At 46.4% G+C, this 72089-nt stretch overlaps 1 protein-coding gene and 1 pseudogene across 1 annotated transcript in view; both read left to right on the top strand.

Moving 5' to 3' along the window:
• Nucleotides 1-15629: 15629 nt before the first annotated feature.
• On the top strand, nt 15630-39998 carry LOC139264080 (sorting nexin-18-like; annotated as a pseudogene).
• Nucleotides 39999-65300: 25302 nt separating this feature from the next.
• dtnbp1a (dystrobrevin binding protein 1a) overlaps nt 65301-72089 on the top strand; it is a 378832-nt gene continuing 372043 nt past the window's right edge. Inside the window, exons 1-2 of the mRNA XM_070880679.1 lie at nt 65301-65475; nt 66798-66848. Coding sequence (XP_070736780.1) covers nt 65420-65475; nt 66798-66848 — 107 coding nt within the window. The 5' untranslated portion in view covers nt 65301-65419. The remainder of the gene's footprint in view (nt 65476-66797; nt 66849-72089) is intronic.

Below are 72089 nucleotides of genomic sequence, written 5' to 3'. Positions count from 1 at the left end.
TGTGCTGCAGGCCTCCAACTGGTCCCCCACGTCTGCCCTCATTGGTGACTGTGCTGCCACTCATAAGCATAAATGGGAGAAGGGCTGCCATGAGGGCGAGGTGGGGGATTGATGCATGGAGCCTGCAACTAGCACATTTTTGGATGGAAAAGCACAGTAGGCGCTGGCGCATTCAACGGCGGCCTCACTTACCAATGCTGCCCACATCGGCAGTACCGCTGCCCACGGGGCACATGTTATCTGTAAACATAAATGGGAGAAGGGCTGCCGTGAGGGGGAGGTGGATGATGAAGGATGAAGGCATGGAGGATGCAACTAGAAGACTTCCATGAAGAAAAGGAACAGCAGACGCTGGCGCATTCAAGGAGACAGCGTATTAAAGGAGGGCCTTCACTTACCCACATTGGCGTCAGCACTACCCTTGGCCACAGGGAACGGAGCATGGCCACCGACCAGCCTGAGCCCTCTCCTCTGGAGGTGTGAGGACCTGCATTTCTGCATCGCCGCCACCCGTCATCCTTTGCTCGGCTCTATTGTGAGCCAGTTTTGCTTGCAAAAGAAAGCATGCTTGGTGAGTACCAACGTTAGCGTCCTCGTCCAGGCCAACATCCCCAGCATTGAAGCACTGACCACATTTGATCAACTATTCTAGGCAGGCCACATAGTTCACATGCCAGACACGAAACTCCCAAAGCAAGCGCTCTACTCAGAACTTGTCCTCGGCAAACGAGCCAAAGATGGGCAGCGGAAACGTTACAAGGACACTCTCAAAGCCTCCCTGATAAAGTGCAACATCCCCACTGACATCTGGGAGTCCCTGGCCAAAGACCGCCCTAAGAGGAGGAAGTGCATCCGGGAGGGCACTGAGCTTCTCGACTCTCGTCACCGAGAGCATGCAGTAATCAAGCACAGGCAGTGGAAAGAGCATGCGGCAAACCAGTGCCACCCACCCTTTCTCTCAATGACTATCTGTCCCATCTGTGACAGAGACTGTGGTTCTCATATTGATCTGTACAGCCACCTAAGAACTCAAATTAAGAGTGGAAGCAAGTCTTCCTCGATTCCAAGGGAGTGCCTATGATGATGATGATGATGATGGCACATCAGAAATGAGTGCACAAGTGTTTGTCCGTGACATGCAGCTGAAAGTGTGAGATGAAAGGTGTTGTATATGCAGACTATGGATGTACTCTCTGTGTAGTCACTGCGTGGTTGCATAAGATGGACTATCAATATTGTTTACCTGATGTACTATCAATAAGGTCTACACTGTGTATATACATGCTAGCACCACTAGAGGGTGCAACTGGTGGAGACCGGGGGTTTCCTGCCCTGGTGGCAGGGCCCAGTATAAAAGGCTGCACATCATGCTTGTACCTCACTCTGGAGTTTGGAATAAAGAACCAAGATCACTACAGTTTGAGTACAATACATTGCCTCATGGAGTCATCCATAAGTACATCACAGACATAACCACTAGCGACGAGAATACGGACTTTCACACGATTATGGCTACCTTTGGCACACTAAAAGACTTCGCAGAGAGTGATGATTGGGATGCCTTCAAGGAAAGGCTCGAGCTATATTTCGTGGCAAACGACCTGGCAGGGGAGACGGACGCATCGGCAGAGAAGTGCAAGGCTATACCGCTGACCAGTTGGTGGCCCGAGGTCTACCGCCTCGTCAGGGACTTGCTGGCACCCATGCACGGCAAGGATAAGACATACGATGAACTGACTGAACTAATTTGCGACCAACTAAAACCAAAAGAGAGCATACTCACGGCCAGGCACAGATTCTACACTCACCGCAGACCTGAGGGCCAGGAGATTGCAAAATATGCTGCCGACCTCAGGAGACTTGCGGCACCGTGTGATTTTGGCACGCACCTCAACGAAGCATTGCGAGACATCTTCGTTATAGGAATTGGCCACGAGGGCCTCCTTCACAAGCTATTATCTGCCGACACCACAGTCAACCTGCAGAAGGCCATCAGCATCAGTCAGGCGTTCATGACCTCGACCTGCAGCACCAAGCAAATTATTCATCCTATAGATTCAAATCCAGCAAATGCTGTACACAGAATGGTGCCTTTCACAGGCAAGACTGTAGAACGTGGCTCTGCCCAGGGCAGAGAGCACAAACCTCAGGGTTCCAGAACTCAGAGTCCGCCGAGGGGTGCTAATCGAGTAACACCATGCTGGTGTTGCGGAGGAAACCATAGGGCTCACCAGTGTCACTTTGCTGAGTACACATGTAAAGCCTGTAACACGAAGGGCCATCTCCAGCATATGTGTAAAAGAAATACGACTCACTGTCTAGCAGAGGAGTCGGGAGATGATTTTGAATCCAGCGGGGAATATGATGATTTGGCCAGAGAGGCAGCTCAGCCTCAAGAAGAATTGTATGGAGTGTATACCTGCACCACCGATTGTCCTCCAGTGAAGATGGAAGTCGAGATAAACGGCATTCCAGTCTTCATGGAAGTGGACACGGGAGCGAGCCAGTCAGTGATGAGCCAGGATGCTTTTGAGAGGCTATGGAACGACAAACAATCCGAGCTGTTTCCTGTCCAAGAAAAGTTACGCACCTAGGCCAAGGAGCTGATCCCAGTCCTTGATAGTGCGGATGTAAGTGTAATCCATAATGGCATGGTGCACAAGTTACCCCTGTGGATTGTTGCAGGTGATGGTCCAAAGCTACTCGGAAGAAGGTGGATGGGGAAGATCCAGTGGAAATGGGAAGACCTCTTCACTCCAGCAATCGATGTCCCCCATGCTCAGAAGCAGATAAAACCTCACCTTCGCTTGGGCCAGGCACCAGAGAACAGACCAGCGCAGCACCTGAGGCACAGACCGTCCATCATGACTGCGTGGCAATGATCCAACTGAAACGAGCTGAAAGTACCTTCCCGGCTCCAGTAGCAGAACTCCTGGGGAGGAAGATCGAATTCACAGGCACTCTTCCAGCTTTTGTGACAGAATCGCGGGAGAGAAGGATCAAGGCAGTCGACCTCGAGGACAGAGGCAAGATGGCATCCCTGCTGCAGCGAGGTGCAGCTTGGCTGAAAAAAAAGATGGCCACGGCAATATCACGAGGTGCAACACTGAGGGACCAACACGTGGTGTCTAAGAAAGGATTTGACTGGGGTAAAGCCAGCAGGGTTCCATTAAAGGAGACCTGCAACCAACTGAACTTAAAGAGACATTGTATGCCCCCAATGTAACGAACTGATTAAGATTGTGAACCAAATGTTGTTGCGAATTGTCGGTACTATTCCTAATGTAAAGAACAAAATGTTGTTGCGAGATGTCGGGAATAGAGTGTCCCCAAAAGTAGCAAGCGAGCAACCTCAGGAGGGTGACGGCACTGATCCTGATACCCTGCCCCAGGTCTATCCCACGCTGCAGGCACCCAATGGCACTATTCGCCATGGACCCGGAAACGAAAACGGTGCCAATACGCACATTCGGCCGCCGTTGCCCACCACCTGGGTGGAGACGGCGCAGTCCCCAGACCCAGTCACTACCTCGGCCATGTCCGGGAGCGAAAGGTCAGAACCAACGAGTTCCCCAAACGGGACCTGGAACAGCCAGGTTCCCAACACCGTTAGAGAACAAGCAGAAGATTCTGCAGCCCTCAAAGGAGGACAGGGAGCCCACACACATCTATGGCTCTGCCCACCACTAGGCAATGGCAAAGGCCCTGAGTCCTGGCTAGGTGAGTGAACCATGTCCTGACCATGACTGAACCATGAATGCAAACTACCCAATCTTGGTGCACGACTGTAAAACGTAACAAATGTAAGTCACTGAACCAAGGTGCCACGATACAAACTGTAAAAAAAAATGTTTCTTCCTTTCTTTGTACTTGCACTATGTCTGATCCTGTACATTAATGTAACGGGCCAGCTGCATGATCTCGCTGTGGGGGGGCGGGGGGAGGGGACAGGTGGGTTAAATGGATGTATGTAGCCATGGACACACACGTGGATCACACCCAGAACCCACTGGAACTTCCACTGCATTATCGAACCATCCAATCTGGTAACCACCACCCAACGTTGTGGCAAAAGGACTTTGGGGTTAACAGGGAGAGAGCCAAGCCAAAGCACAGCCAAGGTGCAAGGGCTATTGGCAGTTAAGTCTGGGGAGAGCTAAGCCAGAGCACATAGTGCAAAGGTAATTGGCACAAAGGACTTGGGGGAGAGTGATGTTGTATATGCAGGCTATGGATGTACTCTCTGTGTAGTCACTGTGTGGTTGCATAAGATGGAGACTTGTTTACCTGATGTACTATCAATAAGGTCTACACTGTGTATATACATGCTGGCACCACTAGAGGGTGCAACTGGTGGAGACCGGGGGTTTCCTGCCCTGGTGGCAGAGCCCAGTATAAAAGGTTGCACACCGTGCTTGTGCCTCACTCTGGACTTTGGAATAAAAGACCAAGGTCACTACAGTTTGAGTACAATACATTGCCTCATGGAGTCATTCATAAGTACATCACTGACATAACAAAAGGGAGACTCCATTGCAAGAACACACACATATCTGTATAGAGGCGTTAACAATGAAATGCTGCTTGAATGACTAAACAGTGAATATGGGAAATAAGAGCATGTTGAAGGAGAGGCTTACAGATGGAAGGTCAGTAGTTGGTGGAAGAGGTACTCGCTTTCATAAGCCAGATGATGTTGTGGAATCTTTTCCTGCATTGCAATGGAATCTTCTGATATATGGAGCTGCCTGACACCTCTTGTGCTATCTCCCTCCATGCATTTTTGAGCATCTGCCTAGTTGCTCTCCCCACGTCTGGAAAAAGCAGTCTTCTTCTGTCCCCTACAACTTGCATCGGGTGTCCAGTTCCAAATCAGTCAATCGGTTTGCCCTCCTCCCTGCTCTCACACCAGCCATCCTTGAACACAACTCCTTCCCCCCTCAGGGCCTAGCTGCAAACCCTGGCCTTTAAGAAGGCCAGGGAGCAGCTGGCTTGTTACAACACTTACCTGCATGCTGAAATTCCCCGTGGGAATTCTGCTTCACATTGCTGGAAACTGCACGTTGGAATGGCTCCGTAGCACTGGAACCCATTTTTTTACTTTTTCTGCTGAATATCGATTGATCCACCGCCAAAAATCAATATTTGGCGGGATTGGCCCCAAAAAGTCAGGAGGTGCGCCAGCTTTCGAGTGTTGTTAAATTTCGGCCCCTGTATATTTGTTTCTTTACATACTCGCCATTGCTTGTCTACTGTCAAACCTTTTAATGTAGTTTCCCAATCTACCTTAGCCAACTCGATCCTTTGTTTAGATTTAAGTCTCTAGTTTCAGACATAACTGAATCACTTTCAAACGCAATATAAAATTCTATCATATTATGGTTACAATTCCCTAAAGGCCCCTTTGTTACAAGGTTATTAATTAACCCTTTCTCATTGCACAATACTAGGTCTAAAATAGCATGTTCGCTAGTTGGTTCCTCAACATACTGATCTAGAAAACTATCTTGTATACATTCCAAGAACTCGTCCTCCACACTATTACTGCAAATTTGGTTTGCCCAGTCAATATGTAGATTAAAGTTCCCCATGATTAGTGTATTATTCTTGTTGCATGCGCCTATAATTTCCTGATTTATACTCTGCCCTACATTACAACTACAATTTGGGGACCTATAAATAACTCACATGAATGTTTTCTACCCCTTGCTGTTTCTTAGCTCCACCCTTTATTATCGGGGCTACCCCTCCTCCTTTTCCATTTGCCTATCTCTTCTAAAAGTTAAGTATCCTGGAATATTTAGTTCCCAACCTTGGTCACTTTGCAACCATAATGGCTATTAGATCAAATCTATTAATTTCTGTCTGCGCTAATTCATCTATTTTATTCCGAATGCTTTGCGCATTCAGATATAGTGCCTTTAGCTTCAACTTTTTTTGTTTTTCCCTTATGTCAACTTAATCACTGATGCCTTGTTATCTTTTTTTATTCTCTTTGTCCCTTCCTGACCCATTCTGCTTATTTTTACCCAAACCTCTGCTCTGCTCTAGAGTCTTGACATTTCCCTTGCTGCTTTTAAGTTTACTATATTTATTATGGGCATATAAATAGTAAAATTGTAGTTATAGGCATATAAATCGGAAAAGGGGAGGGATTAGGGACCAATCCCTAATATGTAAAGAGAAAAAGGTTAGTAAAGACAAACGCAGGTCCCCTGCAGTCAGAATCAGGGGAAGTCATAACGGGGAACAAAGAAATGGCAGACCAATTGTACAAGTACTTTGGTTCGGTATTCACTAAGGAGGACACAAACAACCTTCTGGATATAAAAGGGGTCAAAGGGTCTAGTAAGGAGGAGGAACTGAGGGAAATCCTTATTAGTCGGGAAATTGTGTTCGGGAAATTGATGGGATTGAAGGCCGATAAATCCCCAGGGCCTGATGGACTGCATCCCAGAGTACTTAAGGAGGTGGCCTTGGAAATAGCGGATGCATTGACAGTCATTTTCCAACATTCCATACACTCTGGATCAGTTCCTATCAAGTGGAGGGTAGCCAATGTAACCCCACTTTTTAAAAAAGGAGGGAGAGAGAAAACAGGGAATTATAGATCGGTCAGCCTGACCTCAGTAGTGGGTAAAATGATGGAATCAATTATTAAGGATGTCATAGCAGCGCATTTGGAAAGAGGTGGCATGATAGGTCCAAGTCAGCATGGATTTGTGAAAGGGAAATCATGCTTGACAAATCTTCTGCAATTTTTTGAGGATGTTTCCAGTAGAGTGGACAAGGGAGAACCAGTTGATGTGGTATATTTGGACTTTCAGAAGGCTTTCGACAAGGTCCCACACAAGAGATTAATGTGCAAAGTTAAAGCACATGGGATTGGGGGTAGTGTGCTGACATGGATTGAGAACTGGTTGTCAGACAGGAAGCAAAGAGTAGGAGTAAATGGGTACTTTTCAGAATGGCAGGCAGTGACTAGTGGGGTACCGCAAGGTTCTGTGCTGGGGCCCTAGCTGTTTACACTGTACATTAATGATTTAGACGAGGGGATTAAATCTCCAAATTTGCAGATGACACTAAGTTGGGTGGCAGTGTGAGCTGAGAGGAGGATGCTATGAGGCTGCAGAGTAACTTGGATAGGTTAGGTGAGTGGGCAAATACATGGCAGATGAAGTATAATGTGGATAAATGTGAGGTTATCCACTTTGGTGGTAAAAACAGAGAGACAGACTATTATTTGAATGGTGACAGATTAGGAAAAGGGGAGGTGCAACGAGACCTGGGTGTCATGGTACATCAGTCATTGAAGGTTGGCATGCAGGTACAGCAGGCGGTTAAGAAAGCAAATGGCATGTTGGCCTTCATAGCGAGGGGATTTGAATACAGGGGCAGGGAGGTGTTACTACAGTTGTACAGGGCCTTGGTGAGGCCACACCTCTGGAGTATTGTGTACAGTTTTGGTCTCCTAACTTGAGGAAGGACATTCTTGCTATTGAGGGAGTGCAGCGAAGGTTCACCAGACTGATTCCCGGGATGGCGGGACTGACCTATCAAGAAAGATTGGATCAACTGGGCTTGTATTCACTGTAGTTCAGAAGAATGAGAGGGGACCTCATAGAAACGTTTAAAATTCTGACGGGTTTAGACAAGTTAGATGCAGGAAGAATGTTCCCAATGTTGGGGAAGTCCAGAACTAGGGGTCACAGTCTAAGGATGAGGGGTAAGCCATTTAGGACCGAGATGAGGAGAAACTTCTTCACCCAGAGAGTGGTGAACCTGTGGAATTCTCTACCACAGAAAGTTGTTGAGGCCAATTCACTAAATATATTCAAAAAGGAGTTAGATGAAGTCCTTACTACTAGGGGGATCAAGGGGTATGGCGAGAAAGCAGGAAGGGGGTACTGAAGTTGCATGTTCAGCCATGAACTCATTGAATGGCGGTGCAGGCTAGAAGGGCCGAATGGCCTACTCCTGCACCTATTTTCTATGTTTCTATGTTTCTATGTTAAAAGGAGACCTATGCATGGAGGCAGAGGGTATGGCTATGGTACTAAATGAGTACTTTTCATCTGTCTTCACCAAGGAAGAAAATGCTGCCATAGACATAGAGGTAGTGGAGACACTTGATCAATAAAGAAGAGGTATTAGAAATGCTGACTGTACTTAAAGTTGATAATCACCAGGAGCGAATGGGTTGCATCGTCAGATGCTGAGGGCAGAAATTGCAGAGGTACTGGCCATAATATTCCAATCCTCCATCGATACGGAGGTGGTGCCAGAGGACTGGAGAATTGCAAATGTTACATCATTGTTCAAAAAATGGTTTAAAGATAAACCTAGCACAGTAATCAGGGACAAAATTAAGAGTCACTTGGATTGGTGTGGATTAATTAAGGAAAGCCAGCACTGGGACTTTTGAAAGGCAAATTGTGTTTAACTAACTTGATCGAGTTTTTTGATGAGGTAACAGAGAGGGTTGATGAGGGTAGTGCAGTTGACGTAGTGTACATGGACTTCCAAAAGGCGTTCAATAAAGTTCCACATAATAGTTTTGCCAACAATTTTGAAACCATGGAATAAAAGGGACAGTGTCAACATGGACACAAAATTAATGACAGGAAGCAAAGAGTATGGTTTTTCAGACTGGAAGTAGGTATATAGTGGTGTTCCCTCGACGTCCGTTCTAGGACTACTATTTTTCTTGATATATATTAATGACTTGGACGTTGTTGTACAGGGCACAATGTCAAAATTTGCAGCTTACACAAAACTTGGAAGTATAGTGAACAGTGAGGAGGAGAGTGATAGACTTCAGGAAGACATAGACAGGCTGGTGAAATGGGCAGACAGGTGGCAGATGAAATTTAATGCAAAAAGTGTGAAGTGATAAATTTTGGTAGACAGAATGAGGAGAGGACATATAAACGAAATGGTACAATCCTAAAGGGGGTGCACAAACAGAGAGGCCTGGAGTTATGTGTGCACAAATCAGTGGCAGGGCACGTTGAGAAAGCAGTTAAAAAGGTTGATGGGATCCTGGGCTTCATAAATGGAAGTATAGGGCCCGAATTTGATGAAGGCCTCCGCCCGCTCAAGTGCCGCCCAAAGGACCGCCGATGGCCGCTGAGGTACCTGACGGCACTTTGAGCGAGGTTTTCATTGGAGAGGTTCCTCGAAGTTTGGCGGGTAGCAAATGAGCAACTTACTCCGCCAATCTGGGCGGCAGCTGGTGCGAGCTCTCATTCTCAGTGGCAAAGGCGCTTGCTGCCCAAGTGCCGCCGCGGGTAGAGTTAGGCCCACAGAGGATCGAAGTGCTGAAAAGCAAAAGCATAAAAAAAAAAATATGAAAACCTTCAGAGGACCCATCCAGGTAAGTATCTGTAAAGAAAAAAATTACAAAAAGAGTACTAACCTTTTTCTCCCCATCTTCCTACCTACCGTCGGGGACAGACCAGCCTCCAGCCAGCAGTCCACCCTCATTCTGCCGCTGATTACTGCCAACTCCCACCCGCATCAATATCGTAGCTCAGCGGGCGGGAGGTCAGTTGCGCGACTGACGGGCGCTTCCTGGTGGTTCTCCCTCCCACCCGCTCCAGCCCACTCCAGGCCAGTCAAAAGTGGCACTGGGCGGTTCGACGAGAGGAATGTCGGCAGCAGTGGGCGATTAGTTCTTCAATTTCGGGCCCATAGAGTACAAATGTGTGGAAATTTTGATGAACCTGTGTAAAACACTACTTTGGCCCCAAGTGGAGCATGTGTCCAATTCTGGGCACCACACTTTAAGAAGGATGTGAAGGCCTCAGAGAAGGAGTAGAAAGACTGACGAGAATAAGGGACTTCAGTTACGTTGATAGACTGGAGAAGCTAGGTTGCTCTCCTTGCAGCCGAGAAGATTGAGAGGAGATCTGATAGAGATGTTCAAAATCATGAGGGTTCGAGACAGAGTAGATAGAGAGAAACTGTTCCCATTGGCAGAAGGGTTGAAAACCAGAGGACACAGGTGATTGACAAAAGAACCATTAAGCGATGTAAGAAAAAACTTTTAAACGCAGCAATGCTTGGGATCTGGAATGCACTGCCTGAAAGGGTAGTGGAGGCAAATTCAATCTTACCTTTCAAAAAGAAGTTGGCTAAGTATCCGAAAGAAAAACATTTGCAGGGCTACGGGGAAAGGGCAGGTGAGTGGGACTAGCTGATAGTCAGCAAGGGCTCAATGGGCCTTCTTCCATGCTGTAACCATTCTATGATTCTATGATTCTAATCTTTCCCGAATCCTCCCCTCACACCCTTCATTAGTTTAAAGCCTTGTCTACTGTCCTAGTTATTCAGTTAGCCAGGACATTGGTTCCCGCATGGTTTAAGTGGAGCCCATCCCAATGGAACAGTTCCCTCTTTCCCCAGTACTGGTACCAGTGGCCCATGAAGCAAAAGATGCTAGCTTTTTATTCCAGAATTATTTAATTAACTGAATTTAAATACTTGCTCATAGTGAGAATCTGAGCCAAGCCCCACAAATCAATCCTTTGGCCCCAAGTTTCCACATGATTTGCTCCTGATTTTTAGGAGCAACTGGTGGAGAACGGAGTATCTTAGAAATCGGAATTCTCCACATTTAAGTTTTCTGCAGTTCTAGTCAGGTAGAACAGTTTCACATTTGAACAGAATTTTTTTTTCAAAAGGGGGCGTGTCCGGCCACTGATGCCTGATTTGAAAGTTTCCACAGTGAAAACGTACTCCAAACTAACTTAGAATGGAGCAAGTGAAGATTTTTGTACACTTGAAAAAACCTTGTCTACACATTAAAAAATCAGGCGCAGGCTACAAATTAGGCGTCCAGAACGAGGTGGGGGGGAGGAGGGGGGGAAGGGAAGTCATTAAATTCTACAATAAATCCTTAGTTATACTTATACAAATATTATACAAATAAATCCAACCTGAATAAAAATTTATAAGCAAAGAAAAGATTAAATAAACCATGTTCCTACCTGTGTGAAAGTGCTTCAGGCAGGCCTTTCAGGCAGCAGTTTGCTGTCGGGACCGACCGACGGCAGGGGGAGAAAGCTGCAAGAAGCCTCAGTGCTGATCATGGAAGGGCAATGTGGTTTTATTAAAAAATGTTAAAAATTGAACAGCTACAAAGAATTTGAATAGTCTCAAACAAGTGCATGTGTCCCGTTTATCACAGTCTATCTTTAATTACAGAATGAGTGGTGGAGATTGAAACAGTAACGAGTTGTAAAGGCTGAATTAAAATGCACAGTTGCTGCAGTAACACTGGTTAAAGAGCCAACATTAATTCAGCAGGTGATTTACTCAGCAGTGCTGCTAAAAGCACTCCCTCACACACAGAAATATCAAGAAAATTAAAATGCAAGCCTTTGCAAGGGTTCAATAAACAAATTTTCACTTTTTCTGCAGCACTTTTTAAAATGGCCGAGTGTCAATGTTTACTTCAGACTGCGCATGCGCGAACGCTCCAACGCGTATGCGCAGGGTTGCCGGCACCAAAAAAACTCATTTAAATTGTATCCGCCCCCTCCTACTTACAAAATCGGCGCGAGTGGTAGGCTCCGCCCCCTGTGCGCCGCGCCAAGCAGACATCGAGCTTCAAGGAGCTCAAGAATACCGCGTTTTTTTTCAGGCGCTGTTTACGGTGCGAAAAACAGACGCCCAGCTCTGAGGGGCGCCTTTTTCGCCGCGTGTGTAAACTTGGGGCCTATAAGTTCAATGCACTTTTTGCAATTTAAGAACTAAATGGTTTGCAAGTAGTTCTGAGGCAGCAGAATAAAAAGCTCATCAGATAAAAGAAAAATGAAAGATGAGATTCTATAGCTCCATTACATAGTTTACGGATACTGTGTGTATGTGTGTGCAAAGCAGCCATATGATTATGTTCATACAGTAATATGGTCTCTGAATCTGGGACACGAATTCGTTGCATTGTGCTGCAGTTGAAACATTATGATAATCTGCATTAGTCCTGTAGGAGTATAGGAATACACTGATTGATATTATTAGTTACTTTAAGGATTATAGTCATGGTATCATAAGCAAGACCATTCAGTCATCCTGCTTTCTTTGGCTTGCAACACTTTCACTATCAGTGCTCTGCATTTCATTGGCATTATAATAAATACTTATTCCAATCTCCAGATATTAACATTGAACATACTACAAAGCTTCCTTTGTTAAATTGAAATAGACTATGGGGGAGAAATTCGTTCGCACCTCTGTTGCGGCATTGATCCAGGCGGAGCGGTACTTTTAGCTCCTTGAAAAGTTTTACGGCTCCCGCCCAGAAATTCAGCAGAATTGGACTAAGAGCTAACAAGGGCGATAAATTGGCCATTGCGCACCAGAGCTGGAGGAGGGGGCACGGTGGGTTGGGGTGATAACGAAAGTTTGGTCGATACATTTTGCGCGGCCCATTGTGCATGCGCAGAACTCCGAATCAGATCCCGGGAAAAGCCGAGTCTTAAAGACACGGCATAATAATGCTCCCATTAAAGTTTTCAAAATCACTTGTTTTCAAGCTGTACAATTATGTCTGTCTGCCTCGGAGGCTCACGCACTGTGCTTTGTGTAAACGTTGCACTGACTGTGAACTCCAAGGGAAGCTCCCTTTAAGTAGCCACCAGTTAACAACTTTGCCTGTACCGCCTGTTTTTCCAGACGTTATAGGCGGGCGCTCCGTGAGGCGCACGGTCTGAATTTAGCGACCAGGGCACAAGCATGCGCTTTGCACCAGGAATATGTCATGATTGGAGTGATCATCAGCAGCCAGGCGCTAGTGGTTTGCGCCGTCGATGAGCCTCGAATGAATTTTCCGTCGGGCGCTAAAAGCTGCGCACCCAGTCGCTAAGCTTTAATGCTTGCATTAATACCCGCTCTGGCCACTAAATAAGGCTATAGAGAACCAAAAATCCAGCCCATTGACTTCTACAATAAGGATGAGATATTTGAATAATAAATGAAGATGCCCAACTTAGCGAATGTAAATTGGAGGAGCAAATCTATATTTTGGTCATCTGGGGCTTCTATATATTTTTTAATATATTATAGGTCTTCCTTGTCCCACAGAATAAAATCAAGAAAATACAGGCAGTAATCATGCAAAAATGAATGATTTAATCAATCTGTCTTTTGCTTAAGCGGCTTTCTGTCATCAATGTACCTGTGTCTGACCAGACCTGAAGCGTGTTAAAGTACTGTATAAATGTACAATTAGGTAGTTAATGTACGCTCTTTAAATGCCATGTTGAGCATATATACAACCACTACACTAAGTTTTAGATTTTTAAAATATTTATACCTGGCTAATCTGGCAATGTAATGCGTTTGTAATGTTTGGCTTCTTGGGAAAAAAAGAAAAAACAGCTTTGCAAGATGATGTTCAGTATGTCTGTGGTGAGGACAATAGCTTGTGATGAAAGGTGGCAACAATTATGCCATTTACTCAAAATGAAAAGAAAGCTCGCAGTGAGAGTGAAAATACTGGACATTTCAATTAGTTATAGTGGTCTATTTTTGTTTTGTTTTCCAGTTTTGGGGATCTTTATGTGGCTTACAACAGCAGTGTCCAAGCTGCATAGGTCCATAACCATGGAGCTTTGAGGCCGTGTAAAATGTTTAAATCAATATTCTGAAAATTTTCATATATCTCAAGATACTGATACTAACAGATATTGTTTTTCTGATTTAGGATTTAAACATTACTAAAAACAGTCCTTTCCAAACATGCAGGCTACAAAATTCAAACAGGACAAAGACAGTAACAAGTATAAATGGAAATAAGAATGAGCTGCTGGTGCTTTGAGAAAGGTCGGGAACTGCAGGTTGGTCGCTCATGGCTTAGATATTTGTTCCTTTTTCTTTACTGCATAACCCATTGTGTCCTGTTATTAGAACAATCAAACACATGCTACGACCCACTTTTCAAAATGACTTAAGCAAAGCTACAGAATGTTTTCTTGTAACTTATTAAAGGAAACATTTTTGCAATTCCTTTGTGTGGTGTGGTTTCCTACGGCAACTATATAATGGACGTAGCTTATTTTCAAGCCTCTGCTAATGTCATTCTATAATCTAGGAGGTGTGCAAGAGTAGCCTGGGGAGTCATGCCTTCCAACTTCTCTTGTGAGTGCATGCCTGGCCTCCAAACAACTCTGAAGCTTAAATCAGGATTTCATCACTTAAAAAATGCTATACAAAAATGTGTGTCCTTGCAGTCCAAGACAGAACATGATGTGTGCAGAATTGTACATCTTTGCTTCAAGTCCGCATTTCTCCACCCCAAGATTTCCAGATCTTTACGACGATATCTGGGGGAGATACCAAGCCGAGAAAAATTATTTCCTCAGAAAGCAGAGATGTGAGTTCAAGTTCCACCACGACAGCTGGGAATTTAAATTCAGTCAATTAAATAAATCTGGAATTAAAAAACTGGTATCAGTAAAGGTGACAATTAAACTATCGGATTGTTGTTAAAACCTATCTGATTCACTAATGTCTTTTAGGGATGAAAATCTATCATCCTTACCTGGTCTGGCCTTTTTGTGACTCTGGACCCACAGCAATGTGTTTGACTCTTAACTGTTCTCTGAAATGGCCGAGCAAGTCACTCAGTTGTAAAAAACTACTACGAGAAGCAATAATAAAACTGGACAGACCACCTGGCATCGAACTCAGCACCGGCTATGGACATGACGAAGGCACACCCAGCCCAGTCGACTCTGCAAAGTCCTCCTCACCAACATCTGGGAACTTGTGCCAAATTAGGAGAGCTGTCCCACAGACTAGTCAAGCAAAAGTCTGACATTGTCATACTCACAGAATCATATCTTTCAGTCAGTGTCCCAAACTCCACCATCACCATCCCTGTTAGTCCTGTTCCACCAGCGGGACAGACCCACCAGGATTGGTGGCACAGTGGTATACAGTCGAGAGGGAGTGACACTGGGTGACCTCAACATTGACTCTGGACCCCATGAAGTCTCATGGTTTCAGGTCAAGCATGGGCAAGGAAATCGCCTGCTGATTACCATCTACCACCCTCCCTCAGCTGATGAATCAGTACTCCTCCACATTGAACACCACTTGGAAGAAGCACTGAGCGTAGCAAGGGCACAGAATGTACTCCGGGTGGGGGACTTCAATGTCCATCACCAAGAGGGCTCGGTAGGACCACTACTGACTGAGCTGGCCAAGTCCTGAAGGACATAACTTGCAGCAGGTGGTGAGAGAACTAATCTACCTGTCGCAGATGCATCTGTCCATGACAGCATTTGGTAGCAGTGACCACCACACAGTCATTGTGGAGATGAAGTCCTGTCTTCACACTGAGGACATCCTCCGTCCAGTGGCGTAACTAGAGGATGTGAGCCCCAATGCAAACATTGATTTAAAAGAATCACAGAACGACAGGGAAAAAGTGTAGCTGGCCAGGGAAGACCTTGCACAGCCGGCCCTTGAGTGAGGGCGTCCAGGGGGCCGAAGAGGGAGTTCGGGGTCTGGGGGAGCCGGTGTGAGGGGGGAGCCGGGACCAGTGTGAGGGAGGGTTTATGGGGTGGAGGGTTACCGCGGGGCCCGGGAGTGGAGCTGAGCCGGGTGCGGACGGCGGGACGATGGCACGCCAGGCTCAGGCTCTGTACGATTTCCAGAGCGAGAATGCGGGCGAGATCTCAGTGCGGGAGGACGAGGTGCTGGCTGGAGGGGGCCAACAGCCATGGTCAGAGGAGCCTCTTCCCAGCCTTGCATGTGCAGATCCTGCGGGCCGGGAGCTGCACCCGCTGTTGGTGCCAGTGCCACTGAGCCCCCCACCTCCCGCTATGCCAACGTGCCGACTGGCGGCTACTGCCGTCCCCCACCTCTCACCCAAACGGGCGACGGCAGCAACCTCGGGGGGCTGGTCCTGGTGGGGCTGCAGCACCAGGCGTCGGGCAGCGGCAATGAAGACAACTGGGACGACGACTAGGACGATAACTCGACGGTGGCGGACGAGCCGTTGTCCGGGGGCGGCGGGAGCGGGGGAGGCGGCAGCGGCGGCAGGTTCTTGGATTTCAACAGGGTGGGTCATTATCGAGTGAGCACAGGGGCCGATGGCCAGAATGTCGGGGGATCGGTGTCCTCCTCCTCCTCGGCCGTCGCCTCCTCCTCCAAGAGCACGGCCACAGTCAGCAGGAACCTCAACCGCTTCTCCACCTTCGTCAAGTCGGGTGGCGAGACGTTCATCCTGGGTGAGGCGGCCAGCTTCGTCAAGGACAGCGACAAGATCTCCGTGGCGGCCGGCCCACATGGCCCCGAGTGGCAGGAGAACCCTTACCCGTTCGCTTGCTCCATCGACGAGCCCACCAAGCAGACCAAGTTCAAGGGAATCGAGAGCTACATCTCATACTGCCTGGTGCCCAGCCACACCTAGTGCCTGGTCTACCAGCGCTACTTCGACTGGCTGTACGGCTGGCCGGTGGAGAAGTTCCCTGTCATCTCAGTGCCCCTCATTTCCGAGAAGCAAGCCACCAGCCGCTTCGAGGAGGACTTCATCTCCAAGCAGAAGAAAGTGCTGACCCTGTGGATGAACCACATGTCGAGCCATCCGGTGTTGGCCCGCTGCGACGCCTTCCAGCACTTCCTCACCTGCAACGACGAGAAGGCTTGGAAGCAGGGCAAAAGGAAAGCCAAGAAGGACGACATGGTGGGGGGCAACTTCTTCCTGACGCTCAGCACCCCGCAGAGCTCCCTCGACCTGCAGGAGGTGGAGAGCAGGGTCGACGCGTTCAAAACTTTCACCAAAGAGGATGGACGAAAGCGTTTTCCAGCTGAGCCACACCGCCAATGAGTTCGTGAGGAAGCAGGTGAGAGCCCTGCCTCCATTGAGTTGTGTGGCACTACCACCGTGCTAAATGGAATAGATTCAGAACAGATGTAACAGCTCAAAAATGGACATCCATGAGACGCTGTGGGCTATCAGCAGCAACAGAATTTTATTCCACAACAATCTGTAACCTCATGGTCCAGCATATCCCTCACTTACCATTACTATCAAGTCAGGGGACCAACCCTGGTTCAATGAGGAGTTTAGAAGAGCATGCCCGGAACATCATCAGGCATACCTAAAAATGAGGTACCAATCTGGGTAAGCTGCAACATAGGACTACATGCATGCTAAAAAGCTGAAGCAGCATGCTATAGACAGGGCTAAATGATCTCATAATCAACGGATCAGATCAAAGCTCTGCAGTCCTGCCACATCCAGTCGTGAATGGTGGTGGGCCATTAAACAACTAACAGGAGAAGGATACTCCATGAATATCCCCATCCTCAATGATGGCAGAGTCAAGCACGTGACTGCAAAAGACAAGGCCGAAGCATTTGCAACCATCTTCAGCCAGAAGTGCTGAGTGGACAATACATATCGGCCTCCTCCTGAGGTCTCCACCATCACAGAAACCAGTCTTCAGCCAATTCGATTCACTGCACGTGATATCAAGACACGGCTGAGCGCACTGGACTCAGCAAAGGCTATGGGCCCCGACAACATCTCGGCTGTCATGCTGAAGACTTGTGTTTAAGAACTAGCTGCACCTCTAGCCAAGCTGTTCCAGTACAGCTACAACACTGGCATCTATTAGACAATGTGAAAAACTGCCCAGATATGTCCTGTCCACAAAAACAGGACAAATCCAATCCAGCCAATTATCGCCCCATCAATCATCAGCAAAGTGCTCAGTTTGGGTTTCGCCAGGATTACTCGGCTCCAGACCTCATTACAGCCTTGGTCCAAACATGGACAAAAGAGTTGAATTCCAGAGGTGAGGTGAGAGTGACAGCCCTGGACATCAAGGCAGTATTTGACAAGTGGGGCATCAAGGAGCCCCAGTAAAACTGAAGTCAATGGGAATCAGGGGGAAAACTCTCCACTGGAGTCATACCTGGCATAAAGGAAGATGGTTGTGGTTGTTGGAGGCCAATCATCTCAGCTGCAGGATATCGCTACAGGAGTTCCTCAGGGCAGTGTCCTAGGTACAAGCATCTTCAGCTGCTTCATCAATGACCTTCCCTCTATCATAAGGTCAGAAGTGGGGATGTTAGCTGACGATTGCATAGTGTTCAGTGTCATTCGTTACTTCTCAGATAATGAAGTAATCCATGTCCGCATACAGCAAGACCTGCCGACATTCAAGCTTGGGCTCATAAGTGGCAGGCAACATTTGCGCCACATAAGTGCCAGACAATGACTATCTCCAACAAGCGAGAGTCTAACCATGAGCCCTTGACATTCAAGAACATAACATCATAAGAAATGGGGCAGGAGTAGGCCATTTGGCCATTCAAGCCTGCTCCGCTATTCAATAAGATCATGGCTGATTTGATCTTGGCCTCAACCCCACTTTCCTGCCCGCTCCTCAAAACCCTTCACTCCTTTATCATTCAAAAATCTGTCTATCTCCACCTTAAATATATTCAATGGCCCAGCCTCCACAGCTCTATGGGATAGAGAATTCCAAAGATTCCAAAGATTCACAACCCTCTGGGAGAAGAAGCTTCTCCTCATCTCCGTTTTAAAAGGGTGACCACTTATTCTGAAACTATGGCCCCTAGTTCTAGATTCCCCCACGAGTGGAAATATCCTCTTTGCATCTACCCTGTCAAGCCCCCTCAGAATATCATTCTTCTAAACTCCAATGAGTATAGGCCGCAACCCCTTCATCTCAGGAATCAACCTAGTGAACCTTCTCTGAACTGGTTCCAATGCAAGTAAATCCCTCTTTAAATAAGACCAAAACTGTATGGAGTACTCCAGGTGTGGTCTCACCAACGCCCTGTTCTGCTGTCGTAAGATTTCCCTATTTTAATACTCCATTCCCCTTGCAATAAAGGCCAACGTTCCAGTTGCCTTCCTAATTACATGCTTTACCTGAATACTAACTTTTTGTACAAGGACCCCCAGATTCTTCTGTGCCGCAGCATTCTGTAGTCTCTCTCTATTTAAATAATAATTTGCTTTTTTATTCTTCCTACCAAAGTGGATAACCTCATATTTTCCCACATTATATTCCATCTGCCAAATTTCTGCTCATTCACTTAACCTATCTATAATCCCTTTGCAGATTCTTTGTAGCCCCTTCACAACTTGCTTTCCCACCTATCTTTGTATCATCAGCAAATTTGGCGACATTACACTTGGTCCCTTCATCCAAGTCATTATATAGATTATAAATAGTTGGGTTTTGGCGTGCCTGGCCGTTGGAGATGGGGAGATGTGGACCTCCCAGCTATCTGGTGACAGAATTAAATATTACACAGCTATATAGCATACAACACTCACTCATAAAAAAAAAAGCAAAATACTACGGATGCTGAAAATCTGAAATAAAAACGGAAAATGCTGGAAATAATCAGCAGTTCAGGCAGCATCTGTGGCGAGAGAAACAGAGTTACCGTTTCATGTCGATGACCCTTCGTCAGAACTGGAAAAAGTTAGAGAAATAACAACTCTAGAGTAATGAAGGTCACCCCTCCAGCACAAGTACATAAGAACATAAGAAATAGGAGCAGGAGTAGGCCATACGGTCCCTCGAGCCTGCTCCGCCATTTAATATGATCATGGACTCAGGTCCACTTCCCTGCCTGCTCTCCATAACCCTTATTCCCTTATCATTTAAGAAACTGTCTATTTCTGTCTTAAATTTATTCAATGTCCCAGCTTCCACAGCTCTCTGAGGCAGCGAATTCCACAGATCCACAACCCTCTGAAAGAAGAAATTTCTCCTCATCTCTGTTTTAAATGGGCGGCCCCTTATTCTAAGATTATGCCCTCTAGTTCTAGACTCCCCTATCAGCGGAAACATCCGTCTTGTCAAGCCCCCTCATAATCTTATATGTTTCGATAAGATCACCTCTCATTCTTCTGAATTCCAATGAGTAGAGGCCCAACCTACTCAACCTTTCCTCATAAGTCAACCCCCTCATCTCTGGAATCAGCCTTGTGAACCTTCTCTGAACTGTCTCCAAAGCAAGTATATCCTTTCGTAAATATGGAAACCAAAACTGCACGCAGTATTCCAGGTGTGGACTCACCAATACCCTGAATAACTGTAGCAACACTTCCCCGCTTTTATACTCCATCCTCTTTGCAATAAAGGCCAATATTCCATTGGCCTTCCTGATCACTTGCTGTACCTGCATACTATCCTTTTGTGTTTCATGCGCAAGTACCCCCAGGTCCCGCTGTACTGCAGCACTTTGCAATCTTTCTCTATTTAAATAATAACTTGCTCTTTGATTTTTTTTTCTGCCAAAGTTCATGACCTCACAACATTATACTCCATCTGCCAAATTTTTGCCCACTCACTTAGCCTGTCGATGTCCTTTTGCAGATTTTGTGTGTCCTCCTCACACATATCTTTTGCTCTCATCTTTGTATCGTCGACAAACTTGGCTACGTTACACTCAGTCCCTTCCTCCAAGTCGTTAATATAGATTGTAACTAGTTGGGGTCCCAGCACTGATCTCTGCGGCACCCCATTGGTTACTGATTGCCAACCCGAGAATGAACCATTTATCCCGACTCTGTTTTCTGTTCGTTAGCCAATCCTCTATCCATGCTAATATATTACCCCCAACCCCATGATCTTTTATCTTGTGCAGTAACCTTTTATGTGGCACCTTGTCAAATGCCTTCTGGAAGTCCAAATACATTACATCCACTGGTTCCCCTTTATCCACCCTGCTCGTTACATCCTCAAAAAATTAAAGCAAATTTGTGAAACATGACTTCCCCTTCATAAGGCCATGCTGACTCTGCCTGACCGAATTTTGCTTTTCCAAATGTCCTGCTATTGCTCCTTTAATAATGGACTCCAACATCTTCCCAACCACAGATATTAGGCTAACTGGTCTATAGTTTCCTGCTTTTTATCTGCCTCCTTTTTTAAATAGGGGCGTTACATTTGCAGTTTTCCAATCAGCTGGGACCTCCCCAGAATCCAGGGAATTTTGGTAAATTACAACCAATGCATCCACTATCCCTGCCGCTACTTCTCTTAAGACCCTAGGATGCAAGTCATCAGGTCCAGGGGATTTATCCGCCTTTAGTCCCATTATCTTACTGAGTACCACCTCCTTAGTGATTGTGATTGTGTTAAGTTCCTCCGCCCCTGTTGAATTTATTATTAGTGTCCTCTACCGTAAAGACTGATATAAAATATTTGTTTAGAGTTTCTGCCATCTCCATGTTCCCCATTACTAATTCCCCGGTCTCGACCTCCAAGGGACCAACGTTTACTCTAGCCACTTTTTATATACCTATAGAAACTCTTGCTATCTGTTTTTATATTTCGTGCTAGTTTACTTTCATAGTCTATCTTCCCTTTCTTAATCATTTTTTTAGTCATTCTTTGTTGGCTTTTAAACGCTTCCCAATCTTCTGTCCTCCCACTACATTGTATGCCCTTGTTTTTAATTGGATACCGTCCTTTATTTCTTTAGTTAGCCTATGTCGCGCACAAACTGGTTACCAGCTCCTGTCGCAGTAAGAGACACCACACTGCAAATTTACAGGGACCGCACACGTTGGTGAGAGCAAAGTAGTGTGAGCAAACGCCTTTCTTACAAGCAGGTAAGAAAGCAGCCGTAAGAATTCAGTACTTATTGGAATATTTCTTCAGCCCTATCAACTGTTCTCACCTTGCTTCCACTGGCGAGTTCGAGGAAGCACAGGAAACCCATGCATCAACAGTTAAATCCCAAAACCCATGTTAATATCATTCTTAATGAGCTACTAACATATTAAAATTGATAACCCGCTCTGCCAAACAGCCACGTAGACCGTCAGTACAACATATCATCGATCGATCGACCAATCATTTCATTCATTTAGTAATGGAATACTTTACTAAAATACATTACATTTTGTGTAATTAATATAGTATCGGACTACTATCTGAATTTAGGTTTATAAATTATTGGGAGGATAGAAGCGGGAGTGATGATCAACACTATCAGTTGGCCTGTTTCAAATTTACCAATTTTACACTTTGCTCTCACCAACGTGCGCGGTCCCTTTAAATTTGCAGCGTGGTGTCTCTTACTGCGACAGGAGCTGGTGAGCGGTTTGTGCGCAATGTAGGGGAAATATTGATGTGTAGCCCTCAACAGCGCACCAAAACTTGTTAAGTGACCCTCCAGCCCAAATAATTGCTCATCCCTGTAATAAAAGGTTCAAAGATTGAACCTAGTCAGAATTAAGGAACAGAAAAGGAGATGTTACATTGCTGGGTGCTTACTATAGATCCCCAAATGGAGAGTGTTGTGTATCTGTAAAGCATGCACTCCCATATTCCACCACCAGGGAGCGCATCCCCTGAAGTCCCAAAGGATCCCAGCATCCCTTGGGAGCACTGTATATACGCCGGCCCCTAAGGACTGTTAATCACTCTAGAGTGTCTTAATAAAGACTGAGGTCACTGTTACTTTATCCTCCCTGTGTGCAGTCTCATTTGTGTTAGGAACACAACAACTGGCGACGAGTACACAAATCCAACGCAAAGATGCAGCAAACTGTGGGCATCCGGGAGAAGTTCTCGGAGGGTGAGGACTGGGAAGCCAATGTCGAACGGATAGACCAGTACTTTGTAGCCAATGAGCTGAACAGAGAAGGAAGCGCTGCAAAAAGGAGAGTGATCCTCCTCATGGTCTGCGGGGCACCGACCTACAGCCTCATGAAGAACTTTCTGGCTCCAGTGAAACCCAGAGATAAGTCGTATGAGGAGCTGTGTACACTGGTTCAGGAGCAGCTTAATCCGAGGGAGAGCGTGCTGATGGCGAGGTATCGGTTCTATACGTACCAGCGATCTAAAGGTCAGGAAGTGGCGAGCTACATCGCCGAGCTAAGGCGACTTGCAGGACAATGTGAGTTTGATGGCTACCTGGAGCAAATGCTCAGAGACTTTTTTGTACTGGGCATTGGCCATGAGACCATTCAACAAAAACTTTTGACTGTAGAGACACCGACCCTCAGTAAGGCCATTGTGATAGCACAGGCGTTTATGTCCACCAGTGATAACACCAAACAAATCTCTCAGCATACAAGTGCTAGCAATGTTCATAAAATAACTGGAACTGTGTTTGCGAGCAGAAATGTACAGGGCAGAACCCACGAGTCTGCAACTGCCAGCAGGCCTCAGGTGACCCAGATGACTCAGAGTCCGCAACAAAGACAATTCACACCTTGTTGGCGTTGTGGAGGCTTCCATTCAGCCTAATCATGCCACTTCAAAGGATATGTTTGCAAGAGCTGAGGAACAATGGGGCAACTCCAACGAGCTTGCAGACGAGCTGCAAGCTCTGCAAAACCTGCTAACCACCAAGTGGCAGAGGAAGATCGGTCCATGGTGGACCAAAGCAATTACGAGCCCCAGAGAGAGGAGCAGATGCTGAAGTACACGGGGTGCACACATTTTCGATGAAATGTCCACCTATGATGCGAAATGTAAAATTGAATGGCTTACCCGTAGCCATGGAACTGGACACTGGCGCTAGCCAATCCATCATGAGTAAAAAGATGTTTGAGAGACTGTGGTGCAACAAGGCACTCAGGCCAGCCCTGAGCCCCATCCACACGAAACTGAGAACGTACACCAAAGAGCTTATCACTGTCCTGGGCAGCATCATGGTCAAGGTCACCTACGAGGGCACAATGCATGAACTGCCACTCTGGATTGTCCCAAGCGATGGCCCCATATGGCTTGGAAGGAGCTGGCTGGGCAAAATCCGAGCACTATCACATGTCGATGAGGCCTCATGTATCCAGGTTCTTAACAAATTTCCTGCCCTTTTTGAGCCACGCATTGGAAACTTTTCTGGGGTGAAGCTGCAGATCCACTTGGTCCCAGAGGCACGACCCATTCACCACAAGGCGCGAGCGGTACCTCACATGATGAGGGAGAGAGTGGAAATCGAGCTGGACAGGCTGCAACGTGAGGGCATCATCTCCCCCGTGGAATTCAGCGAGTGGGCCAGCCCAATTATTCCAGTACTCAAAAGTGATGGCACGGTCAGGATTTGCGGCGATTATAAAGTAACTATTAATCGTTTCTCGCTACAGGACCAATACCCACTACCTAAGGCAGACGACCTATTTGCGACGCTGGCAGGAGGCAAGACATTCACCAAGCTCGACCTGACTTCGGCCTACATGACGCAGGAGCTGGAGGAGTCTTCGATGGACCTCACCTGCATCAACACGCACAAGGGACTGTTCATCTACAACAGATGCCCGTTTGGAATTCGGTCGGCTGCAGCGACCTTCCAGAGAAACATGGAGAGCCTACTCAAGTCGGTACCACGCACGGTGGTTTTTCAGGACGAGATTTTGGTCACGGGTCGGGACACCATTGAGCACCTACAAAGCCTGGAGGAGGTCCTCCAGCGACTGGATCGCAGAGGGGTTCGGCTGAAGAGGTCGAAATGCGTCTTCATGGCAACAGAAGTTGAGTTTTTGGGGAGAAAGATCGCGGCAGACTGCATTCGGCCCACAGACGCCAAGGCAGAGGCTATCAGGAACGCGCCCAAGCCACAGAACGTCACGGAACTGCGGTCGTTCCTGGGACTCCTCAACTATTTTGGTAACTTCCTACCGGGTTAAGAACCCTCTTAGAACCCCTACATGTGCTATTGCATAAAGGTGAGAACTGGGCATGGGGAAAAAAACAAGTAATTGCTTTTGAGAAAGCCAGAAACATTTTATGCTCCAACAAGCTGCTTGTATTGTATAACCCGTGTAAAAGACTCGTGCTGCGGGGAAGTTGCAACCTGTCGCCTATGCTTCCAGGAACTTGTCTAAGGCCAAGAGGGCCTACAGCATGATTGAGAAAGAATCATTGGCGTGTATGTTCGGGGTAAAGAAAATGCATCAGTATCTGTTTGGCCTCAAATTTGAGCTGGAAACCGATCACAAGCCCCTCATATCCCTGTTCGCTGAAAACAAGGGGATAAATACTAATGCCTCAGCCCGCATACAAAGGTGGGCACTCACGCTATCAGCGTATAACTATACCATCCACCACAGGTCAGGCACAGGGAACTGTGCGGATGCTCTCAGTCGGCTACAATTGCCCACCACGGGGGTGGAAATGGCGCATCCTGCAAACTTGTTGATGGTGGCGCAGCCCACGGACTTGTTGATGGTCATGGAAGTGTTTGAAAATAATAAATCACCTGTCACGTCCCGCCAGATTAGGACTTGGACCACCCTAGTAAAAAAAACTGTGTACTGCATGGGAGCTGGGCCAGCATTCCCGTTGAAATGCAAGAGCTAATCAAGCCGTTCCAGCGGCGAAAGGATGAGCTGTCCATTCAGGCAGACTGCCTGTTGTGGAGTAACCGCGTAGTGCTACCCAAAAAGGGCAGGGAGACATTCATCTCAGATCTCCACAGCACACAGCAGGGTATAGTAATGATGAAAGCGATATCAAGATCCCACAAGTGGTCGCCCGGTATCGAATCTGACTTAGAGTCCTGTGTACGGCAGTGCAGCATGTGTGTTCAATTGAGCAACGTGCCCAGAGAGGCACAACTAAGTTTGTGGTCCTGGCCCTCCAGACCATGGTCGAGGATCCATGTCGACGATGTGGGCCCGTTTCTTGGTAAAATGTTCCTGGTGATGGTGGATGCTTTTTCAAAATGGATTGAATGTGAAATAATGTCGGGAAGCACCACCACCGCCACCATTGAAAGCCTGAGGGCCATGTTTGCCACCCATGGCCTGCCTGACATACTGGTCAGCGACTACGGGCCATGTTTCACCAGTGCCGAATTTAAAGAATTCATGACCCGCAATGGAATCAAACATGTCACCTCGGCCCCGTTTAAACCAGCCTCCAATGGGCAGGCAGAGCGGGCAGTACAAACAATCAAACAGAGCCTTAAACGAGTCACAGAAGGCTCACTCCAAACCCACCTGTCCCGAGTACTTCTCAGCTACCACACGAGACCCCACTCGTTCACAGGGGTGCCCCCGGCTGAGCTACTCATGAAAAGGACACTTAAAACCAGACTCTCGCTGGTTCACCCCAACCTGAATGATCAGGTAGAGAGCAGGCGACAGCAACAAAATGTAAACAATGGTCGCGCCACTGTGTCACGGGAAATTGATCTGAATGACCCTGTGTGTGTGCTAAACTATGGACATGGTCCCAAGTGGATCGCGGGCACGGTGATAGCTAAAGAAGGGAGTAGGGTGTTTGTAGTCAAACTAGACACTGGACAAATTTGTAGAAAGCACCTGGACCAAACAAGGCTGCGGTTCACAGACTGCCCTGAACAACCCACAGCAGACAGCACCTTTTTCGAGCCCACAACACACACTCAAAGGATCAATGACACCACGCCAGACCAGGAAATTGAACCCATCACGCCCAACAGCCCAGCAAGGCCAGGCTCACCCAGCAGCCCTGCAGGGCTAACAGCACACCAGCCCAACGAGGGCACAGCCAACACACCAGAACAGACATTTGTACTGAGGCGGTCCACCAGGGAAAGAAAGGCTCCCAACTGCCCCACCTTGTAAATAGTTTTCACTTTGACTTTGCGGGGGAGTGATGTTGTGTATCTGTAAAGCATGCACTCCAATGTTCCGCCATCAGGGAGTGCATCCCCTGAAGTTCCAAGGGATCCCAGCATCCCTTGGGAGTACTGTATATAAGCCAGCTCCTAAGGCCGTGTTACTCACTCTGGAGTGTCTTAATAAAGACTGAGGTCACTGTTACTTTAACCTCCCTGCGTGCAGTCTCATCTGTGTTAGGAACACAACAGAGAGCAGTAATAGTAGAGAACTTCAATTATCCTAATATATACTTTCCTAAAACGTGAACAGGAGAATGTCTTTAATCAGTGTCCAACGAGGGAGACAGCAGTGCTGGATCTGGTTTTGGGGAATGAAATAGGGCAAGTGGAGTGTGTTGCTGTAGGAAAACATCTGAGTAATAGTGATCATAATATAAGTAGGTTTAAAGTAGTCATAGCAAGGGACAAAGAAAAAATCAAAGGTGATAATACCTGACTGGAAGAGAGCCAATTTCAGTGATTTGAGAAGGGATCCAACACAGGTGGACTGGAGACAAAGATTGTCCAGGAAAACAGAAATTTAGATATGGCAGGTCTTCAAGACGGAGATACTTCATGTACAAAGGAGGCCATAGACAGACTGGTGAAATGGACAGACACATGGCAGACGCAATTTAATGTGGATAAGTGTGAAATGATGCACTTTGGGCGAAACAACATGGAGAGGCAGTATAATTTAAATGGTAATATTTTGAGGGGGTGCAAGAGCAAAGGGACCTGGGGGGTGTATATCATAAATCCTTGAAGGTGGCAAGGCAAGTTGATTAGGCAGTTAAGAAAGCATATGGACTAATTGACTTTGTAAATAGGGGCATTGAATACAAAAATAAGCAAGTCACACTAAACCTTTACAAATCTCTGGTTAGGCCCCAGCTGCAGTATTGCGTACAACTCTGGGCACCACATTTTAGGAAGGATGCCAAGGGCTTGGAGAGGGTACAGAGGAGATTTATCAGGGTGATACGAGGAATGAGGTACTTCAGTTATGTGGAGAGACTGGAGAAGCTAGGATTGTTCTCCTTAGTGCAGAGAAAGTTAAGTGAGGGTCTAATAAAGGTATTCAAAAATTAAAGTAAAGTTTTATTAAAGTTAAGTACATTGTAAATTTTTGAATAAAATATATTTTACATTAAAACTGAATCATGTTCCTTTAACACAGCACTACAGAACAGCTCCAAACAGTAAACATGGTCCATGTGGAATAGTTATCGCTGAGCCCTCAGGCATCAGTAAAGCTTTCATGGATGAGCTGCTGGCGCAAGGCTCCAGCAATCGTTAAAGGGGCACGATGGCCTGCCTTCCTCCGCCGTCGTGCTCCGGCCTCAGGCACTTACATGGCTTCCTCATCTTTGTCGACCTCCTCCTCCTGCTCCTCATCTGCATCTTCCACATCATTATCATCAGCCACTGTCACCACAGGTGGGTCTTCCACTGCCAGGTGCTGCTGCCTCATGATGGCTAAGTTACGCAGCATGCAGCACACAACAGTGAACTGACCGACACTCTCAGGGGAGTACAGCAAGTAGCCTCCGGAATGGTCCAAGCATTGGAAATGCTGTTTCAAGATGCCAATGGTCCTCTCAATGATGCTGCGTGTTGCAATGTGTGACATCTGGTATTGGCGGTCAGCTTCCGTCCGGGTTACGCGTAGGGGTGTCATGAGCCAGGTGGCGAGGCCGTACCTTTTGTCTTCCAGTAGCCAGCTCTGCTGCTGCTGAAACATGGCAGATATAACACTGTCGCATAGGATGAACGCATCATGCGTGCTGCCAGGGTATCTTGCATCGACTGACATGATATGATGCATGTTGTCACACACGAGCTTCACATTAATGGAATGGAAGCCTTTTCTGTTCCTGTACATGTCAGAATCCTTCAAAGGTGCTCACAAGGCGATGTGGGAAAAATCAATGCAGCCCTGAGCTTTGGGAAGCCAGCAATCCTGGAGAAGCCCACAGCCCTGTCATGGATTGCTTGGGCGGTCATGGGGAACTTTATGAAGTCATTCCTACGCGTGTACAGTGCAGCCGTCACCTTGGCAAATGGAGACATGTGTTGCATGTTGAGAGATGGCGCACACATCCCCAGTTGTAGCTTGAAACAATCTGGAGGCATAGAATGAAAGTGCAACTGTAACCTTAATTTCAACTGACAAAGCAGTCCTCCTGATGCTTTTAGGTTGCAAGTCTGCTCTGACCAACCTACAGATCTCATTTGCAACTTCTTTGCGAAAATGCAGCCTTCTGGCACAGTCTCCATCCCTCAGGTGGAGGTACGAATGCTTGTCTCGTAAGGCCTCCTGCCCAGCATCCTACGGGCTCTGATGTTCCTGATGCGATGAAGTCGAATCACTTGTCTCCTACGTAGCACCATGATGCAGAAAGCTCGAACAAGGTATGGCATTTTCAGTATTGCCCCCATACTTAAATTTAATCTTTGAAAGAAGCTCAAAATGGCAGGAAAGCAGGCAGCACAGGTTCACAGTTGTACTCTCCAGGTCTGTATGGATGGACCAAACCCAATGGTCTTGTGACTTCTCCTCTCTCCCTGCCCCCCTCCCCCTTGAATCTTGTGACTTCTCTCTCTCCCTCCCCCTCCCCCCATGGCTTGTTTTGTAGCCGAGCCCCGAGCCCCTGTGTCTGCGGGGCCGATTCTGCCGGTCAAACATACGACCCTCCAGCCTTGCTTCAAGACGTTCGGTGGTGGTGTGTGAGTGAGTTAAAAAATTAGAGAACTTCTGAAATCCAACAAATTTACACTTCTATGTTGACAGGTCAAAAAAAATTGAACTTTATTATTGATTTTGACAGTGTTCTTAACTCCCTCCAAAACCTTCGATTTATAAACTTGTTTATATAAATTTATATGTGTCTTTCAGCACAGATTTGTAAATGTGCACTGGTTTTCTTAACTCACCAGAAGGTTTTTCGGGAGTGGCCAAATATACCAACCTAAGAGAAAAATTGTTGGCTAAACTGCGAACAATTGAAAGAACTGGCGCAGACATGAGAGACATGACGTAAAAAAAAGTGGCATGGAAAAATCAGTTACGCCGGCGCAGATCGCAGGGGCAAACTTTGAAAAAATGAATACGCCAAAGAAAACGGCGCGCGCCAAAAAAAAGGCGTAAATGAATGGGGAAAATTGAGCCCTAAGTGTTTAACTACGCCTGTGCAGGAGGTTGCTGTCCGATTTATTCCATTATATAGGTGAGCACTGTTAGCCTCATCTACACAAAATGTTGCATAGGGCTATTTTTCCTTTACACTGGTTATCAGACCAGCAAACTACATTTTGAAAACCATATTCAATTACTAATTTTCCATTCTTCCAGGTGAGATCAATAAATTAAGTTATAACAATAGGTGTCAGCAAGAACTTAGTTTACAACAGATCTTCTGCCAAAACTCATCTGAGACAAATGCTCCCCAATCTCACTAATCTCTAAAAAGTGCAGGCCTGTCTTTTATGTATTACTAGCAGATCTCACAGTGAGTCAATGGTCACACTAGTACAAAGGGGTTACAGGGGCATACATAGCTGCTGTGCGAGGGCTTAACATGGTGAGCAGTAAATATGGAACACATTGACAAGTAGCCTGCAATTTTGGGCCATCTACCCAATACATAGTACTGTTGGACAGTCTTACCTAGTTATGTTTCTGATAAATACGCTGTCTTTCTCACATCTGTTCCCAGGTTCAGCAGATATAGTATAGTTTGCTGGTATTCAGCCTGCCTGCCACCTACTGTCGGGCATGCTGCAATGTCATCCCAAATCCACTTTGCTAGCTATGAAACGGAGGGTTGGGTTCTGCAATTTTCCCCCCATACAGCCTTTGAAAAGACTGACCAATATTTAAAAACTGAAGGCTCTTTGCCTCTTATTGTGGCTACTTACTTTTAAGCAGCGGTGGTTGAGGTCGCCTCTTGAGCGACATTCAATTTGTTTGTTTTTTTCACTTGGATCCGAAAGTCGCTCTTAATGGGGGTGGTGACTACATTAAAGGGACAAATACACAGCGGTGGTAATACGTGAGGGGCAGAAATTGGGCGGGGGGGGGGGTTGAGGAGGGGCCGCCGCGATGACGACATCATGGCGCCACGACACCACGGCTCTCCCCTTCACTTAAAAGGGTAGAGCCTTCGCAATTTCAAAACTTCAGCCCACTGGGCCATGTTTCGTCCGGGCACCCAAGAGGGGTTGCCAGGCTGCCTGCTGGCGGCCAGTTCAAACCTGGGGGCATAATTGTTGGGCTGACATGGCAGTCGGCCGACAAAAAAAAAACATGGCGGTAGCGGCAGTGTGCCTTCCCCTTCAAGGGGAGCTGCACCGCCGTTGCAGAGGCCACAGCCTCACTGGACGACCGGGAAAAAGCAGGTTTTGGCACCTCTGGGCCGGCTGAAGATTTTCAGAGTGGAATGTTGCCGTCAGGGGGGTGGGGGGGGGGGGAGGGGTTAGATCAGCGGTGCGCACTGTGATGACGCACTTAACATGGATCGGCAGCAACAGAGTGGTGGGGGGGTGGGGCGGGGGAGATCGGGGCATTGCTGGGTTATCCCAGGAGCGGAATTTTAATAATGGCGGATATTACATGAAAAGTCAGTGTCCATTGCACTCCGCAGCGTGGCCGCTGCTTTCCGATGTTAATAGACCTTAATGAAAGGGGCAATTTGTGTCTCTGTCCTTCGTTTATTCTACCCAAGTACATTACATTTTGGTGACGAGGATGGGATCCCAAAGCTATTTTTAGGGGTCATGGAAGGACAAATTGTTCAACCTTCGAGTGGACAAGTTTAAGGTGAATTTGTGACACCTAAACTGAATTTTTGTGATGTTTTACCATTAATGCTCGTGCACAATCATCTGTGCTTCACATTTGCGTGTATCTATACACAGCACCTGCGGCGTTGATTCTCACACATACACAGGTAACGTGCTGAGTCACTGTTTGACGGGATCGGGACAATCATGGCCGAGCCTACAAGATTCATCGATGTATGACCAAGCTCGCGAACAATTCAGTTCTTACATTGTGCGGGTGGAGATCTTTTTTTAGGGCCAATAACATTATTGAGACCGAAGGAGCAGATGAGAATGTTCAAACTCAAAATAAAGTAATTCATGAATAGAAAAAAGCAATTTTTCTAACGGAGATCGGGCCAGATGTCTACGGAACATTGACAAACTGACACGCGCCAGGGAAAGTGAAGGATGCGTCGTTTGAAGACACAGTCAAGAAACTCAAAGCCGCTAGAAATAGCAGAGAACTATAAGTTTGGTACCAGAAACCAAAAACAAAGTGAAACCATCACTGAGTGCATTGTAGCTCTTAACAACCTGTCTTTGCATTGTAACTTTGGCACATTTTTGGATTGTACGTTGCAAGATAAGTTTGTGTGTGTACTGGTGGATGAGCGCGCACAAGTCGCTGAACACTGAACACTCCGAACCTAACATCTGACATAGCATGCAAAATTGCCCTATCTATGGAGATGGCATCCAAGAATGCTAGGGAGCTCCGTCCAACTCAAGTGACTGGTGCAACTGAGGTCTACAATCACAAAGCCAAAACCAAACATAAAGCTGTGAGACTGGGTCAAAAGCATGTTAGTGAGAGAAGTTCAGTGAATTGGAATTCACTCACCAACGTCCTGCCAATACAGAAATACAAAGAGTCCGAAATTGCCCCCCCCCACCCCCTCTATAAGTTCCATTCCCACTTCTAAGAGGCAGGAAGAGAGTGGAGAGGCCTTACTGACCGGGGCAGACGGATGGGCTGACCACTCAGTAAAGCTGCCTATTATTGTAGCAAGCTACAACAGATCAATTCTCATGGGCAACGACTGGGTGAGAAAGTTAAGAACTAGACTGGAAAAACATCTTCAATGCAGATGCTTCAAAGATGTGACTCGACACAATGCTAAACAAGTACGAAAGCATTAATACAAAATCAAAATACTGCAGATGCTGGAATCTGAAATAAAAACAGAAAATGCTGGAAATTTCAGCGGGTCAGGCAGCATCAGTGGAAAGAAAAACAGAGTTAATGTTTCGGGTCGATGACGCTTTGTCAGAACAGGCGAATGTTCGAAAAGAACATATTCTTAAGAAGCACTGAAAGAGGGAGGGGAAGAAAGAACAAAAGGGAAGGTCTGTGATAGGGTGGAAGGCAGGAGAGATTAGAGAGACAAAAGGGATGATGGGCTGAATTGAAATGTTAATGCCAGGAGTTAGAAAAAGATTAGTCTAGATAGGGTGTGAATGGCAGAGTAATGACCAGCTGCCATTGGAGACAAAGGGACATTAAATCTGCTGACAAGGGTGGCGCTGTTGTTGTTTGGCGAACTGACCTCTACCTTGCAGAGACTGATCGCCAACTCTCTAACACCTCCTCCTACTTCCGACTGAACATCAAGCCATCATTTCCCAGACCATCACTGACCTCATCTCCATTGGAGATCTTCCCTCCACAGCCACCAACTTCATAGTTCCCCAACCCCGCCCAGCCCGCTTCTACCTCCTTCCCAAGATCCACAAACAGGACTGCTCCGGTAGACCCATCATTTCAGCTTGTTCTTCCCCACAGAACTTATTTCTTCCCATCTCGACTCTATTTTTTTAATTGCTTTGTCCATTCTCTTCCCACCTACATCTGTGACTCCTCCGATGCCCTCCGTCACTTTAGCAGTTTCCACTTTCCCGGCCCCAACTGCCTCCTTTTCACCATGGACGTCCAATCCCTCTACACTTCCATCCCCCACCAGGATGGCCCAAGGGCGCTCCACGTCTTCCTTGAGCAGAGGCCCAACCAGTCCCCATCCACCACCACTCTCCTCTGCCTGGCTGAACTTGTTCTCACATTGAAGAACTTCTCCTTTAACTCCAATCACTTCCTCCAAATTAAAAGTGTTGCTATGGGAACCCGCATGGGTCCTAGCTATGCCTGCCTTTTCATAGGATATGTACTAGAACATAAGAACATAAGAAATAGGAACAGGAGTAGGCCATACAAACCCTCGTGCCTGCTCCGCCATTCAATGAGATCATGGCTGATCTGATCATGGACTCAGCTCCACTTCACCGGCCGCTCCCATAACCCCTTATCATTTAAGAAACTGTCTATTTCTGTCTTAAATTTATTCAATGTCCCAGCTTCCATAGCTCTCTGAGGCAGCGAATTCCACAGATTTACAACCCTCTAAGAGAAGAAATTCCTCCTCATCTCTGTTTTAAATGGGTGGCCCCTTATGCTAAGAACATGCCCTCTGGTTCTAGTCTCCCCCATCAGTGGAAACATCCTCTCTGTATCCACTTTGTCAAGCCCCTTCATAATCTTATATATTTCGATAGCAAGCAGATAGCAAGAATTTCTATAGGTATATAAAAAAGAAAAGGGTGGCTAAAGTAAATGTTGGTCCCTTAGAGGACATGACAGGGGAATTAGTAATGGGGAACATGGAGATGGCAGAAACTCCGAACAAATATTTTGTATCAGTCTTTATGGTAGAGGATACTGACAATATTCCGACAGTGGATAGTCTAGGGGCTATGGGGGGGGAGGAATTTAACACAATCACAATCACTAAGGAGGTGGTACTCAGTAAGATAATTGGACTAAAGGCAGATAAATCCCCTGGATCTGATGGCTTGCATCCTAGGGTCTGAAGAGAAGTAGCGGCAGGGATTGTGGATGCATTGGTTGTAATTTACCAAAATTCCCTGGATTCTGAGAGGTCCCAGCAGATTGGAAAACTGCCTCATATTTAAAAAAGGATGCAGACAAAAAGCAGGAAACTATAGACCAGTTAGCCTAACATCTGTGGTTGGGAAGATGTTGGAGTCCATTATTAAAGAAGCAGTAGCAGGACATTTGGAAAAGCAAAATTCGGTCAGGCAGAGTCAGCATGGATTTATGAAGGGGAAGTCATGTTTGACAAATTTGCTGGAGTTCTTTGAGGATGTAACAAACAGGGTGGATAAAGGGGAACCAGTGGATGTGGTGTATTTGGACTTCCAGAAGGCATTTGACAAGGTGCCACATAAAAGGTTACTGCACAAGATAAAAGTTCACGGGGTTGGGGGTAATATATTAGCATGGATAAAGGATTGGCTAACTAACAGAAAACAGAGAGTCGGGATAAATGGTTCATTCTCTGGTTGGCAACCAGTAACTAGTGGGGTGCGGCAGGGATTAGTGCTGGGACCCAACTATTTACAATATAGATAAACGACTTGGAAGAAGTGACTGAGTGTAACGTAGCCAAGTTTGCTGATGATAAAAAGATGGGAGGAAAAGTAATGTGTGAGGAGGACACAAAAAAGCTGCAAAAGGACACAGACAGGCTAAGTGAATGGGCAAAAATTTGGTAGATGGAGTATAATGTTGGAAAGTGTGAAGTCATGCACTTTGACAGAAAAAAATCAAAGAGCAAGTTATTATTTAATGGAGAAAGATTGCAAAGTGCCGCAGTACAGCGGGACCTGGGGGTACTTGTGCATGAAACACAAAAGGATAAATATGCAGGTACAGCAAGTGATCAGGAAGGCCAATGGTTTCTTGGCCTTTATTGCAAAGGGGATGGGGGATAAAAGCAGGGAAGTATTGCTACAGCTATACAAGGTATTGGTGAGGCCATACCTGGAATACTGCCTGCAGTTTTGGTTTCCATATTTGCGAAAGGATCATCATCATCATAGGCAGTCCCTCGAAGCGAGGATGACTTGCTTCCATGTCAAAAAGGGATGAGTTCACAGGTATTTCAATGAAGGACCTAATATTCCAGATCCCGAATACATCGTGAAGAGTGGAAGATGCCTGTGCTTGGATTTTATTAACATGTGGTGACCGTTACACACCAGCCACCACACGGGCTTGACAGAGCTAGGTCTTGGTCCAGTGGCTCGGATTACCCAAGACTAATTGGAGACCAGCTCTGCTGCACAGACCTAGTGCGCACACATATCGCAGTGTGGGCAGGCTTGTGCTGCCCCTGGGCCCTCACTTCTTCTGGGCCCCAGACTCACGCCTCTCCTGGGCTGAAAGCAGTTCAGAGAAGGTTCACTAGGTTGATTCCGGGGATGAGGGGGTTGACTTATGAGGAAAGGTTGAGTAGGTTGGGCCTCTACTCATTGGAATTCAGAAGAATGAGAGGTGATCTTATCGAAACGTATAAGATTATGAGGGGGCTTGACAAGGTGGATGCAGAGAGGATGTTTCCACTGATAGGGGAGACTAGAACTAGAGGGCATGATCTTAGAATAAGGGGCCGGCCATTTAAAACAGAGATGAGAAGACATTTTTTCTCTTAGAGGGTTGTTAATCTGTTGAATTCGCTGCCTCAGAGAGCTGTGGGAGCTGGGACATTGAATAAATTAAAGACAGAAATAGACAGTTTCTTAAACAATAAGGGGATAAGAGGTTATCGGGAGCAGGTGGGGAAGTGGAGCTGAGTCCATGATCAGATCAGCCATGATCTTATTGAATGGCGGAGCACGCTCGAGGGATCGTATGGCCTACTCCTATTTCTTATGCTCTTATGATAAGATCACCTCTCATTCTTCTGAATTCCAATGAGAAGAGGCCCAATCTACTCAACCTTTCCTCATAAGCCAACTCCCTCATCTCCGGAATCAACCTAGTGAACTTTCTCTGAACTGCCTCCAAAGCAAGTATATACTTTCTTAAATATGGCAACAAAACTGCACGCAGTATTCCAGGTGTGGCCTCATCAATACCTTATATAGCTGTAGCAAGACTTCCTTGCTTTTATACTCCATCCCCTTTGCAATAAAGGCCAATAAACCATTGGCCTTCCTGATCACTTGCTGTACCTGCATACTTATCCTTTTGTGTTTCATGCACAAGTACCCTTAGGTTCCACTGTATTGCGGCACTTTGCAATCTTTCTCCATTTAAATAATAACTTGCTCTTTGATTTTTTTCTGCCAAAGTGCATGACCTCACATTTTCCAACATTATACTCCATCTGCCAAATTCTTGCCCATTCATTTAGCCTGTCTATGTCCTTTTGCAGATATTTTTGTGTCCTCCTCACACATTGCTTTTCCTCCCATCTTTGTATTTCAGCAAACTTGGCTACGTTCCACTCAGTCCCTTCTTCCAAGTCGTTAATGTCGATTGTAAATAGTTGGGGTCCCAGCACTGATCCCTGCGGCACCCCACTAGTTATTGGTTGCCAACCAGAGAATAAACCATTTATCCTGACTCTCTGTTCTCTGTTAGTTAGCCAATCCTCTATCCATGCTAATATATTACCCCCAACCTCGTGAACTTTTATCTTGTGCAGTAACCTTTTATGTGGCACCTTGTCAAATGCCTTCTGGAAGTCCAATTACACCAAATCCACTGGTTCCCCTTTATCCACCCTGTTCGTTACATCCTCAAAGAACTCCAGCAAATTTGTCAAACATGACTTCCCCTTCATAAATCCATGCTGACTCTGCCTGACCGAATTTTGCTTATACAAATGTCCTGCTACTGCTTCTTTGATAATGGACTCTAACATTTTCCCAACCACAGATGTTAGGCTAACTGGTCTATAGTTTCCTGCTTTTTGTCTGCCTCCTTTTTTAAATAGGGGCGTTACATTTGCAGTTTTCCAATCTGTTGGGATCTCCCAATCCACAATCCCTGCCGCTACTTCTCTTCAGACCCTAGGATGCAAGCCATCAGGTCCAGGGGATTTATCTGCCTTTAGTCCCATTATCTTACTGAGTACCACCTCCTTAGTGTCCTACTCGGGACCCTTCCCTCACCTCTTTTTCCGGTACATTGTTGACTGTATTGTTGTCATTTCCTGCTCTCGCCCCAAACTAGAAAATGTTATTCATTTTGCATCCAATTTCCACCCTTCCCTCACCTTCACATGGTCCATCTTTGACTCTTTCTTTTCCTTCCTCGACTTCTCTGTCTCCATTTCTGGGGATAGGCTTTTGACCAAGATCACTCCCTCCAGCGTCCATAGCAATGGCCATTCTGTGCATGCGTGTTTTTTTTTAAGTGATTAAATTTTCCCGCGATTAGGGAGGTCAGGGGTCATCTGCACATGCGCAGAACAATTGAAATAGAGAGAGCGAGAGAGAGTCAAGTGTTGAAAGCTATTGTTTTGGTGATTGGTGATTGAGGACCTGTTGTTTTTTGAGAGGAATAATTAAAAATAAATAATGGAATATATTGAAGAGGCCATGTTAAGTGATCTTGGAGAGGCGGAGGAGGTGGGTGAAGGGAGTGATCTTGGTGAGGTGGCAGAGATGGGTGGCAGAAGGATTGCCAAGCGTTTTTCGGAAGAGGCAAAGGTGGAAACTCGTTGGGCCCAATTGACCTGGGGTGGTCATGGGAAATTGGGTGGAGATCGCCGAAGTCGTCTCATCGGCGGCACACGATGTCCATGAGCCAAACCAGTGCCGCAAACGCTGGAATGACCTTGTTGGTTCCGGAAGAGTAAGTAATAAATTTATTACATTTATAATTATAATTATAATGATGCAATGACTCATTAATTCAAATGTAGATCTGTTGGATTATAATTAAGCTGATAATCTTGGTGTCATGTGTTAGTTCCTAACCACGATCTTATTATATTTATTCTCAGGCCGTAGATATAATCATGTATTCAATTGCATACAAAAAGGTTAGCATATAACGTTAACAGTAGCAAGGGCGATGACTAATTGTGGATTATCTGTTTGTTCTGTGTGTTGTGTAATAAGTAATAGTATCTATTAATATCTGTAATAGTACCTAGGCAATGAGCTTATGCTATGCTCTTGTTACGTTTGCAGAGGAAACTATCAAAAAACCACACCGAGCAGAGGCGGACCGGAGGAGGACCGGCAAATCAGTGCCAGCTCACTGATCTCGAAGAGCGGGTGTTGGCATTAGTGGGGGTCCAAAATCGTTCGGCCACCATGGTGGTGCTGAACCTGTTCTTGTGCCATGTGAGTAATGTATAAACCATTGGTGATTTAAAGTAATTTAATGCCATTTCAGTATGATATATGATTGATGTAATGTTATGTTATTAATGATGGGATCATGAAATATCATTGTAATGCAATGCAGATTCTGTACTATCATGATGTTAATTTTACGTGATATATCTGTCAGTGATATTTATAGCAACAGTGTTGCTCCTCGTACATATGCCTGCATAGTGTAAGCATTTTCATGTCACCCTGGCATCCCTTTCTCTTCTACGAACCTCATTTATGTTTTCTAGGTGCTCAGGCTTTGCAGACTCCCCAGGCTTTGCAGACTCCCCAAGCTTCGCAGACTCCCCAGGCTTTGCAGACTCCCCAGGCTTCACAGACTCCCCAGGTTTTGCAGGCTCCCCAGGCTGTAGCTGGAGGTGATGAGGCAAGAGCCTCTCCTTTGCTTGTGCAAGTGTCTTTATCCATCGTGGACAGTGAGAAGGTGGAAGATGAACCTGCAGCAGGCTCTTCTAATATACCTGTGGCCACGTCCTCCTCCACCGAAGAAGCAGTGGGTCCAAGCTCCATGCAGCAGAGCACCCAGAGTGGTTCAATGCCTGCACCAACCCCGCAGAGGTTGATTTGGTAAGGTCGGATTGCTCCCAGACCGGCAGATGTCAACCTAGACATGATATAACTCTCGGACGAGTGTCGACATTGGTCGAGAGCTCCTCCAGGCAATGGGCGGGTTAACTGGTCACGTTGCCACTCTGACCGCGGATGGTTGCGGAAATGCAGAGAATAGCCGATTCCACGGATAGCAAGCTGCGGTCTTGGGATATGGCACTGCACCTCAAGGTGCCTTACCACCATTGTCGACGGATGCAAGTCAGGAGGAAGCAGTTGCTTCTGACTCGGAGGACGTTTCTTTGGAAACATCCTCTCCACCTCAATTGTGACTCTGCCACCGTCAGCCCCCACATAGCAGCAGCGCTCAAGGTGCCCTGCTACAAGGCGGCTTGGTGTGGGTAGAAGGTGGGGGGGGGGGGGTGTAAGTGGGAGGGGGGGGGGGTTCAGACCAAGGGGATAAAGGCAAGGCAAGATATGGCCGCAAGTAGCGGGGGGGAACTGTATTTTTGTTTTTTGTATTATTGTTATTAATAAATGTGTTGACTATTGGGTGGGTGGGTGGCTGTTCTATTTATAATTGTTTTTGAAAGTTTGTTGTTGTTATACTGTTATTTTTTTTAAAATCACTGTTGGGATGGGGGATAGATGGGTATTTATATATTTGTTAAAAAAAATGTCTTAAAAAATTTAGTAATCATAAAATATTTTTATTTAACTTAACATTGTTGTGCAGTATCTGCCAAGAACAGAAAGGTTTCAACATCAATACAAGGTTTGCAAACAACGGCGAGGCCAGGCAAGGATGAAACGTAACGTAACGCAATTGTAACCGTCACCAACGTAATTTCATGCAAAGCGTTTATTTATGAGCTGCTGCTACAACAGTCTTGCAGCTGCGTAACTACCACGGGGCTTTTCCTGCAGTCTAGGGTGGGGTGGGGTGGGGGGCTTGGCTTCAACGCCAGCCTGATTGTCCTCCCGGAGGTCCTCTCTTCTGCCTCCCCTCTCTCTTGAGGTGGGCCGGCAGTCCCATCTGGCAATTCTTGTCCCTCCTGATATCTGAGTTATGCAACATGCAGCACAGCATAATGAACTCAGCGACTTGCTCAGGGTGGTATTGTAAGTCGCCTCCTGAGTGATCCAGGCATCTGAAGCACTGCTTAAGCACTCCAATTGTGTGTGGCTATATGGCTTTCGTTGTAGCGCTTCTCGGCTTCCATCTGGGGCTTATGCAGGGGGGTCATGAGCCAGCTGGCAACACCATATCCTTTGAAGACCAGTCCCTCAAAACTGCCACCAAGCTCATGGTCTACAGGGCTGTAGTAATATCCGCCCTCCTGTATAGCTCAGAAACATGGACCATATACAGTAGACACCTCAAGTCACTAGAGAAATACCACCAACGATGTTTCCGCAAGATCCTACAAATCCCCTGGAAGGACAGACACACCAACATTAGTGTCCTTAACCAGGCCAACATCGCCAGCATCGAAGCACTGACAACACTTGATCAGCTCCGCTGGGCAGGCCACATAGTTCGCATGCCAGACACAAGACTCCCAAAGCAAGCGCTCTACTCGAAACTCGTTCACGGCTAACGAGCCAAAGGTGGGCAGCGGAAACGTTACAAGGACACACTCAAAGCCTTCCTGATAAAGTGCAACATCCCCACTGACACCTGGGAGACACTGGCCAAAGACCGCCCTAAGTGGAGGAAGCACATCTGGGAGGACGCTGAGCACCTAGAGTCCCGTTGCCGAGAGTGTGCAGAAATCAAGTGCAGGCAGCAGAAAGAGCGTGCAGCAAACCAGTCCCACCCACCCCTTCCCTCAACGACTATCTGCCCCACCTGTGACAGAGACTGTAGTTCTCGTATTGGACTGTACAGCCACCTAAGAACTCATGTTAAAAGTGGAAGCAAGTCTTCCTCGATACCGAGGGACTACATACGATGACTATGATGATCCTTTATCCCCCAGCGTCCAACCGTGACCTTGTGGCTGATTCTTAAACAGGTCAGAGACAGTGCTCTCACGCAAGATGTGCGCATCATGGATGCTCCCTGGAAATTTTGCATTTATTGCCATGATTATTTGTTATGGTCGACAAGGAATTGCACATTCAGGGAGTGGAATCCCTTTCGGTTCCGAAACATCTCTGCATCCTGAAAAGGTGCTTGCAGGGTGATGTGCATATGGTCTATTGCTCCCTGCACCTTGGAGAACTTTGCTATGCTCGAGAAACGCAAAGCCCTCTCAGTCTGTGCCTCCCGGGTCATAGGGAAGTTTCTAAAGTCCATCTTGCGAGCATAAAGGACTTCAGTCACCTGTCGAATGCAGCAATGTGTGGCATGCTGAGACATTGCAAATGTCGCCAGCTGAGGCCTGAAAGAACCCCGATGCATAGACGGAAAGTGCCGCAGTAACCATGACCTCAATAGGCAGTGTGGTCCTTATGGTGCTGGTAGGCTTCAGATCTCCCTCAATTAGCTGGCATATCTCACTGATGACCTCCTTTCGGAAACGCAGCCTAATGCACGTGTTATCAGACAAGTCCAGGTATGATCGCTTATCCCTGTAAATGCATTGGGTGTAAAGTCTCCTCGTCCTCAGCAGTCTGCCACCTCTTTGATTGGGCACATAATGCTCTTCCATCTCTAGTCCGCCGTCCTTTTTGCCTCATCTATCGCTCGCTCACCAGCCCTTACAGTCAGCCCGAGGAATTTGACTTCCTCCCGGCTGATCTGGGCTTTCTTTAGGTTCACTTTAAACTCTGTCTCCCACAACAGCCCATCCAGCAGTGGCCCATGCTCCTCCCCCTCCACGGAAAACAAAAGCAAGTCATCCACATACTGGATTAGCTGCTGGGGTCGGCCGAAGCCTTTTAGCGCGTTGGCCATACATTGGTGAAATATGGAGGGGCTGTTATGGAACCCCTGGGGAAGGCATGTCCATGTGTACTGCTGCCCTTTGAACGTGAAAGCAAACTTCTATTGGTCTTCCCTTTTAAGGGGAATCAACCAGAACCCATTGGAGATATCCAGCATCTTGAAAGTGGCTGCGGTCGCTGGAATGCTCCCTATAAGATCGGCAACAACTGCGACTGTGGGCGCGCAGACTGGGATATTTTTATTGAGCACCCGATAGTCCACGGTCGCTCTCCACGACTGGTCGGGTTTGTTAACCAGCCAAAGTGTTGAGTTTACATGGGTGGCTATCGGACTCAATACCTCCTGTTCCACCAGGGATCACAGTGCCGTCTCTAAGTTGGCTTCTGCCTCTCTGTGGAAGCTGTACTGGCTTCTGTAGCCGTGATATGGGGTCCCCTTGCACCTTGACTACCCGTGTCCGCTTACGTACAATGAGTGGGACAGGCCCTGTGTGAGGATGGGGGTAGAAACAGTACAGGGGACATATTTGGTGGACACCAGGACTTCCAGCGCGGTGGTCCACTCAAAGAACCCAACCAATGGTTTAGCATTCAGCCTCGTGGGGTTCACGGGGAACGAGCAAGCAGGGGCAATTTCCAGACCCCTGGCCATAGAGCTAGGATCCCACATGGACGCGCGTCCTAATAAAATAGGAACACCCAGGGTCAGGAGTCTTCGGGGCCGACTTCATGTTAACCCACCGAGTTACAGTGGATTTAAGAATCACTGCCTATGGGGGGCAGTGGGTTCAGATAAAGATGGGGAAGTAATAGTAATAACAAGAGACGGGGAAGGAAAAGATAGTATGTGTATAATGAAGCCCGGGGGATTATGACCTGGAGTAGCTGGTCGGTAATACCCCAGCCAAATATCAGGCGAACGTGCGGGACAACCTTGCCTTGTTCGCCATTCACAAAGAAACTATTACAGCACTGGAAAGGGATGATGTAGTTGTGGGGTCAAAGACAGAATATATTTATTTAGAAGGAACGATAGAGCTATTACGCTACTGGGTGGGTGTACACTATAGGTCACCAAATACAGAATTGGATCTTTTAGAGACTGCCATTGGGTGTGTTATGTATCTGGACTTGTATATACTCTGTACAGCCACCAGAGGGCTCATTCCCCGGAGTCTTAAGAGTGCTTCACAGGTTGGAGAGGCATTCTGGAGACCTGCAATAAAAGACTAAGGTCACACATTATTCTGAGCTCATAGTGTTCAGTCTGACTCTTTCTTCATACACTATAACTGGTGACGAGATACAGATAGCGAACCCAAAGATGCAGAGAACAGTGGGCATCCTGGAGAAATTCTCAGAAGAAGATGATTGGGAAGCTTTTGTGGTGCGACTCGAACTTCATGGTCAACGAGCTAGATCGGGAAGAGAACGCTGCCAAACGTAGAGCGAACCTCCTCACCGTCTGTGGGGCACCAACGTATGGTCTCATGAAGAATCTGCTCACTCCAGCGAAACCCACGGAGAAATTGTACGACGATTTGTGCACACTGGTCCGAGAGTATTTGAACCCGAAGGAAAGCATTCTGATGGCGAGGTACCGGTTCTACACCTACAAAAGATCTGAAGGCCAGGAAATGGCGAGTTAAGTCGCCGAGCTGAGACGCCTTGCAGGACATTGCGAATTTGAAGGACATTTGGAGCACGTGCTCAGGGACTTTTTCGTACTTGGCATTGGCCACGAAACCATACTTCGCAAACTTTTGACTGTAGAGACCCCAACCTTGAGTAAGGCCATAGCGATAGCCCAGGCATTCATTGCCACCAGTGACAATACTAAGCAAATCTCTCAGCACACAAGTGCTGCTACAAGTACTGTGAACAAAGTGATGTTGTTTGCGAATCGTAACAGACAGGCCAGGTCACACATACCTGCAGCTACACGTCCGCGGATGTCTCAGAGTCCAGCATCAAGGGTGATGAATGCAAGGCCATTAACGCCTTGTTGGCGCTGCGGGGGTGATCATCGTTTCCATTCATGCCGATTCAAAGGATACATTTGCAAGGGATGTGGAACAATGGGACACCTCCAAGTGTGCAGGTGAGCTGCTAGGCCTGCTAAACCTGCAAACCATCACGTTGCAGAGGAGGACAGATCAATGGAGGATCACGACGAAACAGAACCTCTGATAAAGGAGGCAGAGGTACATGGGGTGCACACATTCACCACGAATTGTCCCTCGATAATGCTGAAGGTTGAACTAAATGGATTCCTGAGCTGGATACGGACGCGAGCCAGTCCATCATGGGCAAAAAGACTTTCGAAAGGTTGTGGTGCAACAAGGCCTCAAGGCCAGTCTTAACTCCAATTCGCACGAAACTAAGAACTTACACGAAATAACCGATTCCTGTAATCGGCAGTGCTACCGTAAAAGTCTCCTACGATGGAGCGGTGCACAAGCTACCACTCTGGGTGGTACCGAGCAATGGTCCCACGCTGCTCGGCAGGAGCTGGCTGGGAAAGATACGCTGGAACTGGGACGACATCCGAGCGCTATCGCTCACTGATGACACTTCGTGTGCCCAGGTCTTAAGCAAATTTCCTTCACTGTTCGAACCAGGCATCGGGAAATTCCAAGGAGCAAAAGTGCAGATTCATCTAATTCCGGGGGCGCAACCCATCCATCACAAGGCAAGAGCAGTAACATACATGATGAGAGAAAGGGTAGAAATCGAGCTCGACCGGCTACAAAGAGAGGGCATCATCTCACCGATCAAGTTCAGCGAGTGGGCCAGTTCTATTGTTCCAGTCAACAAGGGAGACGGCACCATCAGAATCTGTGACGATTACAAAGTAACTATCAATCGTTTCTCCCTGCAGGACCAATACCCACTTCCAAAAGCCGACGACTTCTTTGCAACGCTGGTGGGAGGAAAGACGTTCACAAAGCTGGATCTGACCTCGGCCTACATGACGCAGGAACTGGAGGAATCATCAAAGGCCATCACCTGCATCAAAGGTCTTTTTGTTTATAACCGATGCCCATTTGGAATCTGATCAGCAGCGGCGATATTCCAGAGAAACATGGAAAGTTTACTGAAGTTGGTCCCGCACACCATGGTCTTCCAGGACGACATCTTGGTCACAGGTCGAAACACAGTCGAGCATCTGCAGAACCTGATGGAGGTTCTTAGTCGGCTCAACCGTGTGGGGCTCAGGTTAAAATGCTCGAAGTGCATTTTCTTGGCGCCTGAAGTGGAGTTCTTGGGAAGGAGGATTGCGGCGGACGGCATCAGGCCCACCAACGTGAAGACAGAGGCAATCGAGAACGCACTGAGGCCACAGAACATGACGGAGCTGCGGTCGTTCCTGGGACTCTTGAACTATTTTGGTAACTTCTTACTGGGTCTCAGCACCCTGCTAGAACCACTGCATGTCTTACTATGAAAAGGGGGCGAATGGGTTTGGGGCAAAAGGCAAGAAAATGTCTTTGTAAAAGCGAGAAAATTGTTATGCTCAAACAAATTGCTTGTGTTGTATGATCCATGTAAGCGTTTGGTACTAGCATGTGATATGTCGTCATATGGCGTCGGGTGTGTACTGCAACAAGCCAATGATTTCGGGAAACTGCAACCGGTTGCTTATGCATCCAGGAGTCTGTCTAAGGCCGAGAGAGCATACAGCATGATTGAAAAAGAAGCATTAGCGTGTGTCTATGGGGTAAAGAAAATGCATCAAAACCTGTTTGGGCTAAAATTTGAATTGGAAACTGACCATAAGCCTCTTATATCCCTGTTTTCCGAGAGCAAAGGGATAAATACTAATGCATCGGCCCGCATTCAGAGATGGGCGCTCACGTTGTCCGCCTACAACAATGCCATCCGCCACAGGTCAGGCACAGAAAACTGCGCCGATGCTCTCAGTAGGCTGCCATTGCCCATCACGGGGGTGGAAATGTCGCAGCCCGCAGATCTAGCCATGGTTATGGAAGCATTTGAGAGTGAGCAATCACCTGTCACTGCCCAGCAGATCAAAACCTGGACAAGCCAGGACCCCATATTATCTCTAGTCAAAAGCTGTGTTTCACAGGAGCTGGTCCAGTGTCCCAGTGGAAATGCAGGAAGAGATAAAGCCGTTCCAACGGCACAAAGATGAAATGTCTATACAGGCAGACTGCCTTCTGTGGAGCAATCGAGTAGTGGTCTCCAAGAAGGGCAGAGACACCTTCATCAATGACCTCCACAGTACCCACCCAGGCATCGTAATGATGAAAGCGATAGCCAGATTCCATGTGTGGTGGCCCGGCATCGATGCAGACTTAGAGTCCTGCGTTCACAGATGTAATACATGCTCGAAGTTAAGCAATGTACCCAGGGAGGCGCCGCTAAGTTTATGGTCTTGGCCCTCCAAACCGTGGTCTAGGGTCCACTATGCAGGCCCGTTCTTGGGTAAAATGTTCCTTGTGGTTGTAAACGCGTAATCCAATTGGATTGAATGTGAGATAATGTCGGCTAGCACGTCCGCTGCCACCACTGAAAGCCTGCGGGCCATGTTTGCCACACATGGCTTACCGGATGTCCTGGTGAGCGACAACGGGCCATGTTTTACCAGTGCTGAGTTCAAAGAATTTATGACCCGTAACATCTGCCCCATTTAAACCAGCGCCCAATGGTCAGGCAGAGAGAGCAGTGCAAACCATTAAGCAAGGCTTGAAGAGGGTAACTGAAGGCTCACTGCAGACTCGCTTATCCCGAGTCCTGCTTAGCTACCGCACGAAACCACACTCAGTCACTGGGATCCCACCTGCTGACCCGCTCATGAAAAGAGCACTTAAGACAAGGCTCTCGTTAGTTCACCTTGATCTACATGAACAGGTAGAGAGCAGGCGGCTTCAACAAAGTGCATAACATGATAGCGCAAATATGTCACGCGAGATTGAAATCAATGATCCTGTATTTGTATTAAATTATGGGCAAGGTCTCAAGTGGCTTCCCAGCACTGTCGTGGCCAAAGAGGGGAGCAGGGTGTTTCAGGTCAAACTTTCAAATGGACTCATTCACCGGAAACACTTGGACCAAATCAAACTCAGATTCACGGACTACCCTGAGCAACCCACCTTGGACCCTACCTTTTTTGATCCCCCAACACACACACCAGTGGTAACCGACGCCACGGTTGACCACGAAGCAGAACCCATCATCCACAGCAGCCCTGCAGGGCCCAACACACCAGGCAGCCCAGCAAGGCCAGCTGCACAGCAGCCCAGCGAGGACCCATCAAATGACTCAACAACACCAGCCTTCACACCGAGACAATCAACCAGGGCAAGAAGGGCCCCAGATCGACTCACATTGTAAATAGTTACACTACTGACTTTAGGGGGGAATGTTGTTATGTATCTGAACTTGTATATACTCTGTTCAGCCACCAGAGGGCTCATTCCCTGGAGTCCCAAGGGATCTCATAATCCCTTGGGTGTACAGGTATTTAAGAGTGCTTCACAGGTTGGAGAGGCACTCTGGAGACCTGCAATAAAAGACTAAAGTCACACATTACTTTGAGCTCACAGTGTTCAGTCTGACTTTTTCTCTATACACTACACACACAGGGTGCAAATTAGAATTCACCCGGGCGTGGCACAAAAATCACTACACGCAGAATTGGGCGGGGGTTTTGCAGAGGCACTACAAGGTAGTGTTCCGCTCCTGCCGGGGGCGCCCTGCTTGGCAGCGAAGATGCCGTTATCGCCGTGCGCATCACCCCCATACCGCCCCGGAAGTGAAATTTCCCCACGCAACCTACCTTAGCACCTGGCGATGACAATGGCAGCTTGAGCTGTCGAGCTGCAGTCAGCAACTGGATGCCATTTAAAGGCGCCATCTTGGAAATTCTTCTCTGTCTGCCATTACTTATTTCTGGTTTTCGACAGTTAGGCAGAGTGGCTGGTGGACCGAAAGCAGCGATTTTTTTGTTCAAAGATTCTTCTGCCTACTACCTTTTCCCCGGAATCACTCACGGCATTTTCGACGTTCTATCATTTCTGTCACTTCATGGGGGCTGTGCTAGCACTCGAGCACCTGCTCCGACTTCACTGTCAGAGGATGCGTCGACGAAGACAAAGGCGCCGCCAATTACAGAGGGAAAGGCAGAGGGAGAGAGGCTACGACAAAGAGAGGGAGCACCACAAGGAGAGGCCCATGGAGCATGTCACAGGGAGAGGCAGAGAGAGAGAGGGAAAGTGAGAGGCAAGGAGGCAGGCACAGACAATCACATGCAGCAGCTGGAATGTAGCCAAATTTGCTGATGATAAAAAGAAAGGTGGGAAAGCAAGTTATGAAGAGGACACAAAGAATCTGCAAATGGATATAGATAGTTTAAGTGAGTGGGCAAAAGATTTGGCAGCTGGAGTATAATGTGGGAAAATGTAAGGTTATCCACTTTGGTAGGAAAATTATTATTTAAATAGACCCTAAAGAATGCTGCAGTACAGAGGGATCTGGGGGTCCATGTACATGAAACACAAAAAGTTAGCACACAGGTACAGCAAGTAATTAGGAAGGCAAACGGAATGTTGGCCTTTATTGAAAGGGGGATGGAGTAGGGAAGTCCTGCTACAACTGTACAGGGCGTTGGTGAGACCACACCTGGAGTACTGTGTACAGTTTTAGTCTCCTTAATTAAGGAGGGATATACTTGCATTGGAGGCAGTTCAGTGAAGATTTACTAGGTTGATTTCTGAGATGAAGGAGTTGTCTCATGAAGAAAGGTTGAGCAGGTTGGGTCTATACTCATTGGAGTTTAGAAGAATGAAAGATGATCTTATTGAAACACATAAGATTCTGAGGGGGCTTGTCAGGGTAAATGCAGAGAGAATGTTTCCATTCGTAGGGGAATCTAGAACTAGGGGGCATAGTCTCAGAATAAGTGGCCGCCCATTTAAAACGGAGATGAGAAGGAATTTCTTCTCTCAGAGGGTCATGAATCTTTGGAATTCTCTATCCCAGAGAGCTGTGGAGGCTGGGTCATTGAATATATTTAAGGTAGCGACAGACAGATTTTTGAATGATAGAGGAGTCAATGGTTATGGGGAGCGGGCAGGAAAATGGAGTTGAGGCCAAGATCAGATCAACCAAGATCTTACTGAACGGTGCAGTAGGCTCGAGGGGACAAATGGCCTACTCCTGCTCCTATTTCTTATGTTCTTATGTAAGCACATCCAGCAGAACAGGGAGAACCGCATCAAAATGTTGCCAGAGAAAGAAGGCACCACAGGACTACCAACAGGAGGGCTGACTCTCCCAGGGTATTCCGGCAGCAGTTCTCCACATCAATTTCACTGAGGACCAATGTATGCGAAGGCTGCGTTTCAGGAAGGACGTGGTCAGAGATCTCAGCCATCTGCTGCAACCAGACCTTGAAGCTCTGACCAGGGTGATGATAGCTCTCTGTGGTCACAATTGTTCTAAATTTTTACACCAATGGATCTTTCCAGGGAGCAACAGGTAACATCTCCAACATCTCCCAGTTTGGCGTCTATTGCTCCATCTGCGAGGTCACAGATGCTCTGTACAGAAAGAGGAGGGGCTCCATCTCCTTCCCCACGAGCAGAGAGAAGCAGCACAAGATTGCATGTGGCTTTGCCAGGATAGTGGGCTTCCCCATGATGCAGGATGCCACTGACTACACCTAAATCACAATCCAGAGACCTTCCGTAACCGCAAAGGCTACCAATCACTGAATGTTCAGTTGCTGTGCTACCACACACGCAGAATAATGACCGTCAATGCCCGCAGCCACGATGCCTTCATCCTGCACCAGACCTGTGTGCCAGCTCAGTTCCAGCCCTAAATGAAGCTCGTGGCTGGCTGCTCAGCAACAAGGGCTATCCGCTTTGCACCTGGCTCATGACTCTCCTCCACAACCCCACCACTCCTGTCCAGCACTCGGACAATGAGAGCCATGCCGCCACCAGGAACATCACTGAGCAGACCAACGGAGTACTGAAGCAGCAGTTCCACTGCCTTGACCGCTTGGGAGGAGTCCTGCAATACTCGCCTGAGCGAGTGTCCCTGTTCGTCGTTGTCTGCTGCATGTTGCACAACCTGGCCATCATGAGGGCACAGCCATTGCCACCAGACATAGCCGCACCGCCTCAGGAGGAGGAGGAGGACCAGGAGGAGCAACAGCAGCAGGATGAGGAGGAACAGGAGCAGCAACAGCCATGATGGAGGAGGCAACGACTCCATCGCGATCCTGTAAGGAAGGTCCGTGACTGTCTCAACAGAGCTCGTTTCCGTCCAACTTCCTGGTTCCCGTGGACATTCTCATCACTACACTACATCAAGTTGCCCTTCCATACCAAATCCCCAAGACTGAAATGAGAGACAACTGCAAACATTAAACATTGCAATCGTCATTTATAAAATAACAATAACATGTATAACTGCGTATTTAATCATCACCTTTGTGCATTTCCTTATAGCCCCTTTTTCATCCACCTATTCTACTACTTCTCCACAGTGTCTCTCCAGTGGCTACAGCACAGCTAGTGGAAGGTTGCTGTGTGTCAGGGCCAGAGACTACAGATGGCCGAACAGCTCTGGGCCTGGAAGGCCCAGCTGCAGACTGCACCACCTCAGGCTGGGTGGCAGAAGTCTGGGCGGCAGAAGTCTGGGCTGGCTGGGTGACAGGCATGGACAAGTGCAATGGAGGAGTGGCAGTGGTGGGATCCTGAGAGAGGACAGCAGGTTCCTGCTCTACTGAACCAGTGCCACTCCCCCAGGGCAGGACCTCAGCATCCCCAACTATCTGATGGGAGCACAAATTGCTGGGCTGCTGTGACATCGTGTGATCCCCGGTCTACTGTGGTGGACCCAGTGGTGATGGCAGCAGTCAGAGCTTGCGTGGCACGCAGCTGAGAATGCATGACATCACCAAGATGTTGCGTGACATCAAGCTGAGACTGCACAAGAGTTTGAGCATCCAGGTGAGCAAGCATTAACTCAATTACAGCACCAAAATGTTGTGTTACTTCCGCCTGTGCCGCAATGGAAGCTGCCACATTGCCCATGACACTTGTCATGTGGTCTGGATCTGCACGGTCTGTCTGGGAGTCCACCAGCGCCTGCACACTGGCAATGATGGGCTCCATGGTGTGTGCAGAGCTGTCTACAATGTGTGAGGTCGACTCCTCCACGCTCCTTACCACCTTTGACAGGCTCTCGGGCACCCTTGCCATTGCCCCATATCACGTTAGAGTTCGCGGCCATCACCCTTTGTGTGAATGCCTCCCTATCGAGGTCCTCATCCGAGTCTGTGCAGCAGAACTCACATGTGAACCCGCCCTCTGGGGAGATGGTTCCCGAGATTCCCTTTCCCCTTGACCGTGCTAGGCCTCGGTACACCAACCAGTGCTAGCGTTAACCTCTAATAACCACATTATGCCAGTATCTGAGCTGGTGCCTACGGGTGAGAAGCAGTGCTTGGCTCCTCTTCCCCCTCTTCTCCGTCGTGACTCGGTTCGAGTGGGCTGAGGCACAGGCTGCTCATCTGCTGGCTGATTATCTGAAAGCATAAATGGCACAAGAGTCGTATTAAGGTGAGCGCAGGGGGACAAGAATGGAGCAAGGAAGGTAGACAGAATGTGGTGGTGGAAAGTGATTTAACGGGGAAGTGGGAAAAGAGGGGATAAAGATACCATTGTTGCCCCAGCGGGATTGACGTCTCCGGCAGCCATGGGGTCCACCACCCGAGGGCCAATGAGGCGCAGTTCAGCTTCCGCCCCCTCCAGTCTGTTGCTGCTCCATCTTGTTGTGTGCCATCTTGGCCTGCAAAAGAAAGGAAGTTGTGTGAGTAAGAGTTCAGTTATGCTTGTGGAAAGAAGAGACTTATATTTATATAGCGTCTTTCATGACCACCGGATATCCCAAGCGCTTTACAGCCAATGAAGTACTTTTGGAGTGTAGTCACGCAGGGTCTAGCGAGAATGAGGAATTGAAAGAAATTAGTATAGTAAAAAAAATAGTACTGGAGAAATTAATGAGACTGAAAGTCGATAATTCCCCTGGACCTGATGGCCTACATCCTAAGGTTTTGAAAGAGGTGTCTATAGAGTTAGTGGATGCATTGGTTGTCATCTTCCAAAATTGCATAGACAGTAGAACAGTTCCCACAGATTGGAAGGTAGCTAATGTAACCCCGCTATTTAAGAAAGGAGGGAAAGAGAAAATGGGGAACTACAGATCAGTTAGCTTGACATCAGTTGTAGGGAAAATGCTAGAATCTCTTATTAAGGACATGGTAACAGGACACTTATAAAATAATAACAGGATTGGGCAGAGTCAACATGGATTTATGAAAGGGACATCATGTTTGACAAATCTGTTACAGTTTTTTGAGGTTGTAACTAATAGAATAAATAAGGGGGAACCAGTGGATGTGGTGTATTTGGATTTTCAGAAGGCATTCGATATGGTGCCACACAAGAGGTTATTAAACAAAATTAGTGCTCATGGGTAATATACTAGCATGGATTGAGGATTGGTGAACGGACAGAAAACAGAGTAAGAATAAACGGGTCATTTTCAGGTTGGCAGGCTGTAACTAGTGGGGTGCCGCAAGGGCCCCAGCTATTTACAATCTATATCAATAATTTGGATGAGTGGATCAAATGTAATATATCCAAGTTTGCTGATGATACAAAGCTAGGTGGGAATGTAAGTTGTGAGGAGGATGCAAAGAGATTTCAAGAGGATATAGACAGACTAAGTGAAAGGGCAAGAACATGGCAAATGGAACATAATGTGGAGAAATGTGAAATTATCCACTTTGGGAGAAAAAATAGAAAAGCAGAGTATTTTTTAAAATGGTGAGAGATTGGGAAATGTTGGTGTTCAATGGGACTTGGGTGTCCATGTACACGAATCACTGAAAATGAATATGCAGGTACAGCAAGAAATTAAGAAAGCAAACGGTATGTTGGCCTTTATTACAAGAGGATTTGAATATGAGTAAAGATATCTTATTGCAATTATGTAGGGCCTTGGTGAGACCACACCTGGAGTATTGTGTACAGTTTTGGTCTCCTTACGGATATACTTGCAATTGAGGGAGTGCAACGATGGTTCATCAGACTGATTTCTGGGATGGGGGGATTGTCCTATGAAGATTGAGCAGATGAGGGGCTGAATTTTCGACTAGTTTGTGCCTCGTTTTGTGACGCGGCGGGGCGACAAATGGTGTTTCAGGGCATCAAATGGGACGTCCAGGATTTTGCGCCTGGGCAGAACTTTCAGCATTGGTTTTGCAGTGGCGTTAAAAGTTACTACCCAGACCTCAGTTTGGACTGTCATGATGACGAAAATCATCATGCAATGCTGTGCGAGCACCCCAAGCCTTAAGCCTGATTTAGCATCCACCTGAAAAACTGACAGGAAAAAGCTGGCATTCCCATGGTGCAGCAGGTGCAATAGCGGCATCTTTGAAATAAAGTCGGACCATCTCATATCAGAGTTGTCACACATTCCTATGGTTTTGCACCGAAGGCTGCATGAATCTACAGTAGCTTTTCATGTGAGTTAACTCTTTGACAGCCAGGTCGCAAGGGCACAGTAGGCACAGCGAATGGAATTTAGAGTTACAGGTACGAGATTCTTGCTCCGTGAGGACAGGAGCAGGGACTGCTGGGAGGGTGAGCAAACTGACCACAGCACCATGGTACAGGAGGCCATTCAAGTGGGGGGAGTAAAAATAAATGTTGTAGTGGTAGGGGACAGTACCATTAGGGCGATAGATACTGTTCTCTGCAGGAGTCCCAAAGGCTGTGTTGCCTGCCAGGGTGAAGGACATATCCTCTAGGCTGGAGAGGAACTTAGAGTGGAAGGGGGAAGATCCAGTTGTCATGGTCCACATAGGCACCAACAACATAGAATGAAGAGATTTTGCTGAGGGAGTATGAACAGTTAGGAGCTAAATTAAAAAGCAGAACCACAAAGATAATAATCTCTCGATTACTATCTGAGCCACACGCAAATTTGCATAGGGTAAATAAGATCAGAGAGATAAACACATGCTCAAAGACTGGTGTGGCAGAAATGGGTTTTGGTTCGTGGGACACTGGCACCAGTACTGGGGTAAGAGGGAGCTGTTCCATTGGGACGGTCTTCACTTGAACCATGCTCGGACTAGTGTCCTGGCAAATCGAATAACTAGGGCTGTAGCGAGGGCTTCAAACTAAATAGTGGGGGAGGGGGAGGGTTCAGCTCAGTGGAAATTTAAAAAGTCAAAGAGCGAGGAGATGGCAATAGAGCAGGGTAGCACTGCGGGAAATGATAACCAGAGTGTGACAGGAAGGGACAGAATGTATAAACATAAGAGAGTGTCAGAAAGTGGGGCCAAAGCAGGGAAAAATGGTAAAAGCACAAAATTAAAAGCTCTTTTATCTGAATGCACGCAGCATTCATAACAAAATAGATGAGTTGATGTCACAAATAGATATAAATAGGTATAATCTGATAGCTATTACAGACACGTGGTTGCAAGGTGACCAAGGCTGGGAACTGAATATTCAGGGGTATTTGTCAATTCAGAATAGACAGAAAGGAAAAGGAGGTGGGGTAGCTCTGTTAATAAAGGATGAGATAAGTGCAGTAGTGAGAAATGATATTAGCTCAGAAGATCAACTTGTACAATCAGTTTGGATGGAGATAAGAAATAATATGGGGAAGAAGTCACTGGTGGGCATAGTCAATAGGCCCCCTAAGAGTAGCTACACTGTTGGCAGAGTATAATTCAAGAAAAAAAGGAACGGCAATAATCATGGGCGATTTTAATCTTCATATTGATTGGACAAATCAAATTGGCCAAGGTAGCCTTCAGAAAGAGTTCACAGAGTGTATCCAGGAAGGTTTCCTTGAACAGTATATTGCGGAACCAACCATGGAGCAGGCTATCTTAGATCTGGTACTATATAATGAGACAGGATTAATAAATGATCACATAGTAAAGGATCCTGTAGGAAAGAGTGATCATAGCATGGTTGAATTTCAAATTCAGTTGGAGAGTGAGAAAGTTGAATCACAAACCAGTGTGCTGAGCTTAAATAAAGGAGACTTACAAAAGTATGAAGGCAGAGTTGGCTAAAGTGGACTGGGAAAATAGATTAATGTGTAAGATGGTTGGGAAGCAGTGGCGGACATTTTAGGAGATATTTCATAACTCTCAACAAAAATATATTCCAGTGAGAAGGAAAGACTTTAAGAGAAGGGACAACCATCGTGGCTAATTAAGGAAATAAAGGATGGTATCAAATTGAAAACAAAGATTACTGGGAGGCCAGAGAATTGGGAAACTTTTAAAAAAAAACAGCAAAGGACTAAAAAAATAAAGAGAGGGAAGCTAGATTATGAGAGTAAACTAGCAAAAAATATAAAAACAGATAGTAAGAGGAAGAGAATGACTAAAGTAAATGTTGGTCCCTTTGAGGAGAAGACTGGGGAATTAATAATGGGGAACAGGGAAATGGCAGAGACTTTGAACAAATATTTTGTATTGGTCTTCACGGTAGAAGACACTAAAAACATCACAATAGGGAGGGAAGAACCTAAAATAATCACCATCCTAAAGAAAAAGTACTCGGTAAAATAATGGGACTAAAGGTAAAGTCCCTTGGATCTGATGGCTTGCATTCTAGGGTCTTAAAAGTGGCTTTAGAGATTGTAATCTACCAAAATTCCTTGGGTTCTGGGGAGGTCTCAGCAGATTGGAAAACCTCAAATATAAGGCCCTTATTTTAAAAAGAGGCAGACAGAAAGCAGGAAACCAGTTAGCCTAACATCTGTCATTGGGAAAATGCTGGAGTCCATTATTAAGGTAGCAGTAGCAGGACATTTGGAAAAGTATAATACAGTCAAGCAGAGTCAGCATGGTTTTATGAAAGGAAAATCATGTTTGACAAATTTGCTGGCGTTCTTCGAAGATGTAACGAGCAGGGTGGATAAGGGAGAACCAGTAGATGTGGTGTATTCGGATTTCCAGAAGACATTCAATAAAGGTGCCATATAAAAAGTTACTGCACAAGATAAAAGTTCAAGGGGTTGGGGTAATATATTAGCATGGATAGCGGATTGGCTAACTAACAGAGTCGGGTTAAATGGGTCATTTTCCGGTTGGCAAACAGTAACTAGTGGGGTGCCACTGGGATCGGTGCTGGGGCCTCAACTATTTACAATTTATATTAATGACTTGGATGAAGGGACCGAGTGTAATGTAGCCAAGTTTGCTGATGATACAAAGATGGGTGGGAAAGCAAGTTGTGAGGAGGACACAAAAAATCTTCAAAGGGATATAGATAGGCTAAGTGAGTAGGCAAAAATTTGGCAGAGAGAGTATAATGTAGGAAAGTATGAAGTTATCCATATTCACAGGAAAAATAAAAATTCAAAATTATTTAAATGGAGAGCAATTACAAAATGCTGCAGTAAAGAGAGACCTGGGGATCCTTGTGCATGAAACATAAAAAGTTAGTATGCAGCTACAGCAAGTAATCAGGAAGGCAAAAGGAATGTTAGCCTTTATTGCAAAGGGGATTGAGTATAAAAGCAGAGAAGTCCTACTAAAACTGTACTGCCTTATGTAAGGAGGGATATACTTGCATTAGAGGCAGTTCAGAGAAGGTTCACTAGGTTAATTCTGGAGATGAGGGGGTTGACTTATGAAGATAGGTTGAGTAGGTTGGGTCTTTTCTCATTGGAGTTTAGAAGAATGAGAGGTAATCTTATTGGAACATATAATATACTGAGGGTGCTCGACAAGGTAGATGCAAAGAGGATGTTTCTCCTCGTGGGGGAATCTAGAACTAGGGGGCATAGTTTAAGAATAAGGGGTCGCCCATTTAGAACTGAGATGAGGAGGAATTTCTTCTCTCAGAGGGTCGTAAATCTGTGGAATTCTCTCCCCCCGCCCCCCGAAAGCTGTGGAGGTTGGGTCATTGAATATATTTAAGGTGAAGATAGACAGATTTTTGAGCAATAATGGAGTGAAGGGTTATGGGTAGCGGGCAGGGAACTGGAGCTGAGTCCAAGATCAGATCAGCTATGCTCTTATTGAATGGCAGAGCAGGCTCGAGGGGCCAAATAGCCTACTCCTGCTCCTATTTCTTATGTTCTTATTGTTATGTATGGAGAAAGAGTCAGCCTGAACACTGAGCACAAAATAAAGCGTGACCGTAGTCTTTTATTGCAGGTCTCCAGAGTGCCTCTCCAACCTGTGAGGCCTCCTTAAATACCTGTGCTCCCAAGGGATTATGGGATCCCTTGGGATGCCAGGGGATGAGCCCTCTGGTGGCTGTACAGAGTATATACAAGTTTACATATATAACACTTATGTTCAATGAGCAGGGACTGCTAGACTGAGAGGGCTGTAGGCTCGGAGCGCTTTTCTGGAACGGGAAAGGGGAGGTTTGAGCGAAGCCTCGCGACTCAATGTCACCATGCTGGCTATTCCCCCACTGGGGCAGAGAATTCCAGATTTACAACCCTCAGAGAAGAATTGCCTCCTCATCTCAGTAAAATTAAACTAGGACCCCTAGTTCTAGATTTCCCCATGAGTGGAAACATCCTCTCTGCAACTACCTTGTTAAGCCCCTTCATTATCTTATATGTTTCAATAAGGTCACCTCTCATTCTTCTAAACTCCAATGAGTACAGATCCAGCCTGCTCAACCCCTTCATCTCAGGAATCACCCTCGTGAACCTTCTCTGAACTGCGTCCAATGCAAGTATATCCCTCCTTAAATAAGGAGACCAAAACTGTACACACCAATACCATGTACAGTTGTAGCAGGATTTCTCTGCTTTTATACTCTATCCCCCTTGCAATAAAGGCCAACATTCCACTTACCTTTGATTACTTGCTGTACCTGAATACTAACTTTTTGTGTTTCATGCACAAGGGCCCCCAGGTTCCTCTGTACTGCAGCATTTTGCAATTTTTCTCCATTTAAATAATAATTTGCTTTTTTATTTTTTCTGTCAAAGTGGATAACCTCACACTTTCCCACATCATACTCCATCTGTCAAATTTTTGCCTACACACTTAGCCTGTCTATATCCCCTTGCCGATTTCTTGTGTCCTCCTCACAACTTGCTTTCCCATCCATCTTTGTATCATCAACAAACTTGGCTACATTACACTCAGTCCCTTCATCCAAATCATTAACATAGATTGTAAATAGTTGAGGCCCCAGCACTAATTCCTATGGCACCCCACTAGTTACTGTTTGCCAACCGGAAAATGTCCCATTTATCCCCACTCTCTGTTTTCTGTTAGTTAGCCAATTCTCTAGCCATGCTACTATATTACCCGCAACCCCGGGAACTCTCATCTTGTGCAGTAACCTTTTATGTGGCACCTTATCGAGTGCTTTCTGGAAATCTAAATACACATCCACTGGTTCCCCCTTATCCACCCTGCTTATTACATCCTCGAAGAACTTCAGCAACATTGACAACACGATTTCCCTTTCATAAAACATGCTGACTCTGCTTGACTAAATTAGTCATGAAACACAAAAAGTTAGCATGCAGTAATTAGCAAATAATTAGGAAGGCAAATGGAACGTTGGCCTTTATTACAAGGGGGATAGAGTATAAAAGCAGATAAATCCTGCTACAACTGTAAAGGGTATTGATGCATACAGTTTTGGTCTCCTTATTTAAGGAGGAATTAGAGGCAGTTCAGAGAAGGTTCACGAGGTTGATTCTTGAGATGAAGGGGCTGTCTTATGAAGAAAGGTTGAGCAGGTTGGGCCTATACTCATTGGAGGTTAGAAGAATGAGAGGTGATCTTATTTAAATACAAGATTCTGAGAGGGCTTGACAGGGTAGATAGAGAGAGGATGTTTCCCCTCATGGGAGAATCTAGACCTAGGGGGCATAGTTTCAGAATAAGGGGTCGCCCATTTAAAACGGAGATGAGGAGGAATTTCTTCTCTCAGAGGTTTGTGAATCTTTGGAATTCTCTACCCCAGAGAATGTGGAGGCTGAGTCATTGAATATATTTAAGGTGGAGATAGACAGATTTTTGAACGATAAGGGAGTCAAGGGTTATGGGGAGCAGATAGGGAAGTGGAGTTGAGGCCAAGATCAGATCAGCCATGATCTTATTGAATGGCGGAGCAGGCTCAAGGGGCCAAATAGTCTACTCCTGGTCCTATTTCTTATGTTCTTATGTTCAATGAGCAGGGACTGCCAGACTGAGAGGGCTATAGGCTCTGAGCGCTTTGCTTGAACGAGGAAGGGGAGGTTTGAGCGAAGCCTCGCGACTCAATGTCACCATGCTGGCTATTTCACCACTGCAAATGACACGCAGGATAGCAATGCTTAACGTGCAGGAAATATTTTTTACAAAAAGGTAACAGTATCAACCGCCACCCTCCCCCACCCCCACCTCCGGAACAAAGCCAACAATAATTCAATGGATACACACATATAATAACACAACTCTGAATCCTGCAGTTAACAACATGAAAATAAAAACACAAAACTGTATCCTGCAGTCAACAACATGAATAGAAAAATAAAAACCCTATCCTGCAATAGACAATATGCAGCATTCATTAACAATGCATTCTGCAGTGCACTACATTTTTGGGCCGTGCTACTGTTTATGGGTAATGTTTTCAACCCCCTTCCCTTCATCCCCCTCCCATGCCTGCTGCTCCACCTCAATGTGACATCAGGTCGTGCAGCAAGGCTGCTAGAGGGCTGCTGTCTTTTGGGCTCAGACAATGAAGACGGCATCTGAGGATGCACTAGAGCAACTCCTGGCCTGAAAGTCCGGCTTCCAACTGGTTCACCTCTTCCTCGGCATTGCCAGTCACAAGTGGTTTGAGTGTCAACCATGGTTGGTGCTTGGTTGGTGAGTGAGGGCAGGGGGGGGGGGTGATGGAATGCTGTCATCCTGAGGAATGCCAGCCCCTCCCATCTCCCTGAAGCCAGTCTGTCACCGACGGGGCTGGGATTTAGCAACCGGAGCTGGATGTAAAGGAGCACCTAGCTGGGCTGCTTTGGCACCATCACTTCCCTGTGGGACAGTGGGGAACGTAGAGAGTATGGCGGCAGACATGAACTGCATCACTTGCCCAAGCTGAAGCAGAGCTTGTGCCTGTGATACGCCTGAGTCTGCTACATGATCAAGGGCATGCGCCACTCTCGAATTCCACTATCACTGCTCGAGGCCACCAGCCTCTGTATGATGGCCTCGCTGGACACAGCTCGCAGCGACAATCTGCGACCCTACCTCCGTAACTGTCGCAGTGAGCTTATTGATGCTCGCGGGGATCTGTCCCAATGCATCAATGATCTCACAGTTCATCTCTGTGGTTTCCCTGGATATTGCCACCGGGTCCAGTTTTAGGTCTGCCTGTCTGTTAGCAGCCCGACTTTGCCGACTCACTCTCCGGAGAGTTGGCTTGCGCGCCACTGGGCCCAGGAGTCTCCGAATCCTCAAATCCCGGGAACGCAACCTTGTCCCCAGATGAACTCAGTCCCGATGGGAAATCAGGTGGGCTGGGATGCTCCGCTGGAGCTGTCTCCATTTTTCATCCTCCAAACCATGACATGAAGGGCTCCCTCAAGGGATGCGGCACCTCTGGCTGGTCATCTGGAAGTAGAAAGCAACAGACGAGTGGTTAGCAGCAGGTGAGGGGGCAGGATGACATGAGGAAGGTGGCATAGCACAGGCTCATTTGAAGGACTGCCGCTACTCCATTATATGTCTCAATGCAGTGTTTTGAGTCGCATGTTCCATTTAGAACATAAGAACATAAGAAATAGGAGCAGGAGTAGGGCATTTGGCCCCTTGAGCCTGCTCCGCCATTTAATAGGATCATGGCTGATCTGATCCTGGTCTCAACTCCACTTCCCCGCCCGCTCCCCATAACCCTTGACTCCCTTATCATTCAAAAATCTGTCTATCTCCACCTTAAATATATACAATGACCCAGACGCCACAGCTCCCTGAGGTAGAGAATTCCAAAGATTCACGACCCTCTGAAAGAAGAAATTCCTCCTCATTTCTGGCTTAAATGGGCAACCCCTTATTCTGAAACTATGCCCCCTAGTTCTAGATTCCCCCATGAGATGAGAGGAAACATGCTCTCTGCATCTATCCTGTCTAGCTCCCTCAGAATCTTATATGTTTCAATAAGATCACCTCTCATTCTTCTAAACTCCAATGAGTATCGGCCCAACCTGCTCAACGTTTCTTCATATGGCAACCCCTTCATCTCAGGAATTAACCTTGTTGAACCTCTTCTGAACTGCCTCAAATGCAAGTATATTCTTTTTTAAATAAGGAGACCAAAACTGTACACAGTACTCCAGGTGTGGTCTTACCAACGCCCTGTACAGTTGGAGCAGGACTTCCTTGCTCTTATACTCCATCCCCAGATCCCTCTGTACTGCAGCATTTTGGAATCTCTCCTCATTTAAAAAGTAATTTGCTTTTTTATTTTTCCTGCCAAAGTGAATAACCTCACATTTTCCCACATTATATTCCATCTGCCAACTTTTTGCCCACTTAGTTCCTATCTATATCCCTTTGTAGATTCTTTACAGCCTCCTCATATCTTGCTTTCCCACCTATCTTTGTATTATCAGCAAATTTGGCTATGTTACACTCGGTCCCTTCATCCAAGTCATTAATATAAATTGTAAATAGTTAAGGCCCCAGCACTGATCCCTGTGGCACCCCACTAGTTATAGTTTGCCAACTGGAAAATGACCCATTTATCCCCATTCTCTGTTTTCTGTTAGTTAGCCAATCCTCTATCCATGCTAATATATTACCACCAACCCCATGAGCTATTATCTTGTGCAGTAACCTTTTAGATGGCACCTTATCGAATGCTTTCTGGAAATCCAAATACACAACATCTACTGGTTCCTTGATCCACCCTGGTCCTTACATCCTCAAAGAACTCCAGCAAATTTGTCAATCATGATTTCCTCTTCATAAAAGCATGCTAACTCTGCTTGATTGCATTTTGATTTTCTAAATGTCCTGCTACTACTTCCTTAATGATGGACTCCAGCATTTTCCCAATGACAGATAGTTGCCTGCTTTCTGTCTCTCTCTTTTCTTAAATAGAGGCATTACATTTGCGGTTTTCCGGTCCGCTGGGGCCACTCCAGAATCCAGGGAATTTTGGTCGATTACAACCAATGCACCATCTCTGCAGCCACTTCTTTTTAAGACCCTAGGATGCAGGCCATCAGGTCCAGGGAACTTGTTCACCTTTAGTCCCATGAGTTTGCCTAGTACTTTATCTCTAGTGATAGTGATTGTTTTAAGTTCTCCTCACTCCCCCCCCTCCCCCCCCCCCCGCAACTAGCTCCTTGATTATTAGTTATTGGGATGTTTTTAGTGTCTTCTTTACAAAATATTTGTTCAAAGTCTCTGCCATTTCCATGTTACCCATTATTAATTACCCAGTCTCATCCTCTGAGGGACCAAAGTTTACTTTAGGTACTCACTTCCTTTTTATATACCTGTAGAAGCTCTTACTGACTGTTTTTATATTTCTTGCAAGTTTACTCTCATATGCTGTCTTCTCTGCCTTTATCATCTTTTTAGTTGTCCTTTGCTGGTTTCTAAAAATGTCCCAATCCTCTTCTTCGCAACATTGTATGCCTTTGTTTTCAATTTGATACCATCCTTTACTTCCTTAGTTAAGAGAAGGATGAACCATCCTTGGCTAAGAGTCTTTGTCTCTCACTGGAATATATCTTTGCTGAGAGTTATGAAATAGCTCCTTAAATGTTTGCCACTGCTTTTCTACAGTCTTACCCTTTAATATATTTTCCCAGTCCACTTTAACCAACTCTGCCTTCATACCTTTGTAATTACCTTTATTTAAGTTCATAACACTAGTTTGAGACCTAGCTTTCTCACCCTCAAACTGAATTTGAAATTCTACCCTGCTATGGTCACTCTTCCCACGAGGATCCTTCACTACGTGATCATTAATTAATCCAGACTCATTACACATTACCAGATCTAGTTCAAGAAACCATCCCGAATACACTCCATGAACTCTTCTTCCTCAAGGCTACCTTTGCCATTTGATTTGTCCAATCAATATGAAGATTAAAATCACCCATGATTATTGCTGTACCTTTCTTACAATCCTCCATTATTTCTTGATTTATACTCTGTCCTACAGTGTGGCTACTGTTTGGGGACCTGTAGACCACTCCCACCAGTGACTTATTTCCCTTATTATTTCTTCTCTCTACCCAAACTGATTTTACATCTTGATCTTCTGAACCTATATTTCTCACTACTGCATTGATCTCATCCCTTATTAACAGAGCTAGCCCACCTCATTTTCCTTTCTGGCAATCCTTACGAAATGACAGAAAGCTCTGAATATTTAGTTCTCAGCCTTGGTCACCTTGCAACCATATCTCTGTAATGGCAATTAGATCATACCCATTTATTTTTATTTGTGCCATCAACTCATCTATTTTATTACGAATGCTTACCCTCAGTATTCGAAGGGGACTCAGCAACCCCACCGGCAGCTGTCCGGCCTGTGACGCCGATAAGGGCCGACACTCTCTCCTCTACATCCGTCAGTGGAAGTGTTTGAGGTGGATCCCAGCCTGTCCGCAGTTGCTCCCTGCGGTTCTTGGAGTGCTTCAACTGAAAAGATAACAATGGGAATGGTTAAAAAAGGGTCCATCTGTTGTTGTGAATGTTCTAGTGGCCTCTGTTTAATGCGCTTGGATCTTGCATATGTTTCGACAGGAGGTGATTGAAGTCTATAGGCATCTAACATGAGGTGTGCAAGAGATCTTTCAGAAAACGATAGGAGCAGTTGCAGTGCGATGAATATTGTTAATTATGTGCATAGATCATTCATCGCAAATATGATGCCGAAGTAAGCCTTCCTTTCTGTTATGTATTGTGGGAGGCAATCCAGTGTTGAGAGGCACAAAAAGCATGAGAATCACATAGTGCATTAGATTTATCCTTGAAGTCATGGAGGATTGCATAGATGAAAATATTACTCACCCTGACGATTCTCGTGAGGTTGTAAAACCTTTTTGGGCACAGTGTCTGTAGCAGGCACCTCGTGCTATCTCCTTCCAAATCTGCTTGCGGACGGCAGGCAGTGGTGTGGATCCCCCTGGAAGGTGGAGTGCGGCCCACCTCCTCTCCACCACTTCATTGGCCTCATGGGTGAAGGGTCTGTCATGCTGCCTTCCTTCCTTCAAGTGGGATGCATTATAATAGTGACTACACTTCAAAAAGTACTTCATTGGCTGTAAAGCTCTTTGGGACGTCCAGTGGTCGTGAAAGGTGGAAGTGTTTCTTGTTGAATCTTCTGGTCATATCTCCTTATGTGACTGCTGTCAAATGTTGTTTGATAATACGGTGAAGCGGCTCGGGACATTTTAGTACGTTAAAGGCGCTATAAAAATGCGAGTTGTTGTTGTAGGCAAACTTCAAAAGTAATCAACGAATTTTCACCATTCAGCACGGAATCGAACCTCAGAATTAATCGCTGTTCAGGGCCGGCCAAACAAAAAGATGACCCCTGCTCTACATTCACAAAGCAGAGGGTTGGTTACCTGCACAGCGGTTCTAACCTGAAGGACGAGGTCTCCACTGCATTCAATTTATTCAGGGTCCGTCGCGGGAAGACCCGTCTCCTGAATGTCAGAAATGCGTGCGCCCGATGAGCGGGTCCAGACTCTCCCCGCCCCTTGCGGTCAGTGTGTGGGAGAGACTGGAGAATGCCAGTGGGTGGGCCCGGCCCCCTGACCCCGCCCCGCCTCTGGCCCCGCCCCTTGCGATCAGTGTGCGGGAGAGACTGGAGACTGTCGGAAATGCGTGCCGCGTGGGGGTGGGCCCCGCCCCCTGACGCCGCTCCGCCCCCTGGCCCTGGCCCCGCCCCTTGCGGTCAGTGTGTGGGAGAGACTGGAGAATGTCGAAAATGCGTGCCGCGTGGGGGTGGGCCCCGCCCCTTGACGCCGCTCCGCCCCCTGGCCCTGGCCCCGCCCCTTGCGGTCAGTGTGTGGGAGAGACTGGAGAATGTCGAAAATGCGTGCCGCGTGGGGTTGGGCCCCGCCCCTTACGGTCAGTGTGGTGTGGGAGAGACTGGAGAATGTCGGAAATGCGTGCCGCGTGGGGGTGGTCCCGGCTCCCTGACCCCGCCCCTTGCTGGTGGTGTGTGAGGGAGAGGCGGGCCAGCGAGTCTGCTTGTACTCACCGATGGATTGTTTACAGCGGCCCAGACCCGCATTTGGGCAGCGTTAGGAGCCCACAAAGATGTTTGGGAATTTCAAAGAGCGGCTGCTGAGCGCGCAGCAGGATCTTAGCAGCGGGTAGGAGAGGAGCGGGAGACACGGCGGGCCGTGTGCGGGAGAATCGGGCCCAGGGTTAGAATCAGGGCCCGGGACTCTCCTCCTTTCTGCTGGAGCGAAAGCGACACTTAAACCGGCTTCAGTCAGATTGGTGCTGAGTGCTTTTTGTATGTAATTGAAATAAAATGGTCAGTTTATCGGTGACAGCCTGTTGCTGTGACCTTAACCTATAGAGAACGGTGCCTGAAACGCCGTGCGTGTCAGTTGCGAAATCCTCTCACTTTCTGTAAGTTTATAACCAGTTCCCGTTCCCGGGAAAGTATTCAGCACAGTCACAAACATTTGTTTAGGGCATTTTTTTTTGCTGATAAAATACTTTAAATATTTATAACTTGAGTTTCCGTGCTACACTTGGTCGTGTCCTTCCTGTATGTTTTGCAAATCTTCGGTTGAAAGCAGCATGACAGTCATGTGAGAACAGAGCAATTGGGACAGGCTGATTTTCCTCCCGATATCTGCTCTGTACTTGGGGGTGGCGCTCAGTGAAGCTGCCTCAAAAACTGATAGGAAACTTGCCTTGTGACTTTTGCCCACACCATTCTTTAGTTGTCTGCTGAAAGTTCGTGAGCTGTATGGGATGATTTACTTCCTGCTGGGGTAGAAACTTCCCCCGAATGGCTGAGCTGAAGTTGGCAACTTCCGTGGACGGATTCTTGTGTCCGTCTCCATCTTTCCACCGTTGCAGAAGACTATTTTGTCCAAGCTGTTAAGTGACGGCCTAATGCTATCAAAACAACTTCAAGCAACCCTTTCCCCTTGCGAGGAGAGTGCTTCCAAAAATGAATGGCCATCCTGTCTGAACTTGGTCAGTAATTCGAGGCAAGAAAAAGTTTTAAGATGCCAATTTGGAAATTTGTGTGCAGAAAGCACACAATATCCTGCAATGCCTACGGACTATAGAAGACTGTCAATATCACTAGCTATATGTATGGTATAAATCAGTAGCGTTTGAATTTTTTTTCTGTGACCAATACCTTGTGAATATTGACACTCCTATGGGCCTGTTGATCTATGAACCTATGAAAGAAAACTGTGCAAATATTGTACTTTCATTTGTTTGACCTCTAAGTAATATTTACATACCATTAGAAATTTCAAACTCTGTTCGCTTGCTCCCCTTACTGTTGTTTTCTTAAAGAATCGCAATCACGTTATAAGTGGGAAAATATATTGACTGCAAACTTAGTGTGAAATCAACACTCTTCGAGTACTGATTTAACATTTGCTGCGCTGCTATGGGCATCTATTATGTATTATAAATATTTGCTTGTCTCTAATTTCAGCTTAAAGACACTGAGTGACAAATCTAAAGAAGTAAAAATTAAGAAGCCAAGGTACTACTTCCAAATACTTTTTTGATAGAGTAACTAGCTTAAGTAAGTTTAAAATCAGTCAGTGGCACCAATATTTGACACATGGTGTACGATGCAATTTTATCCATGTGATGAAATTCCAAATACTTTGAATACTCAGTCAACTGTTTATATAACGCACATTTATTTTGAAGTTGAACAGATTTAGACCGATGCATTTACAATCACTTTACAAATTTCTGCAAGTTATAGAATTTTCTAGAAAAAAATCTCATCAGCAACAAACGTTTTGTGACATCATTCCACAATTTGCAAAACAAAGTGTAAAACCAGTTTCCAAGAGCTTTAATGTATTTTAAATATTGATTGTCTGTTATATGCTTGTAGCAGCAGGCCGCTGTGGCCCACAAACAATGATTCTGACTCGATTCAGTCAGAAGCAGACTGTCAGTTTCTTGCTATGGAAGGACGGCAGTCATTTGACTTGTTCAATTTGTGCAGCATAGCTACAAGAATAGAGGGATTCTGTCTTGGATTATATAGAAATTTGTTAAGCATTCTCAAATAATTTTTGTGGATAGGTAACACAAATTCTGTTACTTTATTTGGTTAAGTGGATTGTTGCTGCATTATTTACTTTGTGTTCAACTATTATCTTTGTTTGCCTCGGGTACTGTCCCCCCTCCTCTTCAAATCTGCCATCATTACCCTTTCCTCAAAAAAATCCATCCTTTACCACTCTCCTTGCAACCTCCCATCTCCAACCTCCCTTTTCTCTCAAGTCCTTGGTCATGTAGTTGCCTCGTAAATCTGTGTCCATCTTTCCCGCAACTCCCTATTTGAACCTGTCCAATCGGGTTTCCACCCGTCACAGCACTGAAACGGCCCTTATCAAAGTCACAAATGGCATCCTATGTGACTAACCGTGGTAAACTATCCTCGACCTGTCTTCACCTTTTGACATGGTTGTCTCTCTATCTGTGTGGGACTGCTCTCGCCTGGTTCCATTTCTAACTATCCAGTTGTAGTCAGAGAATCACCTGCAGTGGCTGCTCTTCCAGCTCCCGCACCATTACATATGGAATCCCCCAAGGATCTATCCTTGCCTCCTTCCTATTTCTCATCTACGTGCTGCCCCTCGATGATATCATCTAAAATCTACATATCCGCTGACGACACCCAGCTCTACCTCTCTCGACCCCGCCATTGCCTCTGATTTGTTCTGCTGCTTGTTCGACGTCCAGTATTGAATGGCCAGAAATTTCCTCCAACTAAAGCTTATTGTCTTTGGTCTCCGTCGCAAACTCCGATTCCTAGCCTCCAACTCCATCTCTCTCCCAGGCCACTGTCTGAGGCTGAACCTTGATGCCCTATTTGACCCTAAGCTTCAGATGCCATATCCTCTGTAGCACCAAGACCATCGACTTCCAACTCTCTAACATTGGCTGTCTCCACCCCAGCCTCAGCTCATCTGCTGCTGAAATCCTAATCCGTGCCTTTATTACTTCTCGACTTAATTATTCCAATGCTCCCCTGGCTGGCTTCCACCTTGCACGCTCTGTAAACCTGAGCTCATCCAAAACTCTGTTGGCCGTAACCTAACTTGCACCAAGTCCTATTCACCCATCACCCCTGTGCTCACTAACTTACATTGGGTCACAATCTGTCAGTGCGTCGATTTAAAAATTCTCGTCCTTGTTTTTAAATCCTTCTATGGCCTCGGCCCTCCTTATCGCTCTGTAATCTCCTTTAGGCCTACACCAGAGTTCACTACACTCTTAAGCAACGTGTCCAACCTTGACAATAAATTGAATTCAGAAGTTCTCGAACGTTTTGTGCTGAACCTGCCAAAAAACGTTCCACTTCTTGTGTCCCTTTAGTTCAGTACTGGTAAGTCTGCAAAAAAAGTAACTCCCTCTGTCTCTCATTCCTTTCTTCCTCATTCGTTCCTACTCCTTCACTATGTGTGTGTGTGTGTGTGTGTGTTGCTCTTTCACTCCACCTAAGGGACTCTCCTCATCATGTGCTTCTATATATGTGCTTGTCCTCTACCCACACACGTGCTCTCTTCTCGCTCCCTCTTTTTCTACTAACTTTTGCCCTTTTTTTGGAGGGGAAGCCGTATTAATTAAAGACACTTACAGACTGATTAAGAAAAGTTTTTTTATTCATGTTCAAAGTCTGTTCCTACTTGTTCTTTTCCAAGACCCATTTCCAAGACATCTTTACTGGTGCTTACTCCATAGTTTTGAGAGGTCTTGTTCACACCCAGCCAAAAAAGCTCCATCTTCATTGATCTTGTAACATCACAACGCCTTTGTAGGAGTTCCAATTTTGAAGAACTTGGGGATTAGCTTTGTTTTACAAAATATTTATAGTTTTAGACTGGCTAGCTTTCCTACAGCATTGGGTTTACACTCCACAAGTCTGGTGTCAATGCAAAGCTTAAAAAAACCTTCATATCAGTGTTAAACATATCGTGAATGCCTCTTGGAGCAGCGGTTCTCAAACTTTGTTGGTTGAAGGACCCATTTTCAAATCGATTAGTAATCATGACCCCCCTTCTCCCACCCCCCCCCACATCTAATTTATACTATAATATAATACTCATAATATGAAAGTGCTGCATGTAACGAATGTTTTAATAATGCTTTTAAGAAAACAGGCATTTACTTGGGTATCGGTGAGATGGGCGTGCCTGCTTCTCTCTCCAACTCTGGGTATTCTGCAGCAACAGATGGCCACTATTAGTCACTTGGTGCTGGACAGTTTTTAAAACTGTCGGCAAGCTGGCTAACATGAGTGAAGGCATGAGCACCTCACATGCTGAGATGCTGCTGGAAGGATTACTCGCCGCCATACTGTCTCTCAGGCATGTTCTGTAATAGCTGCTCTGTGAGATTGTACGTGTTTATGTGAACACGTTCAGGCACGTGTTTGAAGGGCCCCGCAGGCGCTCTGATCATGTATCAGGAGGATGGCGCAGGGCCATGGTGCCAGAGAAAGGAATCGGCTTGACTGGAAGGGAGCACTCGTTGCAAAGAGACTGAGAGCTGTGGGCCTCTGTGAGGAGGCAGGCCCAGCCATTGAGAATAATTCACAAGAACTGAATTGGTGACTGTGTTTTATAAAGAGTTACCTCCAGTAATTATTTTAAATATTTACCCTATTACAAAGGAGACACCACACTCCAATCCCCTCCCCATAAAATTTAGCTGGATAGATTTTGAAGCTTTCAGGACCAAAAAGCCCTCAAAAATACTATGGGTCATTTTAATGATCTGAGTTACATTTAAAGCAGGGACCTGCTGCCTTCCAGTAGGTGTCCTGCTTGACTGCTAAAAAGAGTAGGTTACTATTGAGCCTGTGAATAGGTCGCGAATCGGAGGAGGTAGGTCGCACAGGACATTTTGACTATACCTTGCCTGATTTCTCGCCGTTGGAAAGTGGGTTGAAATCTCCCACCCCTCCCCCTGATTATCCTTCTTTTGTTCTGGCGATTCATAGTAATTCCCAGATAAGGGATACCTTTCCTTATTGACACACATCTCTACTCAAATTGACTTAACCCTGACCTTTTAAAATTGATGTTGCATGCAAAGGTGGTATGAGACGTGAATTGGCTAGGATAGACTGACAAATGATACTTAAACGGTTGACAGTAGATAGGCAATGGCAGACATTTATAGATTACATGGATGAACTTCAACAATTGTATATCCCTGTCTGGAGTAAAAATAAAACGGGGAAGGCAGCTCAGTGGTGGCTAACAAGGGAAATTAGGGATAGTGTTAAACCCAAGGAAGAGGCATATAAATTGGCTAGAAAAAGCAGCAAACCTGATGACTGGGAGAAATTTAGAATTCAGAGGAGGACAAAGGGTCTAATTAGAAACAGAAAATAGGTGCAGGAGTAGGCCATTCAAGCCTGCACTGCCATTCAATGAGTTCATGGCTGAACATGCAACTTCAGTACCCCATTCCTGCTTTCTCGCCATACCCCTTGATCCCCCTAGTAGTAAGAACTACATCTAGTGAATTGACCTCAACAACTTTCTGTGGTAGAGAATTCCACAGGTTCACCACTCTCTGGGTGAAGAAGTTTCTCCTCAGCTCAATCCTAAATGGCTTACCCATTATCCTTAGACTGTGACCCCTGGTTCTGGACTTCCCCAACATTGGGAACATTCTTCCTGCATCTAACCTGTCTAAACCTATCAGAATTGTCAACGTTTCTATGCGATCCCTTCTCATTCTTCTGAACTCCAGTGAATACAAGCCCAGTTGATCCAGTCTTTCTTGATGGGTCAGTCCCGCCATCCCGGGAATCAGTCTGGTAAACCTTTGCTGCACTCCCTCAATAGCAAGAATGTCCTTCCTCAAGTTAGGAGACCAAAACTGTACATGATACTCCAGGTGTAGCCTCACCAAGGCCCTATACAATTGTAGTAACACCTCTCTCTGCCCCTGTACTCAAATCCCCTCGCTATGAAGGCCAACATGCCATTTGCTTTCTTAACCGCCTGCTGTACCTGCATGCCAAGGAGGGGGAAAATAAGAGTATGAGAGGAAGCTTGCAGGGAACATAAAAACTGACTGCAAAAGCTTCTATAGATATGTGAAGAGAAAAAGATTAGTGAAGACCAACGTAGATCCTTTGCAGTCAGAATCAGGTGAATTTATAATGAGGAACAAAGAAATGGCAGACCAATTGAACAAATATTTTGGATCTGTCTTCACTAAGGAAGACACAAATAACCTTCCGGAAATACTAGGGGTTCGAAGGTCTAGCGAAAAGGAGGAACTGAAGGAAATCCTTTTTAGTCAGGAAATTGTGTTAGGGAAATTGATGGGATTGAAGGCCAATAAATCTCCAGGCCCTGATAGGCTGCATCCCAGAGTACTTAGGGAAGTGGCCCCAGAAATAGTGGATGCATTGGTGGTCATTTTCCAACATTCTATTGACTCTGAATCAGTTCCTATGGACTAGAGGGTAGCTAATGTAACACCACTTTTTTAAAAAAAGGAGGGAGAGAGAAAACAGGGAATTATAGACCGGTTAGCCTGACATCGGTGGTGGAGAAAATGTTGGAATCAATTATTAAAGATGAAATAGCAGCGCATTTGGAAAGCAGTGACAGGATCGGTCCAAGTCAGCATGGATTTATGAAAGGGAAATCATGCTTGACAAATCTTCTATAATTTTTTGATGTTTTAACTAGTAGAGTGGACAAGGAAGAACCAGTGGATGTGGTGTATTTGG

This window comes from Pristiophorus japonicus, chromosome 5, assembly GCF_044704955.1.
Source record: "Pristiophorus japonicus isolate sPriJap1 chromosome 5, sPriJap1.hap1, whole genome shotgun sequence".
Taxonomy (NCBI): Eukaryota; Metazoa; Chordata; class Chondrichthyes; family Pristiophoridae; genus Pristiophorus; species Pristiophorus japonicus.
This window is presented reverse-complemented; position numbering and strand designations above follow the sequence as displayed.